Source organism: Pinus tabuliformis, chromosome X (assembly GCF_031772625.1).
Source record: "Pinus tabuliformis cultivar Carrire ecotype Pingquan chromosome X, CPIR1, whole genome shotgun sequence".
Classification (NCBI taxonomy): domain Eukaryota; kingdom Viridiplantae; phylum Streptophyta; class Pinopsida; order Pinales; family Pinaceae; genus Pinus; species Pinus tabuliformis.
In genome coordinates, this window is record NC_142308.1 from 1,658,975,969 (window position 1) to 1,659,048,057 (window position 72,089).

The 72,089-nt window shown below is 38.5% G+C and overlaps 1 protein-coding gene and 1 pseudogene across 1 annotated transcript; one reads left to right on the forward strand and one right to left on the reverse strand.

Moving 5' to 3' along the window:
* The first annotated feature begins 9,816 nt into the window (after positions 1-9,816).
* Positions 9,817-10,329, forward strand: LOC149146372 (protein EXECUTER 2, chloroplastic-like). The gene has a single exon (XM_089452737.1). It carries the CDS (start codon positions 9,817-9,819, stop codon positions 10,327-10,329), a length of 513 nt encoding a protein of 170 aa, XP_089308863.1.
* A 317-nt stretch (positions 10,330-10,646) lies between these two features.
* On the reverse strand, positions 10,647-49,308 carry LOC149146373 (alcohol dehydrogenase class-3-like; annotated as a pseudogene).
* Between the last annotated feature and the right edge of the window lie 22,781 nt (positions 49,309-72,089).

A 72,089-nucleotide genomic window follows, 5' to 3' on the forward strand; every position in this document is an offset into this window, starting at 1 on the left:
AGGTATTGGTCCGCATCCATGTACCAAGAGTTTGTGCTAGTAGTGGGGGAGGTTCACTCAACATTGTACATCTCAATTTCTTGTTCCCAACCTGAAAGATCTTCTTCTTCCTCCTTCCCATTTACTGCTTCTATTTCTAGTTGACAAAGACCATGTCCCTTGATTGTGTGAACTGGATTTATTTCTAAATCATATTCTTGCAACTCGACCATCTAGTTTGCTCTCCTTTCACCTAGCTCTTGTTGAACAAGTGGTGATCTAACTGCGGGGTGTGGGACAAAGATAACACAATGATTTTTCAATAGATAGGGTCGAAAATTGTTTAATGGCTTGTATACTTCATAAGCATGTTTTTCCATGGCAAGATAGTTAAGTTCTCGTCCTTGCAGACTTGTGCTCATGAAGGAGATAGGTCACTCATCGTTCAGTTCATCCTTCTGAGTGAGTACAACAACGAGAGAAGTGTAAGAAGCAAACGTGTAGAGAAAGAAATATTTATTGAAGTATGGGTTGTATAATGCGGGTGCTTCTATTATAGCTTGCTTAAAACAGGAAAACACATCCTTTTCCCTTCTATCCCATTTATAAATTGCATCATTCTTCACCATATCTTGTATTGGCTTGACAATCTAGACATATTCGGAGATGAACTTGTTGAGGAAATTAATTTTTCCCAAGAAGGACTACATAACCTTTTTATTCACAGGGAAGGGAATCTTAGTGATTTTCCTAACCCTGTTCGAGTCTACCTTAATCTGACTGTTAGTAATAATGTGGCCCAACAGATTACCCTCGGACACTACGAAAAATACTTTTCTTGGGATTTAAGGATATCCCGTACTTGCGACATCGCTAAAAAATATTCTTTAAGTGGTGTATTTGGTTTGACCTCTATTTGGAGAACACTATTACGTCATCAAGATAGACAACTATGCTCCACCCAATCAATCCTCAGAAAGTGGTGTACATATCACATTCAAGTGTTGCACCAACATTGATTAGCCCAAATGGCATTCGTCTGAATTCAAATGTGACCCACTTCATTCGAAATGTTGTTTTGAGTCTGTCAAGCTCTCTAACCATAACCTAGTTGTATCCGGAATAACCATCTAATAGTGAAAACATTTCAGACCCCAATATTGTTTGCAATATTTGTTTCATTGACAACACGAGTGATCTGCTTTGGAATATTAGATTGATGTGCTAAGATCCTCCTCGGATTAGAAACAAAATGCTTTCATTGTTCTTAAGGATTCATGAGTTTTGCAAGTGTAAAATGACTTTTTATGTTAATTTTATGAGAAATTTTAACATAAATAAGAGACTAAAAAAAACATAAGCATGTATAGAACATCACCAAAAACACATCAAAACAAGAACATGATAAAGGATTTCAACCCTCCTGGGCTACGTCTCCTTGGTCCAGCTTCCAATGGCTTGGGCCTCTCTATTATGCTCAAAAGTGTAAAAATATGTGTTTACAATTGTCAAATGCTTATGAAACTTGCTCCAATGAGTCCAAAATGTCCAAAAATGGCTATCTATCCTCTTTTTGCACAAAATTTGGTCGAAAACTGGAGAAGTTATGACCTATCCTATTTTCTCCACTATTCGCTCTACAATTTGCACAAAATCTGGCATCATCCTACAAATTCACCCCATTTTCCGCTAACGAAGCAATAAATTCCCCATATTTCGGGTGAATTTGATGGACCATAAATTTTTCTACCAAGGCCTTAGAACCAAAAGATGGGTCATATGGGGGCCATGCACCCAGGGGCTAGCCCCCGACGTTGGCCCCCTCCCTCTAGGGTTCAAAGTTAATGCTAGCGGTTTTGAAGAAGTTTTCACATGTGTAGTGGTTAGTCTAGCGATCAAGTGAGTGGTGGTGCTTATGGTCACGTTAATGGTCTGCGGCTGCGGTTATGTGTTCACATGGGGGACGGTTAAGTCCGCCTGGCCCCCAACCTTTTCAGTGTTCAACTTTAAATCAAACCCGAAATCGTTAAGGTTAAGAAACAACAAGATGGTTCAATGGTAATTTGTTGCATTTGTGAGTGGGTGGTCGCAGGGTCGAGGCTGACCTTTGCCCTATCTGCCATAAAATTTTAATAGGCCATTAGGAGGACAGATGGTGGCCTTTGACTTAGCCGCGTGTCACCTCCTCATTGGCCCAAACGAAAACACGCGGACCAATAAGATGAAGCCAAATCAATAGCATATTCTAAGAATATTCCAAGAATATTCCCCCTGCCACCTAGGCGGTATGAATACCCAGTTAACATCCCTGTCAGCCACTTGCAAAACTTTTACCAGTTTGACGAAGTGAACATATCGCGTTTATGGGAGCATACAATGTCCGTTTCGCGTGAAACAAGTTGTGCCAGATTCAGGATGATGAGCACTACGTGGTATTTTAGGTTCCACACCATTATGAAAACTTGTATTTTTGAACATAATTTTAAGCACCTGATCACCTTCCCCATTGGAATCCTTTTGGATCCCAAAATATCACTGTCAGTTGTCCAACAGGTGAGGGTACAGTTCCCTCACCTTTCCAATCTCTATCCATTTGGATTTTAAGGATTTGTACCCTTTAGTCTTACTTGAAGATAATCGACACTTCCCCTTTTTGATGTCCTTGTTCTTCTGTCAAGTATAGTGTCTTGCTGAAGTTCAACAAGGAATTCTTGAGAAAATTATTCAATTTTTGAACATTATCTCTTTGATATTCAATCAAAGGAGGCTCATATAACCTTAAATTCTCAACATTAACAACAACATAAATTTTCATATATGAAGGCAAATCCAACCTAAAGGCATTGTTACCAATCTTTTCCAAAATTCTGAATGGACCATATCTAATTGGTTTTAGCCTTTTACCTTCTCCTTGCAGCCTCTCTTTGCTAATGTGAAGCCAAACTTCATCACCGACTTGGAACTTGTGATCTTCACGATGCTTGTCGTGCCTTGCTTTGTACTTGCCTTGGCTCTTTTCAAGTTGTTCTTGAACTTTTTGGTGTACCAATTGGATTTGTTCAATGAACTTTCTTGCTTTGTCTATGTTGCTATGACCATCAATAGCAACATCTTTTCCAAAAATAAAATCCAAAGGAGATTTAGGCAAGTATCCCAAACATGCCTCAAATGGTGATGTTTGAGTTCAAGAGTGCTTTTCCCAGTTGTAAGCATGTTGAATATAGTGAAAATGTTCATCCCACAACTTAGGATGCTTTCTACATTACCCACGAAGAAGATGTATCACTATTCTGTTCACCACCTCTATTTCACCATCTATTTGTGGATGAAAAGTTGTACTCTTTTTTAGTTTTGTGTCCATGAATCGCCACAAGATTGACCAAAAATTCCCAACAAAGAGAGAATTTCGATCACTAACAACGGATGTGGGCAATCCAAAATGCACCCATACATTCTGAAAGAATAATTGAGCAGTTTGTTTAGCTATAACTTTCTTTTTACATGGCATCAAAATACACATTTTTTTAAACCTATCCACAAATACATACAAATAATCATGGCCTCTTTTTGAAAATGGAAGACCTCCTACAAAATCCATAGAAACACTCTCCCACGTTCGTGAAGGAACTAGAAGTGGTGTGTACAATCCTAACTTTCTATTTTTAGGCTTACTGATTGCACATAATGAACATCCTTAATAAAATGAGACACACTTTCAAGCATACGAGGCCAATAACAATACCTCTATAGATGTGCCACCATCTTACTTACACCGAAATGACCAACAATAAGAGATGTGCCTCTCTTTTGATGTTAATTCTTTCTCCTAGTGGAATACAAAGCTTACCAAGATGGTACAAGAAGTTATCATGCAAATGATAATCCAATTCCTCTACTTGGTTACCTTGACTCAAGCTTGCATAAACATTTTTAAAGTCATTATCTGATGCATATTGATCAATATAACTTTCATGTAAAAAAAAAGTATGCATGAGTGAAGTAGCTGCACTAAAAATAGGCCTAGAAATCATATCAACAAATTTATTGTAGATACCTTTCTTATACCTGATTACCAAGTGGAATTGTTGAAGAAAACCCATCCATCGAAAGTGCCTTGATTGCTATAACTTTGATTGAGATTGAAAGTATTGCAATGGTTGATGATCAGTGTGAATGATTGTTTCCTTACCCATCAAGTAGTGTTTCCACTTTTTTACACTTTGCACCAATACATACAATTCCTTTTCATATGTAGGATAGTTAATCACTGCACCATTAAAAGTTTCCAAATGAAAACATATATGCTTACCATGTTGCATGAGGACTACACCCATGGCATAGTCATTAGCATCAGTTTGAATCTCAAATGATTGTCTCAAGTCTGGAAGTGCAAGTACTGGACATAAACTGATCTTTTCCTTCAATTCATCGAAGGCCTTTTGTTGTTTGTCTCCCCACTGAAAAACCTTTTTCACACTTGTCAATGCATGCAAAGGAGCTACTAAAGAGAAAAATTAGCAACCAATTTCCTCCAATATTGGGCTGCTACTAAAAAATGTATTACCTCAGTAACTATCATGGGCCTTGGCCAATTCAAAATGACATCAACCTTGGAGGGATCTATTTTCAACTCAGCTCCTCCAACAATATAACCCAAGTAAACTAAAGAAGTTTTTACAAAATCACACTTTGACATCTTAAGATACAACTATTCTTTTTTCAAGACATCAAGTACTTTTCTTACATACATGACATGTTCATCACGAGATTTACTAAAAATTAAGATGTCATCTAAGTAGACTATAACAAACTCATCAAGAAATGGCCTCAACACATCATTCATCACACACATGAATGTAGCAAGAGCATTACATAAACCAAAAGGCATAACTAGCCATTCAAACAAACCTTGTTTTGTTTTGAATGCTGTCTTCCAAATGTCTCCTTCAACTATTCTAATTTGATGGTAGCCACTCCTTAAGTCCAACTCAGTAAAATACTTTGCATCTTTCAATTGATCAAGTAAATCATCTATTCTAGGTAGTGGGTAAAGGTTCTTTACTGTAATTTTTTTCAATGCACTGAAGTCCATACACATGCGCCATGTTCCATCCTTCTTTGGAACCAAGACAATAGGTGAACCACATGGTGAGGAAGATGGTATGATGATCCCTTTATTCAACAACTCTTGAATTTTCTTCTTAATTTCTACACTTTCCATCATTGGCATCATGTACATGCTAATGTTAGGAAGAGAACAATCTTGCTGCAACTGTATCTCATGTTGGATTCCTCTCTTGGGAGATAATCCCTTTGGTTGCTGAAACATCTCATCATATTGGTTAACTACATCAACCAATTCAGATTTCAATTTTGAATCACAGCCTTTAAATGCTTCATTATCAACATCATTCTTGGGCTTAATCATTAGAAGCACAAAATTCTTGCTTGAATTCACTAGTCTTTTCATCTGCCCCACATTAGCAAGTGAAAGATTTAGTTTCTTGCTATGAGCTCTCACAATATATTCTACTCCGTCTTTGAACAAATGATATTTGTTTTCATGTCTATGGAAGATAGCTTTTCTGTCATAAAGGTATGAGCTGCCCAAAACTATGCCACATATATCTAATGGCACAACATCAAGCTCCACTTCATCAATGACATTTGCAATAATGGCGAATTTCAGTTTACACTTTCTAGTAACCTGAAATTGTGCATTGTCACACACCCATCCAAGTGGATATGGTTTATGATGTGGAATGGTTTCCAAATTTAAACTTTTGACAATGCTTTCAGAGATAAGATTGGCTTGAGAGCCACTATCAAAAAGTGTAACAATTTTGTTATGTTTTGAAATTACCCTTATGTGAAAAAAGTTATCTTCTCCTCTTTTCATTGGGAGTTTCATTTTGTGAATTTGAAGAACTAGTGCTAGCAATGGATTATTTTCCTTTTATACCCATGGATGTGATTTTAGTTTCATCACTCGAATCAGATCCCAAACTTTGTTGAGTGGTTGCAGTTTTCTTTTGTTTTCCCTTCTTGTTGAATCTTTTTGGTTTTAATTCGGGATGAAGCTTCCAACAATGAGTTTCATCGTGACCCTCTCTAGAACAATGTTTGCATGTTAATTTATCTCCTTCTTTTTTGATAGATGCATTTTTCTTTCCCTTCCGTTTGAAACCCTTTTCTTTTCCTTTACTCTTAAATGGATTTTTACTACCTTATTCTGGAGTGTTTTTCCCTCTTTCCTCAAGATGAGTGGCTTGCCCACACACATCATCTAGATTATTGGGATTAAACATTAAGATAGTATTCCTAAGGTAACTATGTAAACCCCCTATGTACTTCAACAATGTGTCCTGTGATTGAAAATCTACACCTAACTAAAGACCTTTTTTTTTTTTTTTTTTTTTTTTTTTTTTTTTTTTTTCTGAATTCTTGGGTGTAATATTACACATTTGACCTTTAAGCACGGGGGATTCACTCACTGAACCTTTGACATAGCACGTGTGTTCGTGGCATACTAAACAATACCCTTATTTTGACAACATATTGGAAAATACCTCTAAAAATCACATTATTTAACCCCCTACCAATATAAATCCAATACACCTTCCCAATTTAAAAAACCCCTATTTTCACTAAATATTGTATGTATCCATTTTTTTGTTCACATTTTTTATACCCTTTTATTTTTATATCCTTTGTATAGTGACATGATGCCTCTCTTATGACCCCACATGCATTCTACAATGCACCTTTCTTCTTTTGATATACATTGTAAATGCATATTAGTTTCACCTTTCTTCTTTTGATATACATTGTAGATGCATATTAGTTTCACCTTTCTTCTTTCGATATACATTGTAAATGGATATTAGTTCTCCCACAATGCAATTACTTAACCCACACTCAAGCACATCTAACTATGATTTGTGGCATTTAATGGTCTATGACACACAAAGATCAACCGTGTTTTAGGAAGATTGATTATGTGCATGTATATAAAATAACATATAAATTGATCTATATGATGATGAAAAACCAATTGATGAATCTTCATGAATAGGTTTGTACCAAATAAGGTGTTCAAGCACAATTCTAGACCCTATAGATGCAAGAAAACTATCTACAACCAAGGTTGGGGCCCCAAATCTCAAATCAAGGGTGCAATCCCAACCTAGACATGCTTAGAAGAATAGGATGGACAAGTCCCAACACATGCGCTCTTAAGGGAATAACACGAAAGCATGAAATCACCTTTTGATTCACTGTCATCTCACTAATGAGATATGGGCTGCCACTCATAAACTATGTAAAATGCAACAATGTATTGGAGATAACACATAGGCATTGAATGAATGGAATACAACTAGAACATAAGACAATATTTCGGTTGTAGAGGTGATCTGCTCCATTTGGCTAGCTCAAAACAATGATGTATTCCAAACTAAACCTCCAAATGCTTACAAGATTTTCTACATGTTGAAGGCAAGCATTACCTTATCATCCACCTCACTAAAGACAAGGCTTCCTTGCACTCTCATAACCTTTGAAATACAATTCTAAAATTTCTAAATGATATTTTGATTATCCAATTTTAAGGTCACAACCAAGCTAGACACGACATTGGTGTATGAAACCTCTTTGTGCAACAAGGGACCCACCTCCACACAATGATTTGATCGCTAAGTCAATGAAGGTATACATACTATAACCCCTTTGGTTTTGAACCTGTGACCTCTTAGGAGGAAACACATGCTCTTAACCATTAGGCATACTCAATCTAGATAAAATGGATTTCTCCTTAAGGTCTATTTTAAATAATGAGCGATTACATTGGAACTAACATCATATAGGAAAAAGAAACGACCCTAGAAACAATATTAAGAACTAATATCACTTTGTTGAAATATGAATGACCCTAGAATTTTTATAATCAGAGAATCACTTGAAAATTTAAGCTAAACAATATTAACGCAGTGTCTTGAACACCAAGAACCAAGATCCTTATCACCCTATAACGAAGCAACCTATGCAAGATCAAATTTACAAAAAAGGACCCTCCAGAGAACATCGATGTAGACAATTCTGCTAGAGAAAACATCTATAATTCCAAAATCAGTTGAAAAGCATGATATGGGACTTTCAAATTCGAAAACCAGTTGAGAAGCATGGGATCAAACTTCCAAGATTTTATATAACGATTACACGAATAGAGGTGCTCACAAGACGGACTTAAGTGTCTAAGGAGGAAAAGATAGGAGAAAAGCTTTGCCAAAAATTGAAAATGATCCCTTTCACTATTCCTTCCCAAGGGATTAAGCCAGTTGTTTATCTAAACACTTCAGTTAATATTATTTTATAGAACTTCAATTAATATTGTCTTCTTAGTGTCAAGATTAGAATAGAGAACAACCATTTTTTCTATATACAACCATGATTAAAAATATCCCAAAGCTTCTATGGAAAAATTGCAGACCGGAGGTTATAAAAGGCCAACGATGTTTGAGGACTTCTAAAAGCACAAGTGCAAGAATCTGCTTATTACCTTGGAAGCTCAAGTTGGGCAGGACCAGTAGGACTCACATCACCTTCCATGACATATATTATAGAATATTCAAAGCTAAACCAGTTGCCCCTGATTTTGCTACATGAAATTGTTAAACTACTGACATGTCCAAAGATAATTTCGCAGCAGCTATCGATTCTAAAAACACAAATTATTTATCAGAATAATGATCATTTTACCAATATGTCACAATAAGTTGCAATAAATAGCTATGGCAGAATCAGTTGAAGAGAAGGCACACAATTTTCTTTCGAACCTCTGAACTTACTCTTATACAACAAAAATATGCAACATTTGATTAAACTTTGTTGTATCTAATACAAATAGAAGTTTGAAACAAAATTCCACACTAAAAGGGTTTTGATCAACTCTAGTCTAACTTAGTTGCCTATAAAATGCAAGATTTAGTCCAACTTAGTTGCCTCTAATTCAAGCAGAAGTTGAAAACATAATTCTGAGCTAATAGATTCTAACAACTCTAATTTATTTCGTTGTAGTTGTAAAATAGACCCCTATAGCCTTCCCACTCATTATTTTAGTCTTTGGAAACCTACACAAGGCACCCTACAGCCCATGGTTTTGCTACAACAAGAGCTCCAAATTTTTTTCAAGGGTTAACACCCTTTTCTCCACCTGTGCTAGTCTCTGTGCACCTGCAACTTGAAGAGAAGGCCCTACAATAGGCATCTCGTCCTTCAAATAGTGCTCCATGCAATGTTGGACCTGTGGCCCTGAAAACTTACCTCAGACCTATTATCACATATAGATTTTTGTTAAAAATTACTTATATGGGAAAAAAGAATTGGTGTTTAAGGTTGCATTTGCTCTCAAGATTTTATACAAGATCATTATTATGATGGTTTGCAAATCTCCAATTATCTTGCAAGTCTACTAGTTCTCAACCACACTCCAAATCACAACATAGATCATCAAAGAAACCACCGCTTCTTTCTAGCTCTCATGGTTTAGTTTATCCTGTTAACGGCAACCCAATCAAACTCTTGCGTTGGGTGGGCTCTTTTGTTTCCACAATTCTGGGCTTCTGAACCAGATTCGAGGTGTTGCAAAGAAATTATATGGTGAAAGGAAGATTTCATCTGTATTCAGAGGAAATATGAGGCTAAATCCAAGCATTACACATTATTGAGAAATATTCCACTTCTTCAAATTGGGCTAATTCTATTTCAGGTAACTATTCATGCACTTCAAATCCTATATTGGTGCCATCACATCATCATTGTACTCTAGGTTTACAAGGAATGATTAAGCATGACATTGGATGGTGGGCTAGTTTGGTAGAGGGTGCAAATGATCCATATGGTAGAACCATCCATATTGATTCTCAACATGAGAGATTTGTTGCCAAGGGTTACAATGTAAGGCATTTGGCTGTAGGAGCTCCAGGCATTCCTTTGTTTGAAATTTTCATAAAAACAGACAGTGATCATAAATACAAGGAGCAAGTGGTCTACTTCACGTCTGCTTGCAGCGAAATGGACAATCTACATATGCTTCCTTTTCAGTATCACCTAAAGCTACTGAAGACTCAGATACTGACACATAAAAATTATGATGCAGATGTGGGAGATGAGGGATTGAGACGGGTTCTTAAATATCTTAAGGCTGGGATGCCTAGCCTAAAATTTAGGGTGTTGAAAGTTGTGACTCTAGAACAGGAAAACACAGATATAATCTCAGGGCTTTTTGGGAAGTTAATCCAGGATGTCAATAAAGAGAAGGATGATGCAACTTTGAATGAGATGACTTGGTAAATAGAAGGGTTTTCAAATTAGTGAGAGTGGCTTGGGACGCCATTTATTTTTCAATTATATAGAATTGAGACAAATTCTAAGATATTTTAGTTTGAATGGTTTGGTTAACAATTTGTTATCTAATTATATAAAATTAAAGTTTCAATTTTTTGTAACTGTCCATTAGTGATATTTATTTTAACTGTATGTTAATGATATTTATGGAATAATTGTTCCTAATGTAATAGTTGCAGCTGATAACGATTCTCCATCAATCTACATCACTATTAAAAAGGGAAAAAGACTAGCTGTTTTACCTCCCGAGTAGCCAAGAAAGACTAATAAAAAACACCTGTATTTCCAATGCATTCGAAGCTATAATCCACATCTCCTTGTGTCTTCTCTGCTATTACCTGACATAAATATAACTTTCTCCTTATCGTGAACCAGAGATAAATCTGTGAACACTTGATAAAGGAAAAAAGCATTTAACTTACCTCTTGAATGGGCTTTTCATGGTCTTTTGGATTAATGCATTCAGTCACGCCCAAGGGTTTTGCTGCATTGGAAATGAAGTTAATTGGTGAGTTTCTACTTAATTCCCTGGTCTCACTTATGATGATATTCAATTTAGTTGGTTCTACATAATTAGGACTCAGAAAATGTATGGTTGTATGATCTTCATAGGAGAATCCATTTTACCTTTGATGAACTTTCTTGAATTTGTGTCAATACCAATTATCTTAGAGGCACCTCTCATTCTTGCACCCGCTGTGACCTACAGAGTGCCCATGAAAACATCATGAGTACACTTTAGAGAATATCATGAAATCTGAAATCGATTGTAGAGAATATCACATAAAACTGAACTAGTGTCAGGATGATATTACTAACAGCAAGGCCAATGGTACTGAGGCCAAAAATGGCCACAATTGATCCACTTTGGATTTCATCTGTGTTGAAAACAGCTCAAACACCTGAACAATCAAAAGAGATATTGATCATTCTAATTGTAAGTTGAATATTGTAGCTCCAATATTGAGGCGTAGATGCATAAAAAAAGTCACAGTAAATATACCAGTGCCTATTCCACAACCAAACAAGCATGCTTTGTCCAGTGGAGCCTCTGGATTGATTTTGGTAATGCAAGCATAGTCAACAACTGTGTATTCGATAAATGTAGAAGTGGACATGAAATGGTAAATGGGAAATTCCTTGATTGAGAAACGTGTCTTTCCATCATTTCTCATCACTTTTCTTGTGAGATCGATTTTGAATTTATCACAAAGATTAGTCTTCTTAGATTTACAGAACACACAATCTCCACACTCTCATGTGAACAAGGGAATTACATGGTCTCCAACCTTGATATCAGTCACGCCTTCACCCATGCTCTCTAATATCCTACAATCATAAATTGTATGCTCTTATTTCATAATTTGTTCGAAAAACATATAATCAGACTCATATTAATTGTAACTATCAAAGATTTACCCAGCACCCTCGTGTCCAAGTATGCGAGGAAAAGTTTGCATGTTTTCATCCTGCAGACATACATAAGCCATTTGAAGTAAAATAGTTATGGCCATCAATTGTTAGGATATTCTGACACATAGGAAATAGTTAAGTATAACTTGGTCTAGTATAGAGTTAGGTAAAGTGTGTTTCTTTACTATGTACATTTTGTAACTTACAATCCGACGGTTCATTCTATCCTCGGTATTACCGACACTTGATTCGTGGCTTAACACCCGATTGGTCCATGATCTATATTTAAAGAGCATGGAGGGTCATTTGTAGGTTAACCGTCCATGAGATAAGCTTATGTAAATTTTCATTCTTTTATTAATAAATTTCCTGAAGTGGTCGCGTTGGCTAAGGCCGTGGACTATTTCCCTCTTTGAGGGTTTTAACCACGTCAAAAGTACTGGTGTATTGATCTGTGATCTTTTTGTGAGCGGTGTCCTTTGGTGTTCTGTCTGAGGAACTTACCATGTAAATTCCTACATGGTATCAGAGCTATTTGAGGGTCGCGTCCATTGGTGATCCAAATCTGAAGCCGGTAGAACTGCATCCAACTGTCGTTTCCTAGATCTATTATTTCTGACTGCTTACGGGTCGAGAGGACTACTCTGTTGTGTTGGGAGCATCTGTTCCAGTGAGGAACCCATTTCGTTTCACGTGAAAAGGTTTCTGGTAGCCCTAGCTACGTCATTTTTAAGATTTGGAGGTATACAATGTTTATTTGTAGTTTATAGTTATTTTCTCTCTGTTTATTTTGGTTTCGGTTTATTTAGATTTTTTTATTACCGGATCTATACCTTTCACTTCTGTGTATGCTCTTTGCCCCGTGACTCTGTGCGATTTGGGAAAATCAAAAACAGAAAGGAAGGATTTTTCTCATGCGTATGCTCTTTTCCGCTGCGCCTTAGTGTGATCTCGGAAAATCAGAAACATTGAGGAAAATATTTAGTTTCTGGCTAAAGCTAACTTCGAGCCGTAAGGTTCATTTTTTTTGTATTTCCGTGTTGGGTTTTGTGTTTTCTATTTTGTAGGGAAAAAGAACTTTCTCAAAGCAAGCATGCAACCCAAAGCTTCCCCCCCCCTCTCTCTCTCTCTCAAACTTTTTGTATAGATCACTTGGTCCAAAGCTAATTTATGAGAGTAGAGGTCTTGAGTTCAAGTCTTCTTTTTGTGGGGGCGGATTTTTCATTTCCGCACATTCCCGCACTTCGTCGGCATCTTCATCAAATTTTCTTCAAAAAGCCATAACTTCTTCATCCGGAAGCCGTTTTCAGAACCGTTTTTTTTTAAACAGCGTAATTTTTCGAGATCTTTCCATTGCAAGACTTAGTTTCAGCATCTATAGCTTTAGTTTCTATTAAAATGGAAAGTCCATGCCAAGTTATTCTTGATAGCACCAACTACTTCCAATGGTGGTCCTACATTGTGGATTTACTTAGAAGTAAAGGTCTCTACAGAATAGCCTCAGGCCAAGAAACCAAACCGAAAGATGAAGATAAGGCAGCTAAATGGGAAAATAGGCAAGATCAAGCATGTGGGTTGATAGGGATGTCTATTTCTCCAGATCTTAGATTCCATATTGCAGAACTTGATACTCCTGATGAAGCATTGAAACATATTACTAAAGTTTTTGGAATAAAAAATGAACTTAGAGCCCATCAACTTGAAAATGAGTTGCTTACATTGGACCCCAATAATTTTTCTTGCATTGAAGGTTTTTTGTCCAAGTTCAAGACCCTTAGACTTCTCTTGGAAGGTGTTAAGGTTAAGAAAGAAGATAGTAACCTTATCTATTCCATTCTTACTAAGTTGGGACCAGCCTACTCTGTGTTTGTTTCCACCTTCCATTCTACAAGAGAAGCCTTCATTTCTCAAGGACAAGACTATAACTCCCCTTCCTTTGATTCTTTTTGTGATTCTTTAATAAGAGAACAAGAAAAACTCTTACACCTTGGTCTTCTTAATCTTGGAAACTCTTCTAAGAATGCGTTAGCCACCCAGCAACAACCAAATCCAAAGAATCCTAAGAAGTTGTATCCTAAAAGGAATGGTCCTAAACCAAACATGGGTCCTAAGCAATTTCAGCCTCAAAACGAAAAATCATTTCAACAAAATGATAAGACAAATAAAAACAAAGGGAAGAAGACTGATAGACATTGCAAATTTTGTAATAGAGATGGCCACTTAGAATCCAAATGCTTTAAGAAGATGGAAGCCTTGGAAGCAACAATGAAGAAGCATAACATCCATTTGGATCACTCTTCAACTTCAACTTCATCTTCAGGAATGGCACTTTCTACATGTGGTTTTCAAGCATCTCGGTCTAGCTATGCACTAAATGTATCTTCTTCTTCTCATTCTCATGAGTGGCTCATTGATTCAAGAGCTTCTTATCACATGGCCAAAAACAAAGCCATGTTTTCTTCTTTAAATGATTGTAACACCAAAAATATATATGTTGGTGATGATAGATCTCTTAGTGTTGTAGGGGTTGGAACTGTTCATCTAGACAATGGTCAGTTTAATGATGTATTATGTGTTCCAACCTTATCCTACAACCTTCTATCTGTATATCAGATAACTCATTCAGGTGAAGGTAAAATCGTGTAATTTTCAGCTCATGATGTTGTAATTAAGGACCTAAGAGATCCTAGACAGATTTTAGCTACTGGCATTGCTGATGATTCTACAAGGTTGTATAAGTTTCACAACTTTGGGTCATAAAATATTCCCTCAGTATTTGTTGCTCATAATGATGAAGTGAGCAAACTTTGGCATGAGCGATTTGGTCACTTAAACTATCGCTCTCTTCAGAATCTATGTAAAGAAAATGTGGTGACAGGTCTTCCAATGGTATCTTGCAGAGATGGTGTTTGTTCCGGATGTGTACTCGGGAAACATCATCAGGACAGTTTTGAAAAACGTGCCTCTTGGCACGCCTAAGCCCCTTTACATCTCGTGCATAGTGATTTATGTGGTCCACTTCCAGTTGTTTCACTCTTTGGATACAAGTATTTCTTAACTTTCATTGACGATTTCTCCAGACGCACTTGGGTATACTTCTTAAAACTCAAGAGTGAAGTATTTAACATGTTCTTGGCCTTTAAGGCCTTTGTTGAAAAACAATCTGGACATCAAATTCTTAAGCTAAGATCTGATAATGGCGGAGAATATGTTAACAACAACTTCATCAACTTTTGCACTAAGAATGGAATTCAAATGCAACATACTGTTCCATATACTCCACAACAAAATGGCGTAGCTGAAAGGAAAAATCACACCTTAAAGGAAATGGCTAATTGTATGCTTCAATCTAAAGGACTTAGTCTTAATTATTGGGTAGAAGCAATTAACTGTGCAAATTACATAATAAATTGCACTCCTACTAAGGTTTTAAAGAATATCACTCCAGAAGAAGCGTGGAGCTCAATTAAACCATATGTAAGTCACTTTCGTGTTTTTGGAAGTGAAGCATGGGCCCATATTCCAGATGAGAAACATAAAGCTTTAGAACCTAAGAGTGAAAAATGTATTTTTGTTGGATATTCTGAAGATGTCAAAGGATATAGACTTATTCCACTTAAGTCCAAAAAAGTTATCATTAGAAGAGATGTAAAGTTTGCTGAAAATATATCGGCCTACGAGCCTAGTTCGGCGGATGTGCCACCTCTCCCTATCTCTTCTACTTTGGAAAACATTTCTTCTTCAGATGATGAAAGCGAGGATGAAAATCATCCCCCATCTTCTCAGGATCCTCCTTTAGCTCCTCAGCTTCCAAAATGGGTCTGTGCTACTCGAGATGCAGCAAGTGATCTTGCTGGTGATCCTACAGATCAGCGACGTACACGTTCTCAGTTTGATAGAGCCTCTTCTTTACTGGCTCAAGATTCAGTGAATTATGATCCTGACACCTTTGCAGAAGCTTCAGGCCATCCATATTGGGAAGCAGCTATGAATGAAGAATATCATTCATTATTGGCAAATGATACATGGGATCTTGTTCCTCTACCAAAGGGACGAAAACTTGTTAGATGCAAATGGGTTTACAGAGCCAAGTATGGACCAGACGGGAAAGTTGATAAACATAAAACTCGTCTTGTTGCTAAGGGTTTTTCACAAGTTGAAGGCATTGACTATACTAAAACCTTCTCCCCTGTTGCCAAAATGAACTCTATCCGCCTTGTTCTTTCCCTTGCTACCTCTTTCAAATGGGAAGTCCATCAGATGGATGTTAAATCCGCCTTCTTGCATGGAGACTTGCATGAAGAAATCTATATGGAGCAACCTATTGGCTTTATACAAACAGACTCCAGTCTTGTATGTCGGCTTAAGAAATCCCTTTATGGTCTCAAGCAAGCTCCTCGAGCTTGGTATGCCAAAATGGATAACTTTCTTTTAGAAAATGGCTTTTCTAGGTGTCATTCTGACAATACTGTCTACACCAAGAAAGTGGGAAAATCTCTTATCATTCTTGTTCTTTATGTTGATGATCTTATCCTGACTGGTAGTGATCCCAACCTTATAAACCATGTGAAGACTAGCCTTAAAAGGAAGTTTGAAATGACAGACTTAGGACACTTACATTATTTTCTTGGTCTTCAAGTCTTGCAATCCAAGGAAGGTATTTCCCTTTCCCAGTCCAAGTATGCCTGTAATATTCTACGCCATTTTCACATGGAAGACTGTAAGCCAGCCCCTTCTCCCTTTCAGTTTGGAGTCAAACTTTCAGTCACTTGTACTTCTCTTGAAGTTGATGCTACCTTATACCGTCAACTTGTAGGAAAACTTTTGTATCTAACCCATACTTGTCTTGACCTTTCCTTTGTTGTTGGCCTTGTTGCTCGGTTTATGCAAAACCCACGTGAAAGTCATTGGAAAGAAGCTAAAAGAATACTTCATTATGTTCGAGGTGCAGTTCAGTTTGGGATTCATTACAGTGCCGAAGCATCTCCTCTATTGGTTGGTTTCACTGATTATGATTGGGCTGGTGACCCTGATGATCGGAAGTCTACTACAGGTTATGTGTTCACTCTTGGTTCACGACCTATTACATGGGATTGCAAGAAACAAGGTGCCATTTCTCTTTCTTCAGCAGAAGCAGAGTATTGTGGTGCTGTAGAAGCTAGTAAGGAAGCCTTGTGGCTTCGTCAGATCCTGTCAGAGTTTGGCTTTCAGCAGCAACATCCGACTACACTTTGGTGTGATAATCATAGTGCCATTCAACTATGCAAAGATCCAGTCCAACATCAGCGCAGCAAACACATTGAACTGCACATGCACTTCACCAGAAAGCTCATTCACGACCATGTTCTTGAAGTGCAATACTGTTCAACAGATGATCAAGTTGCAGACATCTTTACAAAGGCTCTCACAGAGGCGAAGTTCACTAAACTTCGATTTATGGTTGGAGTTCAGGAAGTTGTCTCTAAGGGGGGATAGGCTCTAATGCCTCCTTCCTTCTCCTATTGCATCATATTTGTAAATCCTTCAATCCTATCCCAAGTTGTTCTTAAGGGGGGATGTTAGGATATTCCGACACATAGGAAATAGTTAAGTATAACTTGGTCTAGTATAGAGTTAGGTAAAGTGTGTTTCTTTACTATGTACATTTTGTGACTTACAATCCGATGGTCACGATATGTAGTGATCCGACGGTTCATTCTCTCCTCGGTATTACCGACACTTGATCTGTGCCTTAACACCCGATTGGTCCATGATCTCTATTTAAAGAGCATGGAGGGTCATTTGTAGGTTAACCGTCCATGAGAGAAGCTTATGTAATTTTTCATTCTTCTATTAATAAATTGCCTGAAGTGGCCTCGTTGGCTCAGGCCATGGACTGTTTCCCTCTTTGAGGGTTTTAACCACGTCAAAAGTACTGGTGTATTGATCTATGATCTATTTGTGGGTGGTGTCCTTTGGTGTTCTGTCTGAGGAACTTACCCTGTAAATTCCTACAGCAATGAGTACCAATAACAAGCATAATGGTGGCCGGGGTGCAGGCGTTAAAGCTAAACGCTCAAAACCTGAAACAATCTCCTCTAATTTTGGTGGAATCCTTTCTACTTTCTCGGGCGGAGTATCAGTTATCTATTACTAGATTGACTGTTTTATAAATTTTCCCCTTTGCAGCCGCTATAATCAAATCCTTTACATCAATAGCCCAAACCTTCATTATCGGGCACAATTTCATAACAGAGGGGCACTATACACTATCGACATTGTCTTTACAATAGAAATGGAAGAATACACATAAAATCACTATCGGCGCTGTTTAAAATGGAACACATGTGAAAGTGCATAAAATACACTATCGACACATCACTTCCCAGCAGTCACAACAGACCGGGCTTAACACCTCTGCAGAATTTTCCCCGATGCGATAATATACAGCGATGCGATATAGTTCCGTGATCTAACAGTTGCGGTTAATCGCAATACGATGATCAACTATACATCCTATCAATAAAGTTGCTTGGAGGTTCCCCATCGTAGATCTAACCCCTAACTAATCCAACGACCAAAAGTGATTTCGGGTGCACAAACTGCACGACCCTTAACCAAATTTCGGACTCAATGGTAATTATAAATCGCCAATATAATAAAGTTTGGGTCCGACCTCTTGCTTAACACTCGTTCACTTTTTCAACCTGAAATCCACCAGATGAAAAGGCCGAGAGATCTACGGCTTGCAGGATTCAACTAGCACGCAGGCTAGTCAATGAAATCAACAGTGTAGGATGACTGTGGTATGTCACTTGATTTAAGAATTTAATTCTTTCAACCATCTGCAGTTATAAATATAGTGACAAAGACATAAACAATCACACTGAAAATAATTTACCAAACCAAACATGAATTTAAAGTACCTTTAACAATTCGATCTGAACCAAGATTCGATGAAAAACAGAGGATTACAGAGAAACGCACACCTCCGGGATTGACCAATTTACAATGGAAATATGCAGAGCTTAAGTTTCTGCAATTTTTATTCATATAAGGCCAGACAAGCCAAATCAATTCCAATCAGTCCAAAAATCCAATTAGTCCAAATCTGTTTTACATCCTTCGAAACTTACATAAATACAACTTCACTCTAACTATAAGATCCTTAAACAATGGATCAAATTTGTCTATTTTAAACTAAAATCAAATCTGAGAAATATTCTCCTCTAGACTCTCAACTAAATCAAACTAGTCTAATTAATTACAAAATCATTCAATCGCTACTTTCTAGCTCACAATCCTATCTAGAAAGCTGTAAATTGATGGCTAAAGGATCCCACTCCTTGGCTTGTAGATTTTTTTGTATTTTTGGAATAAGTTTGAAGCTTTTTTCCTCCAAGCCTCATGCTCCTGCATCACATAACAAGCTCCATAATCTTCATTAAAAATATATAGCATAACAAGCTTGAAACCACGTTACTGATTATGACAGAGGGATGTGTGGGTGATTTTGATACGGACTTCCATAGCCTGTGGTGAATCTACTTGAATTTATTCAATAACCAGTGGCTGCTTAGCTTCCCATGCTACTGTAGCTGCTTATCAGGTCACAATGCATCTCTTAATGTTGCTAATTCTGAGCTGAAAACTCTACGAATAAAATCTAACTACATAATTTATGCATATGCAAAACTATACCTAGGAAAGTGATAACTTCGCCACGAGTACTTTTCTGAGGCAAGAGACAATCTTCACCATTACAACTTGTATCTAGTTTTTGAATCCACTGGCCTAGATGGCTAAGACTTTCTTCAGGCATAAGAGCATTGGAAGTAGACTCCCACAATGCAAATTCATTTCCAAGTCTAGGTGATGCCACAACGATGCCCAATTTTTACCAAAAGAAAATCCCATGAAAAGCCTCCAAAACCATAACAGAATAGTCTCTATTAGATACTCTGACGAGGAGAAAGAGGTCTGGTGTGACTCTTATTCGTTTTTGACATTTCTTTGAAACAAGAACAAGCCTGTGGTTGATGCCAGGTAACTAAAGGGAGCAGGAATTTTCTTTGCATCTTCTTGATAAATTTCATGAAGGGAATGGATAGAGGGGTGCTATGCCATTTTTCTGAGTGGGTGGAGTATGCCCAACAATCCCAATTGTTGTCCACATCCCCTGTGATCAACCATGGAATTTTGTTGCATTCCTCGTGGAGGGTGCCCAGTTTCCAGATTTATTCTGCTGGTACACATGTCAACATCTCTTCAATCAAATAGTCTGCAAACTCAAAAACCTATGAGAGAGCCTCCACCATTTTCAAAATTCAAAAGTTAAGGTGTATGAGATAAATGTGCCTGAAATTTTATATTAAAGACATTTAGTTGCTGCGTTGTTCTTGGACTCTACAAAATGTTCAATTTTTACTGAGTCCTTGAGATTATGATGGATAAGAAAAGTGTCGGGCAGGCATAAATGGAAGGATAAGTCTTAACCAGATACAAAGATTCAAATATAATATAGTATTATATGAATTTTAGTTTTTGAGTTTTATTTTTTTAAGAGGCCTTTGGGATTCGCAAAGACTATTCAAGTTCATTTATCACTTTTCATATTCCTTGTAGATGAATAATGTAAATTTTCCATAATGTTTAAATATCAGGTTTCAAACCTTTTTTCTTTTAAGGTGTGTGAGAGTGAAAAAACAGAGCTGAAACATGTAAGTAGATAGTATCCAATAGTTAAATATACTCTAGGAATAAGTATAAGTATATGACATATCAGAGTATTTAAAGCCGATGTCACAATAATATTTTAAACATAATTCAAGTCTAAATCTTGAACTAAATATAATAATTGTGCTACAAATTTCACCCTACAGCTAGAAACAGAGCACGAGGAATTAGAGGTTAACTCTGACCTATTGAAGGAATCAGAGTGGCACAGCGAAAGCGAGGATTAAAGACCTATAATTGATCAGACTGCCTATAAATCTAAAGTATCAGAGAAATATTTAAAGAGCCATGAGAGAGGATTTATTAAAATTCCAACAAATTATTTCTAGTAGTCATTACAGGTACCAGAATTCTAGCAAGGATAGAGACTTATCTTAGAAGTAAAGGCTTGGAGAGAGCTATCAAGGGTTGAAAAGAGCCCTCATTTGACATCATATACTTAGGGTTTGAAATCAATGAATAATGAATGGGTGCTAAACCAATCACCATACATACGTTAAAAGTGCTCAGTGAGGCAGAATTGTTTACATTGATACAATTATCTAAAAATAAAATAGATCGCCCCAAAATTGCATTGTTGAAACACTTTCATTAGATATTTTTATCACATAAACCCTCATTGTTTGTCCTAAAGTCCTAAATATCAATAAAATATTTCATTTAACTAAGAGGGAGACCACTATCACCTAACCCTCTCTCCTTTACACTTTAAGCTACCTCTCTCCTGCTCAAGGGAGGCTTCCCTGGGATAAAATTGTTGAGATTTTAGGCAATGAGAGGGAAAGTGATATGAAGAGTAAATTCCAACCAAAGATTTTTCAAAGAATTAAGAAAATAAAATAGGTGGAAGAATCAAAAGCTAATGTCTTTCTCTTGGGTAGTGAAGTTTGCTACAATACCTTCCCTAGACAGTGCTAATGACAATGGCTCATGCAAAGAGATCCCATAGATCTCCCAACACAGCCACCAATAGGAGATTGATTATATGCAATAGCTTCCCTTGAGATAGAGGAGGATGAAGGTGAGTCATAAAGAGAGCCCGGTATATTCCTCTGCGGAAAAATAGACCTAATTAGGGGAAAAATCCTAGACCCAGACGATGGTAGAGCAGGATGATGCAAATGCTGCTGAAAATGATGATTGTGACTAGAGCTGAAGCTCAAACAAACTTCTATGGGAAAATCAAAAGAAACTCATTGTGATGTTCCTCCAGCCTAGGGTTCATAATGTTGGTTTTCAACAAAATGGCTACTACTCTCTCTCTCTAGGTGAGCATATTTCTCTTGGATGTTGAGTGTTGTTGTTTCAACTATTGGGACAATGTTATCTCCTTGGACCTATGTTGTGTAAATTATCTGGCAACTGTGATTTTCTCTTGCTTATCTTTACATTCTCCCATTGCTGGTGTCTGTAGCAAAACCCAAGTTGGTGTGCCACTACCATCCCACAAAAGCCAATAAAATTAGCATATATAAATCATATATACTAAACTATTTAGTAGCAAGGCAGAGAAACAAATGGAATACATAGAGCCATACATGTCAAAGCAAAGATGTCCATTGTTTCCCAGGTCCCATACTCTTTCAACTTTATATGGACGATTTAGAAGATCTCATTTCAAGGTGATACAGGTGGTTTCCTTCTCTATGGGATTTCCAACTGGGATGTAAGATCACCTCACTTCTCTAGGTGCAATTATGGTTGAAGTTTCCATCCACAATTTATTAAAGGAATATCTTATACATCTCTCAAGGTAGTTGTAGGTTACACTTTAAATATTTCACCTTTTTAATGAACTTTTCATGGAAGTATGAGAGATTATAGAATAGGAGTTTCATGTGATGAGTTTATACACATCTTAAGTTTCTGGGCATATTTTATTTCTGTGTATCATAGAATAATAGGTTGTCGCACAAAAACCTTGTCCTCCTAGCTATAGCAAGGAGCTTCCACAGTTTGTGGGGAACTCTTTTTCTACTGCCCCACATGTCCTAGAATTTATGAAGCATATATGAGAATTGATGGAAAGACATGAAGATTCCATGATAAGGTTATTTGTGCTTTCTTTAGGACAAGGGCATGGTGGCTATCTGAAGCATTATTGTAGCCCAAACATCATACATTCTCTCAAATCTCTAGTTGAAATCTTCCTCAAGCATTGCCACCCAAGGTTCAGAAATTTGATGGTACATATCAAGAGTTGTTGACAACCATACAAGAGGAAGGCCTCCTTGGTATTTTTGAAGGAAATGATAACATTTTTGGGGATGAAAGTGGAGCATCTATGGAAGAGGGATTATGCTCAAAATTTGAATATGAAAACACTAGATATTTGTAACACGAACAACCTTGTGGTAGCAATGATAGGAAGGAGGGCCATTTTAGCATCTAAAGTGATTTCTTAACACATAAATGAGTACCAACATGAAAAATGTGATGGCATTATTACACCACCTTCAAATGATACATGTGTCACTCTTTCTAGTGAGGATTGGCATCAGGTTGGTGATGTTTTTTTTGGCTGCCCCATAGGAAACAATGTTGCAGATACAGAAGAAGAAAGTAGTAGCAGTTTTGAGATGAATTTGGTGTGGGATTTATGCTCACAAATAAAAACAAGAACACTCCCTTCTCTTATGGCTTATGTACATGATAATCATAATAATGAAAACATAAGCCTAGACACTCATAATGATCCTCTCATCAGTATGGATCAATCATCAGACCATATATTTTGGGTTGGGTAGAGGCAAGTCCTATACACTACTTGCATGGACCATCGATGTTTGGTGATCACGAAGAAGAGGGGAAGTTTGATTCTGAGCCACTTCTAAGCCCTTCACAAGCATCCGTCATGAGGGTTTTGAGACTGTGTCATGTTATAAAAGTGTTGGAATAACCTCCCTAGACTTGTCACAAGAATTGAGGATAGAATATCCCTCCGAGGATGAGAGACTTTGCTCCAAATATGACAACAATAAGGATTTTGCACCAAACATTGGCATTTCTGATAATGAGTATCAACATTACACAAGTTATGAAATCCTCAATGATGAATTTTTTGCTCTATAGGAACACAAGTATTTCTGTTTTGTACACCAATTTCCCCAAGTCTTGAACAATGAAAAGCAAAAAATCAACAGAGTCCTCTTATCTCTAAAATCAATACTGCAAACCTTCTTTATTAGAGCAAAGGCGTAAGGACCATATTTGTGAAGAGTCAAAGGAATTATCTAGCAACATAATAGAAGCCACACCTCTTCACATTGGAGCAAAAAACAAAAAGGTGCCCCCTAGGTCTGAATCTTCCAAATCACCGAATTTATGAACATCTACATAGACTTTGGTATGTACATTACTGATCAATGAAATTATTAAGAATGGATTGTTCTAGTTTTGCAAGGCACTTAAGGCCCTCCTATTGGAAACTATATCAATCCTATAAAGGAGTAAAACCCTTTGTCTATAGTTCAAAATTTGTGTATGGTTCTGTGCATAAGCCCTAGAAGGATAATCTCCAAAAAATCCAGTCCTATGCATTAGTTGAAGGTCTATGTTGGGCATCGGTCCTATTTTGAGACCATTGTCAAAGGTTACCAAATTTTTGAAGTTCAAGCTACATGAAGAAAGTTTTGAGAATGTTTTGCAAAGTCAAAATCAAAATTGAAGAAGCTAAAATTATGAAGTCTCAAGTTATCAATTTTTTCTTAAATGAAGTTGAAATTGTCAGCATGTTTGTGAAGGAGTCAAAAGAATTATTTAAGGATGTATCTATATATTATAGAGATTCGCTGACTCCTCTGAATCAACTGCTAATACCGATTGTTGCACTCCACAAGCCGACTCCTTTAAATCAACTGCTAATATTACCTTTTGCACTCCACAAGCCAAATCCTCTAAATCAACTGCTAATACTGCTTTTTTCACTCCACAAGCCAACTCCTCACCCCTTCTTCTATTTGTATTTTGTGTTCGTAGAACCCGTCATTTTTTAAATCCTTGATCCTGAAGGTTATCGTAGCTGGACAGAAGGTGGACATAACACATTAATTTTAGGTTATGGACTCCCTCCAGAATGGGAACGAGAGAGTAGCTAGGTGGGTGAGAATAAGGTAGCTTGCTTGCATAAGAAAGAAAACATGCTCAGAGATTCAAATGAAAGCAGTAGGTCTCACTCAAGCTGGAAAGGTAGAAATGCGGTCAAGTAGAACTAAACTCGATGAATCTCACTACCCACCAGTATGGCAACACATCTCCTTCTGTATCTCTTTCTGTAACTGAGTATCCATTTCATTGTTCATCCCCACCTCATCTTGATTTTCTGGATTGATTGACAGTGACAAAAGCCTGCCTTGCCTTCCTTTCTTAGTAGTATCCTTCCATCTAAGCGCTCTTGCCTACTTACCGGGTATTTGTTGGTAGGTCTCGCTCATGTACTCACTGCAGTTGGAGAAGCCCGCTACTATGACGCAGTTGATGTGTTCGTTATAAAGAAGTAGGGTAGTTGGACACGGGTTCGAACAAGCAAGAGGTAGGGCGAGGATTTGAGGAGTGGTCTTGTCTGGTTCAAACTTAGAAACACAACTCCTCTTAGGGTTCAAAAGCAGAAAGGCTTAGGATTGCAGAGTGGTTGTAGAGAGGCTCGACTCCACCTCAACTCCAAAATGAATCATTTCCAACTATTTCCCTCCGCTCGAGTGCGTGTAGCCCGATATTTTTCCTAGGGTTGCAGAGTGGTTCGACTCCACCTCGATTCAAAAATGAATCATTTCCAACTCTTTCCCTTCGCCCTTGCGTGTAGCCGAGTGTGAGCTGAGTGCGTGTAGCCCAATATTTTTCCTAGGGTTGTAGAGCGGTTAGACTTCACCTTGACTCCAAAATGAATCATTTCCAACTCTTTCCCTCCACCCTTGCGATGTAGCTCAATATTATTCCCTCCACCCGTGCATGTAGCCCAATATTTTTCCCTCTGCTTCGCCAAAAAATTGTATAAAAAATACCTTAGGATATATATATTGTTGTATGGTATATTAAAACCCTTTAGGCCCTCATTATAACCCCAATATATCATTTTGTGAATTTTCCATTTTAATGCCCCAATATGAACGCACGTGATATAATATTGGTTTGTCAGTGAGGCCCCTGTGCCTTTAATCTATCTAAAGTTATGCCAAGTCATGATGGGTTTCTGCATATAAGCTAGATAGTAGAATTGTCTTTTGATTGTAGAAATGAAATCAATACAATAAATTGAGATATTACGATGTTTTTTTATCTCCTCTTGTGTCTTTGATTCCCACCATACTAGTGCTTCACCCTCCATTCTCAAGCACGATAACTAAATCTTTATGTCATCCTCTTGAAGGTTTTGAATTCTGCAATAGACCTCCAACTGACAAATCCAATTATCAAGTTTCTCTGCATTCACTTCACCATTATACATGGGCATCTCAAATTTAACATCAAGTTTTAAAAAAGGCAATTTACCAGTTCCTTTTGAGGTATGATGACGATTGTGAGTAAGGGTTGTGTTAGTGGAAGAGGGTGAAGATGCTTGTGAAGAATAAGATGAAGAAGATGGTGGAGAGGGTGGAGGTTTGTCTCCATTTCCATTACCTCCTCCTAAAGAACCTTCTCCTTTTGGAGGCTTGGAACTTTCACCTTGTAGCCTAGTATTCCTCTCTTCATAGAAGACCTTCACCATCTTTGTCATATCGAAGAAAGCCTTCCTGAAGACCTTCTCATCTTTTGTCATGTTTGTAGGTTATCCTTCATGAGAAATTCTCTCTGAAGTCTCAACTGCAACTTGAGGATGAACTGGTGTTGGGGATTGTGGCAACCTTTCCCTCCTTCCGCTTGACCCAACTTCAGGGCTTCAAATGAGCTTCCCTTCTTCTCTTTTGAGTTTTAACTTTGTAAGAATGATATAAAATTGCAAAATGCTAAATCCTTCTTTCACAAAGAAAACCTAGTGCTCTGATACCAAAATGATCTGATTTAACATATTATATTGTTTTGCTAAGATCCTCCTCAGATTAGAAAAAAATGCTTTCATTGTGCTTAAAGATTCATGAGTTTTGCAAGTATAAAATGAGTTTTTATGTTAATTTTATGAGGAATTTTAACATAAATAAGAGACTCAACAATAACATAAACATGTACAGAACATCACCAAAAACACATCACAACAAGAACATTATAAAGGAGTTCACCCCTCCTAGGCTACGTCTCTTTGGTTCAGCTTCCACTGGCTTGAGCCTCTATATTATTCTCAAAAGTGTAAAAATATGCGTTTACAATGCTCAAATGCTTCTAAAACCTACTCCAATGAGTCCAGAATGTCCAAAAATGGCTATCTAGCCTCTTTTTGCACCAAAGTTGGTCGAAAACTGGAGAAGTTATGACCTCTCCTAGTTTCTACACTATTCTCTCTACAATTTATACAAAATCTGACATCATCCTACAAATTTGCCCCATTTTCCACTAATGGAGCAACAAATTCCTTGGATTTCCGGTGGAGTTGTAGGACTGTTAATTTTTTTCCGAGGCATTAGAACCAATTTTGGGTCATATGAGGGCCATGTGCCCAAGGCCTAGCCCCCCATGCTAGCCCCCTCCCTCCGACGATCACAATAAATGCTAATAGTTATGAAGAAGCATTCACATGTGCAGTGGTGGTTGCGGTCATGTTAATGGTCTACAACTGTGGTTATGTGTTCACATGGGGGCTGGTTAAGTCTGCCCATGCCTCCTACCATTGTGGCGTTCAACTTTAAATCGAACCTCAAACTGTTAAGGTTAAGAAACAACATGCATGTTCAATGGTAAGTCATTGTGTTTGTGAGTGGGATGTCATGAGGTCGAGCCGGAACTTTGCCCTGTCCACCATAAAATTTTAATAGGTCATTAGGAGGACACGTGGCAGCCTTCGGCTTAGCCACATGTCACCACCTCATTGGCCCAAATGAAAACACGGGGATGAATAAGATGAAGCCAAATCAACATCATATTCTGAGAATATTTTGGGGATATTCCAAGAATATTCCCCTTGCCACCTAGGTGGTATGGATGCCCAGTCAACATCCCTATCAACCACCTACAAAATTTTTCCCTATTTGACAAAGTGAACAAATCTCATTTCTGGGAGCATATGGTGTCCGTTTCATGCGAAACGAGTTGCGCCAGATTCAGGATGATGAGAACTATGTGGTTATTCAGGTTCCACATCATCCTGATGACTCTGTTTTTTGTGCATAATTTTGAGCACCTGATCAATGGGGTAATTTTCCTTGTTCGAGTTGTGGTTGATATTTTGGAAATCTATGCACAGGTGGATTTCCTTGGACTTCTTCCTTACCAAGACCAAATTTGACACCCACATTGAGTGTCACACTCTGTATATGATCTGGGCATCCAACAATTTTCCCAACTCTTTCTGAATAAGAGGCTCAAGCATTGGATATACTTTCCTTAACTTCTGTTGGAATGGCTTGGCCCCTTCCTTTATCGATATCACATGATGGATGATTCACGTGTCATATGTATTAAGCTCATCGTATGTCCATGCGAAGACATCTCGGTACTACCTGAATAATCAGATAAAGGCTTGCCAATCTTGTGGCATACAAAAAGTACCGACATTGACATACATTGGATATTTTTTATGTTCCCAAGTTAATATTCCTATGAAAAAGTGTGGAACTATGGGTCTTAGCATTGATAGGTCCTCAAAAATGATTATGCAGGTCATACAATTTTTCGAATGATACCAAACCCTTGGGGACGAGGTTTCCTTTGCTTTCACTAGTTGTATCTTGCAATGACTTTTCGTGCTCCTCCTCATCGATCATTACGTAATTGAATACATTAGTGTTCACCATGAAGCCTAGTATTTGTTTGTCATCATCAAAAACAAGTAAATTAGTGATAGTTTCTTGGTCGGAAGGATTATAAATAATTCCAATAGAAAACTCGCCCCTCAATGGTGACAACCTGGCAGCAACATTTTCTAATGCATCTGCAACTGCGTTACACATTCTTGGAACATAAATAATATTGAAGGCTTGGAAATGTGAAATAAGATGTCATACCTCTTGTTGATAACTTCTAAGATGAGGTGACACACAATGTATCGTATTACGTAACTGTCACACCACAATTTCTGAGTCACCTACTGCTTTCAGGATGGCAACATTGAGGTCAATGGATTTTTGTAAGCCCAAGATAAGTGCTTCGTACTCTACAATTTTGTTCGTCCACTCAAATTCCAAGTATCTATAGATCAAATGATTTCTCTACAATGGGTCTATTAAAACAAAACCAACTCTAGAGCCCTCCTGCATTTTGGAACCATCGAATTACAAAGTCCAAAAATCATATGTACAGGGACTAGGGACTACACTAGCACTACTATAACTACTGCTAAATATACATAGTTCATTATCACCTGTTGGACTAGGAAGGAGCTCCAACTGTGTATCTGGTGGAACTAGGGAAGGTTGCCCAAGATAACACCCCAGTTGAGTTTCAAGGAAGCAATTTTTGAAACGTAATTCTGTGAACTCAATCAGTTCATTAAGTTTGTCCAAGGTAGTGACAATGTGTTTCATATATCTTTCTGATTCCACCTGGATCTAATTATTTCTTCCCTTATATAGAAGCCATAGGTTTGACCAGTTTGTAACAGAGTACCCTTGTATCTTGTTGGATCAGTCTCTGCTCAACAACACTCTATATGCTTTTGGAATGTCAACAATCACTATGTTGATACATTGGTGGAATCGTCCGTCGGATGATAAGCATATGATGACATCTCTGAGTTCACCAATTTCCTGGACATGAGTCCAATCCAGCTAAAAAATCTGTACATTTTTCTTATCCAATTTGGCATTAATTTTCTTGGCAACAGATAGTGGCATTATGTTCACTAATGCACCAGAATCAACCAAGCAATTGTGTACATTGAAATTAAAGATTTTAAAGGTTAAAAACAAATGTTGGCAGTGTTAGCTCTACTACAGATTTAGTGTTTAAGGGTTAAAAGAAGGTTTGGTAGTGCTGGTCATGCTTTCAAGAGGTTCTCAGCAGTGGATTTCTTCTTCCCTTTCATCCTCCTTATTCTCCTTCATTACCCCTTAATCTCTTCAGAAAACCCATTTAAGCCCCTTTAAACCCTTTTCCCAAAGTGCCCACGAATTTTATTTTAAACATTACAAAAGCCCTGCATTAATCTATTTCTCACGGCATTTAGACGTTTTTGTTTTATTTCTATTAAAATCCATATAAAAACTTATTATTCATTTACCCCGGCATTATAGTTTTAACCCTTATAACACCGCGCATATAATATAATCCATAGCCCGGGCCCACCCGTACCTGTCACATCAGCCACCAAACATGAGCATTAATCCGTGACCATCCGATGATCCATCGCTTGATCCAACGCCATACGCAAACCTTGCTCCCATGAACCGCTTGTCCGTTAGGAAGCGGGGAAAGCGGTTTCCCCACTGTCCTATCAGCCACGCATTGTCATATAACTGGATCACTCCCGCTTGTACATAAACCATCCTCTGCCCAAAGGCAGTGCGGGGAAACCACTTCTTGCCACTGTACCCAACTCCCCACCCATTAACCGGTTGTCAACTCCGTCTCCCGTCAGCTGTTGGATCATTCCCGCTGTGATCCAACGGCCATCGTTCATCTGTTCACATGCCTCCCGATAGCCTTCGCAAATCAAATCTCCACTGTTAGTTCGCTCGATCCAACGGTCCAAACTCTTTCATCCGCATATGAATTCTGATCGCCTGTATAGGCCGATCTTGGCCATTCGTCTGAACCATCTAACGACCATCATTCATTCTCTGCCCTACGTCCATTTTCAAGGTGTTTTTCAGTGTTTTTGGCTCGACTCATTCACGCAAAGAACGGAGTGATAATCCAACCATCTGAACATTAGTTCCTCAACTACCTACATTCAAAGACACTACGGTCAAGGACAAGAAGGACGGCTTCAAGCAGATCAAGATATAAATCAATCATGGAGAAATACATCCCATATGCTCAGAAAGGACATCAAAGTACCAGTAAATGTCATTCTGTCCATTAAAAAATTCAGATTGTAGCTGAAGACCCATATCTAACTATAAATGTGGTTGGTGGTGAGTTAAGACACCCCCACACATAGCCTAGCACAGCCATTGTGTGAGCGAATTCTATATATATTGAAAAACAAAATGTAATGAGGTTGATGAGTGTTATTTTGCTGTAAGGTTCAACTTCTGGAGATTGTAACTGTTGTGATACCTGCAGCGTCTGGTCTTCATTTTCAACTAATGCAAGCTTCTTTTGCTGTTAATTGCTCACTGTCCACTTCTTCTTCTTATTCCAGGTTGTGCCTGTCTTGCATTTATTCATGTGCTGTTAATGTTAGCATTAGAGGGGCTATCATCCCACCTCTTTGTTAGGATTTGGAATGTATCATTGAATTTGTATGTAGGTTTTTGTTCTTTTAGTGTCAGAGAGCTGTCATCCTATCTGTGTATTAGAAAACAGATTTACAGACCTTTTAACTGGTTGCAACTGGCTATCACAGGATCCTGTGCATCTGCTGGTGTGGTCAGCCTTCTCCATTATCACCTTATCCTCAAACTGTGAGTAATTGGTGATCTAAAGCCTTGTAGTCTGGGGGTGTTCACCCATGTCTGGGTTCAAGCATAGTAGAAGTGGTTATCTGGCTTGAATATGTAGCATTTCTTTCATTCATCCACCATTTTCCAACATTTTTGTTGAGTTTGTAATGTTCCTAAGCATCTCTGATATACAACCTAGGAGAGTTTCTTGGGGTGATAACATTAATTGGCGCCATTGCCGGGGAGATGAGAATTGAAGCTCAGCTTCCCTGGGAGAACGACACAGCTTCAAGCTTTGATGACAGACAAGGTTTGAACACAGTTTCAGGTTGTAATCATCTGTCTGGCGACTCCATTGGAGGAAGACCATCATTTGGCGACTCCACATCAAAGTTCTAGCTCAGTTTGTGAGACATACTCGAAGAAATCCTCAGAGATTACCAGCTAAACCAGTGCCTAAACCTGAGAGGACTGTTAAATCGAAGAAATCTTCATAGAAAGGGGCATCAGGATTAGGTAAACCTAAGAAGTCTAATTCATCTCTGAAAGATAAAGTTATTGCTGAAGATTTACAGTTTGAAGATTTAGAAATCAACACTATTAATAAAGAAAAACCTGCAGATATTAGTTCAACCCCTTGTACAGTTAGTTCTCCTCTAAATCTCAGTGCAAAGAAAGCATCCAATTCAGTCCAAAGCATCCCTTTATCTCTACCATCCATCACATTTCTCCCTGCCATTCAATCTGCTAGTATTCTTCCAAATATTCCAAATATGGTAGGACAACAAGCACCTACGAGGATTAAAAGAATTGTTGCTGCTAGATATGGACCATTAGTGTTGCCTGTCCCTTTAAATCCTATGCCTATGGGAGAATATCAAAAATACATGCCTAAATTCACTGGAACAGAGGGAGTAACAATAGAAGAACACTTGGATGCTTTTTACAGTTATGCTGATAATTTAGATATAAGTGAAAATGATGTGTGGATGAGAGTTTTTGTCCAGAGCCTTGATGGAGAGGCTAGGAAGTGGTTTATAGAATTACCCCAGAGATCTATAATAGATATTGAAGCATTAGATGATGCATTTTTGAAACAATGGGGAGATAAAAAAGACTTGATGTATTATCATACTAAGTTTGGTAATCTAAAGAGGGAAAGTGGGGAGTCAATACCTGACTTTAATAAAAGGTTCAATCGAATGTATAGTAAGATACCAGTTGAGGTAAAGCCTACTCCTACATCTGCCAAACTTACTTATTCCAGTGCTTTTGACTCTGATTTCTGCCTGTTATTGAGAGAAAGGAGATGTGCTACACTGGAAGACATGCAGGATGCAGCCCTAGAAGTAGAATATAATATCATGGCTGTAGAGAAACCAAAAAGTCAAGCTGGCAGGAGAAGGCAGAGAAATCAGGCTTCTACTTCTTTTGCATCATCTTCAGAACCTAAATTAGATAAAATGACCAAGATGATAGAGTCATTGGCTGCTGAAATTTCTAAGCTGAAAGTTGAACAGAATTAAGGGAAAACAAGGCAGCAAAACACATTTTCTCTAAGAAATCCAAATCCATTCAGAAGAGAAAATGAACAGTTACAAATAATGCAAAGGGGTGAAGAATCAAAAGAAGATCAAAAAGTTAAGGCTCCTTTCCGAAATTTAGTCATGGAGGAAGAACAATTTGAAGAAGATGAGGATGAAATTCACTGCATGGAAGATAAAGGCAGTGATGCATTTTTGACATTGGCTGAGTATGAAGAATCATTGTTGCAAGAAAAAAACAGTCAGGAGTGGGACAGAGGAGCTATTCTATAGATCGGTGAGTAGCAGAGATATAACTTGAGATCCAATGCAAAGAATGTCAAAGAAAATTATGCCCAAAGAGCTACCGTTCAAACAGAATCACAGAATGTCAAACAAAGAAGACCAGCAACTGATCCAGTCATCCTCAAAGCTCCAGTTCAAGAGGTAAAAAGTTCTGATAAGTCATCTTCTTCTTTTTGCCTTGTGTCAGAAGTTCAGGAATTGAAAATATCTGTCCCTCTGGTTGAGTTGATGAAGAGTGAAGTGTTTAGAAAACCCATCATTGAAGCCCTTGAGCTAGAAATCAAACAAACCTCCACTGACTCTGTTAATTTGCAAGATGATAAACCTGCCATTGTGCTCAGCCCTATGATTGAACCTACTGATAATAATTCTCCATATTTTTATGTCTCCTTGACCATTCATGAAAAAATCCTCCACAACTGCCTGCTAGACACAGGGGCTAGCCACAATTTAATTCCTAAAGCTGTCATGAAAGAGTTAGGCCTTGATATCAATAGAACCTATCATGACTTATCTTATTTCGATTCAAGGAAGGTGAAATGTCTTGGATTGATTAAGGATCTAGCCATTACCTTAACTTAGCTACCCATGAAGAGTATGATAATGGATATTGTGGTAGCAAGTGTCCCTCCTAAGTTTGGCATGCTGTTGTCCAGAGGGTGGATTAAGACACTAGGTGGGACATTACAAAATGATCTATCTTATGCAACTGTCCCAGTTTTTGGATGAGAAAGCAAGAGGTTATACAGAGAAACACATTTGGCATACATAATCAGTGATGAGAAGAATCCTACAAATCATCCTATATATGCAGTGGACACTGATTTTGGAGCATGTATTCTCCAAATAGAAGAATCTCAGAAGGCTGAAATGAAGATCAAGAAACCAACAGCTCAGGCTAATAAAGAGCAAGGAAGTGAGGTTTGGGAATTGTTTTTTGATGGAACATGTTCCAAGGAAACTGCAGGAGCAGGGGTGGTGCTAGTATCTCCAAAACAAGAAAGCATTCAGCTATCTTTTAAGTTGGTTTTTCAAGTCACAAACAACATAGTAGAATATGAAGCTCTGCTATTGGGCCTTAATGCAGCAAAAGACAGAGGAATCAAGAAGCTGAAGATATTTAGAGATGCCGATTTGATAATTCAGCAAATAAATAAAACATTTTAGGCAAAGCACCCAAGGCTAAAAGCGTATAGAGATGAGGTATGGAGAGTCAGAGATTCTTTTGATTTTTTCTGTATTTCATACATTCCTAGAAACCAAAATCAGCTTGTTGATTGCGTTGCTATTTCTGCTAGTCTATTCATACCTCCCATGCCTCCCAGACTAGTCTATGAAGTCCAAATGAAATACAGACCTTCCTTGCCTGACAATGTCCACCATTGGAAAGTTTTTGAAGATGATGATGAGATAAATAGGTTCCTTCAAGTCATTGATGAGTTTTCAGAAATGCAATACCAAGAGAATGATGCCTTGTTAGAAAGCCCCCAGTCCCAACTTAGAAATAAAATTGGTAAAGACAACATAGTACAGCTTCCTAGTAACCATATTCCTAAGGGTCTAATTCCTCTTGAAAGACTATTTGACCAGAATGATGTGCCTTACAAGGCTACCCAAAAAGAATACCAATCTGCAGTCTGTAAGCATAATATAGGAAGTCTAGGTCAGTCTAAGTATGTAAATCTGTCCACTCATTTGTCTGCTGATCAAAGTGTTGAATATTGCAATTTAATGTGGCAATTTGATGATGTGTTTGCCTGGGAGTATAGTGACTTGAAAACATATGATAAGAATATAATTCAGCATAAAATCCCTCTAGAAAAAGACACTATTCCTTTTAAACAGAAGTTGAGACCAATAAACCGTATGCTTCTTCCACTGATTGAAAAAGAAATTAAAAAATTACTGGTTGCCAAGATTATAGTCCCGCTCAGGTATTTGAAATGGGTAGCCAATCTAGTGGTGGTAAGGAAGAAGAATGGAGAAATCAGAGTATGCGTTGAATTTAGAAATTTGAACAAATGCTCAAAGAAAGAAAACTATCCTTTGCCAAAGATGGAGCATTTGCTGCAAAAAGTCTCAGGTGCCAAAGACATGTCATTCTTGGATGGATTTTCAGGCTTTAATTAGATTGTTGTTCACCCAGATGATCAAGAAAAGACTGCATTTACCACTCCTTGGGGCACTTTCATGTATGCTAAAATGCCATTTGGATTGATGAATGTTGGAGCCACCTTTCAGAGAGCTATGGATATAGCATTTGTGGGAGAGAAGGACAAATTTGTGCTTATATACCTTGATGATATAATAGTTTACTCCAGCAGCCATCAAAATCATTTGCAGCATTTGAAAAAGGTGTTTCTAAAGTGCAGAAGATTTGGAATATCAGTCAATCCCAAAAAGTCACAATTTGCTTTAGAAGAAGGCAAGTTGTTAGGACATATTGTATCTGCTATAGGTGTTCAGATTGACCCAGAAAGAGTCAAAGCAATTCCGTCTTTGACCATCCCTAGAGAAAATAAGTATATCCAATCCTTTCTGGGTAAAATGAACTTTGTCAGGAGGTTTTTTTCCAAATTTTGCAGAATTTGTTAAGCATGTGACCTCCATGTTGAAGAAAGGAGCAGAGGTAAGATGGATTGATACAGCAAGCAAATCATTTAAGTCAACTAAAAGAGCTATTATGGAGGCTCCTACATTAATAAGTCCAGATTACAGCAAGGAGTTCCATATTTTATCATTTGCCTCTAAAGACACCATTGCAGCTGTTTTAATGCAACAAGATGAAGAATGTTCAGAGCATCCAGTGGCACTTTTTAGCAAGAATTTGAGGGATGCTGAACTAAGGTATGATATTATTGAAAAACAGGTATATGCTCTTATCAAATCCTTAAAAGCTTTCAGAGTTTATATCTTGCATTAAAAAATAGTTGCATATGTGCCTTCTACTGCAATAAAAGATGTCTTAACACAATTTGATGCTGATGGAAGAAGGGAAAAATGGATTGCAAAAATGATAGAATTTAATATAGAACTGAAGCCCACAAAACTGGTTAGAGATCAGGGTCTTGCTAAACTATTAGCTGAAGAAAATTGCAGGTCTTTAGATAGTGACTTCCTATGGACAATGGCAGAAAATGGTAAGGTAGAAGAGGAAGAAACAACTGAAACAGTAAAATAACAGTCAGTAGCCGAGAGTCTAGCTTCTTGTAGTTGGTATGTTGCAATAATTAATTTCTTGCTGAAGCTAGAAACCCCTTCAGGATTTACTCAAAGTCAAGCTAGAACTTTAAAGCTTAGGGTAGAAAAATACTGTATCAATGAAAATCTGCTCTACTAGAGGGATCCATATGGAATACTTTTAAGGTGTCTGGACAAAGAACAGTCAAAAGAAGTTATGCAACAGTTTCATAATAGCATGTGTGGAGGTCACCATTATTGGAAAACTACAGCCCCCAAAATTTTCAGAGCTGGGTACTATTGGCCCACTCTATTTTCTGATGTATTTACTTTTGTTAAATCTTGTCATAGGTGCCAAAGATTTGAAGGAAAACAACAGTTGAAATCCCTGCCCCCAAAACCAATTCAGGCAAAAGGGACCTTTCAGCAGTGGGGCTTGGATTTTATTGGAGAAATCAATCCACATTCCAGTGGCCAGCACAGGTGGATATTAGTAGCCATTGATTATTTCACTAAGTGGATTGAAGCAATTCCTACCAGGAAGGCTGATCATAATGGTCATCAAGTTTTTAATAGAAAATATCTTCAGCAGATTTGGTTGTCCACATAAATTAATAATAGATAATGCAGCAGCCTTCAGGGCTAAAGCGTTGATGGAAATGTGTGATTTAATGGGTATCAAACTTGTTCACTCCACCTCATATTATCCACAGGGAAATGGTCTAGTAGAATCCTCTAATAAGAGTCTGATCAGGATAATTAAAAAGTTGTTAGAGGACAATAAAATGAATTGGGATTAAAAGCTCAAGTATGCACCATGGGCTGACAGAGTGACCATTAAAAAATCCACAGGAAATTCTCCCTTCAAGCTGGTATATGGCACTAAAGCAGTATTTCCAATTCAGCTAACTCTCCCTGTGGCAAAATTCCTTCAAGAAGGGCAGGATTGTTATAGACAATTTTGTGCCTTACAGCAATAAGCATGAATTGTCAATAATCCAAGGGATCCAAAGTTCCCTAAACATGATGTTCCTACCCCTAGAGGAACAAGGTCAGCAAACCAACAGCTCTCAGATCAGTTCTCCACCTGAAAACACTAAAAAACAAGCAATCCTGAAATCAAAGCAGGTGCTCCACTAGGCTTCTGCGCTGAAACACAACTGCTCCATGGTGTACCTGCGTTGCAAAGCAGGTAGAACAAAGCCCACCTACGTTGGGCGAGTTTGGACATGTGGCACAGTGAGTCATTGCTTTGGAATCTTCCAAAAATGACACTTGGGTCAGGTATTTCGCCTTGTGATGAGTCAGAGGCTTTGTTTCTCCAAGTGGAAGCAAGGTTCACCAAGTGGACTCAAGAACTGAAGATCAACTGAAGATTAACTGAAGAGAGAGAGGACACAAGGCAGCTACACATCAGTTGCAAGCTGACTCATCCTTTCTTAATTCATCTATATATTGAGCTCTCTCCTATGAGCTCAGGGGGATGGAATTTTGTGCAAAGTAATGATATGCGGTTGGTTTCATTCTTGAGTTATTGGGTGATTGTTTGAGAGAGGTGAAGAAGAGCAATTCTTTCTGCTGGGAGGTGTTGCTGGGTTGGAGCCTGCAATGGTTGTAATCCTCTCAGAACCTTTATTTCTTCATTAATAAAAGCTATTGAGGTTCTTCTATGTGCTCTTGTTTCAATTATGTATTGTGATGATTGCATGTTTGGTTTACACTAATCCATGAACCAATTATGATTGCATGCCTCTTGTAGTTTCCTTCTTTGTCATTGTGCAGGATCTCATTGCAGCTGGGCGAGCAGAAGGACAAAGAGCTAGGAGCAAGCGGCCAAAGAGGAGAGTTTGGATTCGACATTAAGTGCAAGGCAATGGTTAGTGCTTTTTCCATCCTCTTTTGCTTTCATAAAGAAGTAAACCTTTAGTAGTTTGTTTTACAGTTGTTGCTAAGGAACTGTCACCCTTAGAGTGGGTTAGGGTCATCCGAGTCGGATACTTTTCCCTACAACAAACTGGCGACTCTGCTGGGGATCGTATCCGTTTGATTGTGTTTGTAGTATCTTTGCTATTCATTTCCTGAAGAAAAGAGTACCAAATCGAAAAGCTTTTGACTATATCAAAAGCGAAGTAGAGGGCAGCTACTCTTGCTCATTTTCTGAGCAGATTCATGATTTGAAGAGCTGATCTACAAAGATCCTTGTAAGCTCTTAGTGATAGCTTTGTACCTTCTAAATCATCCCTTTGAGTATGCTTGACTGAATGCTTCTGATTTGAGCAAAAACCGTGCATTTTTTAGAAAATTATGACCCGGAAACTGTGAAAACGCAGCTCTCGTTTTCCAAAGCAGGTAGTACACAGGCTACCTACTTTGCAACGCAGGTCCCGAACTAGCTACCTGCGCTGAGAGCCAGTTTGACTGTGCAGAGCCTGCGTTGACCCAAATTTGCTTAGTGCATTTGGGGTTTCCTCCTTTCTCTTGCCTGTTTTCACTTAGTTTTGCTGCTAGGTGTCAGTCTTGTGCCTGTTTTGAAACCAATATTACTTGCCATCATTCCGCCTCTGTTATATAACGAAATTGTACTTGTTATTTGTACTTCTTACTCATTTACAATTTCCCATAACGAAAAGTAAACTAGTCATGCTTTAGGCCTCTTAGATCTGAACCTCTGTTAGGCGTTTTGCTGGTCTAAAGAGTTAGCTTGTTTGCTGTCCATAGCTGGTTAGTCGTTTTACTTTCGTTCGTATGGTTTGATTTCATGTATTTCCAGTGATTAAGCAAGTGAATCTTAAGGTGTCTTTTGATTTTGGACAAGCTTGTTTACTTTCGCTTTAAATCGAAATCAAAGTTATATAACCACTTTCTTTTTGTATCCATCCACATTAAGAAAGGGAAAAGAAAATACATGCATTGTGCATTTTGCATTTGAAAAAAGTTTGCATGATGATTTAGGAGAAAGTGCATTAGTTTTTGCTGTATGAACTGTGTGAAAAGAATTTGCCTTCTTTCTCTCTCAGTAGTTAAGATTTTCATCAGTCAAAAAGATTTGAAAAAGCTTGCTTCTCATCTTAGGCTGCATTTAGGAATTTGTCATATACATCTCGTGGTGAACCTTGAAAGGCAAACTTTAAAAAGATCAACTTAAAATATACTGAATGAACCTAACAACGCATTTGAAACATAACGCAAACATCTAGAGGTCTAGGTAGAGACGTGTTCCGGCGTCGTTAAACATAGTGACTGTCGATCTCTACGAAGGTGGGTGATTCCTCCTGAGAGTCGGTGGCACTAATACGGACTTGTGCTCCCACGTACCATCGAGTATATATTGGGAGACCCCTATAGGCAATTATCCTTTATCCATAGGAAGCCGTGTCGGCCGCCCTACTGATCGCGATGCAGTGAACACAGCATTCACGAAGATCGACCACCCGTACCGTAAAACGTATTCTGTGGTTTCGCGAAAGGTTTGGCACACCCTCTGCCTAGATCTCCAGAGCAGTTTCTTTTGGCCCTTTTCAAACTCTATAACTGAAAAGGTCCAACCGAGCATTTGTCAATTCGGGCTCGTTAATACATCGAAGGCGACTAGAGTCATCTTTAGCTTTTTCTCGACTCTTAAAACATGAAAAAGCAAAGTTATGTTTAAAAGCGTCTAATAAAATTCATTCAAATCGGAAACACAAATTTTCCCCTTCATATTTTAGTTGATCGAGTAATCCGCAATCGTGGAAGAAAGTCAATTGAATATCCGTCGTTCTCGGAGGCTTGCGAGTCAACCGTCTTTGTCTCCGGAATCGAAAACAATCCGGAAAAAGCGAGCTCGTCAAACCAGTTCAAAATCTCCTTTAAAAGTTAGAACAAGCGTTCCAACAACATCTGAGATTCTGGTCACTCCAAACATTTCTGGAAACCCTGCCTCAATAGAAGAAGTTCAATCGCCACAGAGGGATAGTAATACTGATCCTAGTCTGGGGGCAAATACTCGTATGACTGAACCAGTTCCATCTGTAACCGGTCCAGAGAGTTTTGTTCCTCAAACATCCGTCGCGGTCGATACAACCCCTTCTTCGGCACCGGAAATCTTTTACGGACCTGACGGTCTTCCTCTTCCACCTGGTCTGATTGCGATATAGGAAATTATAGAGGAACCGCAAGTATCCACTCCAATTCAATTTGGAGTAGGGGTCACTCTATTTCCTGCTACAACAGAAGTTTGTCCATCACCAGTGGAAGTTCCTGTAGAATCACTAGGTGATCAATTGGATAGACTAAAAATGACTGAACAACCGTCGACATCTAGGACTGTGTCGAATGACACGGCGACGGCAGAATTACCTGCTGCAAATCCAACAATGTTCGCCGGCATACCATCTGTCCCAACTGGCTCGCAGTCGCTAGAAGGAGTCCATCAAGAGACTATCTCGACAGTATGGTCTGTTCCTGTTTGTTCCAGAGTAATGTCTGGTAACTCTCATGGTGAGGCTCATCAAATTGACCCTTTTGGGAATCTAATTAGGCCATCCAGTCCTCCAAGGCAGGCAGTTGCCTTGAGTTCTGGGTTGCTACCGTATGGGGGGCAGTACCCATACGGGAGCTCTCAACCTTATTCAAGTTATGGCGGAATTACAACGAGTAGTTGGGTACCTGTGCTATCCCAGCCACCGAGAGTTGTATATTCTATGCAACAGTGTGTACCTGTGACAAACATCCCAATTACACCGGCTATTGTGACCGTGTCGCAAGTTCAAACAATGCCTATTGTGTGTCAACCTCAGATTGCTCAGGTTCTCATGCAACAGCCACTTGACCCTGCGACCCAACCACAATCACCTACTGGTGGGACAACACAAGTACAGTTGGGTACGACTACCCCACATCTTGGTCCAATGGTTAGTGTAGCGCAACAACCCATGGTGTCGCAACCGTGGATAATGCAATACCAACAGCCGCAATTCCAACAAGTGTACCAAGGTTCTGAACAGCAAATATTTGCGAATACTGGACAACCATATATTCAAAATGGTCAAAATCAACCACTTTATAGTGGCCAAGTCCATCAACCGTATTCATCATACCAACATCAACTCCATTATGCTGGTATGCAAAGACCAACTGTTCAGGCGATTCCATCGTATCCTGGTTATGCTTCACCTAACTTGAACCAGCAGTTACCATTCGTGGCGACTTTAGAGTTACCTGATTTACATCGGTTAACAAACGATCCAATTGCTTACGCCCCTTGGTGGCCAGTGATTCCGCACAAACTCCCATCCGACATTCCTAAATTCAATGGAAATCCAGGTGAAGACCCATCGAATCATGTGATGACTTTTCATCTATGGTGTTCGTCGAACACTTTGAATGAAGATTCGATAAGGCTTCGCCTCTTTCAGAGGACATTGACAGGTCCAGCGGAAAAATGGTATATAGAATTGCCTAGAGCTTCGTTCGACAATTTTGGCTCCCTTGCCACAACATTCTTGACCCACTTTCAATTACCAATAAGGTATGAAACAGGAACAGAGATATTGACTAACTTCAAACAGACAACCGCGACTCATATATCAGATCATATACATGAGTGGCGACGTCGACGAAGAATGGTTAAAACATACGTTCCTGATCAGCTTTTAGCTGAGTGGTTTATAAAGTCATTACTTCCGGCTATAACGGAAGATGTAGCAAAGGGAGGAGTCGTAACAGAAGAGCAAGTTATCGCTCGTGCACAATACTTGGATTTAGTATATACTCAGTCCGGCACGCTCTATGACAAAATACCAGACGCCCCTAGACCATAGTTTTCAATCCCTCCTCCTCCTAAATCAAACAGTGACTCTCATGCCGGCGATGGCGTGATTGGCACGGCAAACACGAATCCGAAAAGGACCCATCAAAAGAAGGCCCGTAAGGATTCGAATCAAAATGCGCATGAAGAAGTTCTTGCTTCGGAAGTAAATGCCGTATCGACAGATAGGGGCAAAGAAACCAATCAACCAGGAAGCAAGAAGAATCAAAACAAAGGGAGGAAGAATAAACAAGGTGGGTCATCCCCTAAGAAAAATTCTTCAAACCCTCCTGGGAATAGGAAACGGTTTCCGTGTCACATATGTGACGACGATCATCGGACGGCAGATTGTCCGTACAAAGCTGAGTTTAAGAGATTCGTAAAGAATCCGCACACTCCAGCCGTATTAACTGATCCGTTTCCCGACCCAAGTCAGAATCTGGTTGACAGTGGAAATGCTTCCCCATCACAAGTCATGATGTTGTCAAGTTTTAAGCGCCAAGATGATGCTTTAATTTCAACATTAAACAAAAGCCGTGGGAATCCACAGCCGTTGAATGGCGAAAGAAAAGGTCGACTAGGCAGTTCGACAACAACTTCGACAGAAGTTGAGCCGCCATCCAACACAAGAAGCATTCCATCGATCCATGGAAGCAATCATTCTATCCAATATATCGGAGTAATTTTCCCAAAAGGCCCTTCTTTAATGGGCACTTTTACCCCACCACCGCCAAGTAATCTCGCGGAGTTGGATGCAACGGGATATGAAGCCTTCTATTTTTAACGGATCTAAAAGTTTCGAGGATAGTTCCTTTTTCAAGTCAACCTCGTTTAAAAAAATGAAATAAGGAGTAAATGAGGATAGTTCTTTTACGATGTCAACCTCATTAAAAAATGAAATGTCCTCTTAAGGTTTAGAGGATATGTGCCTCGTCTGCATTATTATGCTGGGGGCATCATCGAGCAGTTTTAGCAATGTTCATGCTCGTTAAAAAATAAAAGCAATCATCGAGCAGTTTTTGTGCAGAAGTTCATGCTCGTTAAAAAATAAACGTAAATTGTGAGCAATCTTTCCCTAGCAGTTCAAGCTCATCCAGAAAAATGAACTGGTAAACAACCTCGAGAAATGTAACCTTTGAAAGCCATATTAAAAGCCCTTGGTCGTGTTTATATGCCATCACCTCCATCTGTTCATTTGGCCAATCGTTCACCTCCATATGTTTGTTTACCCATTTTGAGGAACAGCTGCGAAGAGTGATTTCACTTAGCCATCCTTGTGACACTGCCGTGATTGGAGAATTCCAACCTGTACCTGGAATCTGCTGCTATCCCTGTTCATCACTCGTTCCTCAAAAGACGAGTCTTCTTTGAGCTCTTTTCACTGACTCGTAAAATATGAAAAGTTTGCCGAGTTTTGGCCTTCCAGCTCGTTAAAGCGACCGGAAAGCTATCCCTCCTCTAGATTTTAATCTTTTTGGACCTGAGGGATTATTGCACAAAAAGATCGAGCGCTTGTTTGTTTGGCTCGTTAAAGCAACCGAAAATTCATCCCTTTTGTATTGTTTTAAACTTTTTCGGACTTAAGGGATTAGATGACGAAAAAGGAATTTTGGAGTTAACTTTTCGTACCTTTTCAGACTCTCTAAAAATGAAAAGGACCGAGTTTTCCTTGTCGTTAGACTCGTTAAAATGATTAAATAGCGACAAACTTGTCTTTAGACGAGAACGAGTTTCCCTATCGCTAGGCTCGTTAAAACATAGCGATGGGCTTGCCCGAAGGGCAAGTTATAGAACAAGCATATGTTATCCTCCTCAAGCTTGACAAAAATAAAGAGGTACTGGTCAGCAATGACTGGGGAAAAATTGGGAGAACCTCACAGCATTAATGGTAGCAAGTCGCTCTTGAACATGACACTTTGTCCTCCGTAGCACATCGGGTTGGGTTGTTTCATTCACCGGTCGCAGAATCATGGTCCTCGCCACACCATCCACCATTGGGGTAATGCTACCAATCCATCACATCAGTGTCGTTATATGTTCAAGAGATGTGGTTCTGTAAAGAGTCAACCGTGTTCCACCCACTGCCATACATTATCCTTCATCCACTTCATGACCGCCACCCTGAATCATACATCACAGTTTGTTTTCACCTCATCATAATCACTAGCTCCGTTCCGTGTCACTGATGTGGGATTCATTAAGGCCCTCCTTTGACGGATCGCTCCTTGTCGACATCAGCTCATTATCCAAGGAGTTGATCTAGGAACACCCCCCTCAGTACTTTGAAGCTTGCATGCCTCAATGGCAAGTTTCTCACTTCCGGCGACAGGTATACATCAATGACCTTCGACCAGAAGATTTTGCATGGTGGTCGACGCCAAGTCCTTTATTCCCACCATGTAGATTGTACTGCCGTACCTTGAGGGTCATCATCCTTATCGGTGATTCCTCTCGCGCTTGTTAACGGTTTACATCATTGACCGGTAATCAAGCGATGTCTTTTCATGTTCGACTTCAAGAAATTCTCACATGGATCGACTTGTACATCGAGTGAAGATCGGAAGAGTTTGAAGACCCCGGATCTAGTTTCATCCATCCGGGCTGCGATATATATTCAGGACATAAAGACATTTGATATGTACATCATTACAGCAGATGATCATCCTTCTCAAAGGATGATAATTTCGGCAGAGGAATATCAGTCTACATCAGACGATCGTCTGTTCTATGTACCAAAATGTATTTATAAAGCTGAGCATGGGAATGCCCGCCTCAGCTAGATCATGAAAAATGTATGAAAAATAATGTATTGTATTGTATCTTATTACAGGACACTTCTCAGCAGATTGAATGAACTTCGGATCCTCTCAATAAAGCATTTCACCCGATAAACGACCTCATACTTTAGGGGGCATCTGTTATAGACAATTTTGTGCCTTACAGCAATAAGCATGAATTGTCAATAATCCAAGGGATCCAAAGTTCCCTAAACATGATGTTCCTACCCCTAGAGGAACAAGGTCAGCAAACCAATAGCCCTCAGATCAGTTCTCCACCTGAAAACACTCAAAAACAAGCAATCCTGAAATCAAAGCAGGTGCTCCACTAGGCTTCTGCGCTGAAACACAACTGCTCCATGGTGTACTTGCGTTGCAAAGCAGGTAGAACAAAGCCCACCTGCATTGGGCGAGTTTGGACATGTGGCACAGTGAGTCATTGCTTTGGAATCTTCCAAAAATGACACTTGGGTCAGGTATTTCGCCTTGTGATGAGTCAGAGGCTTTGTTTCTCCAAGTGGAAGCAAGGTTGACCAAGTGGACTCAAGAACTAAAGATCAACTGAAGATTAACTGAAGAGAGAGAGGACACAAGGCAGCTACACATCAGTTGCAAGCTGACTCATCCTTTCTCAATTCATCTATATATTGAGCTCTCTCCTATGAGCTCAGGGGGCTGGAATTTTGTGCAAAGTAATGATATGCTGTTGGTTTCATTCTTGAGTTATTGGGTGATTGTTTGAGAGAGGTGAAGAAGAGCAATTCTTTCTGCTGGGAGGTGTTGCTGGGTTGGAACCTGCAATGGTTGTAATCCTCTCAGAACCTTTATTTCTTCATTAATAAAAGCTATTGAGGTTCTTCTATGTGCTCTTGTTTCAATTATGTATTGTGATGATTGCATGTTTGGTTTACACTAATCCATGAACCAGTTATGATTGCATGCCTCTTGTAGTTTCCTTCTTTGTCATTGTGCAGGATCTCATTGCAGCTGGGCGAGCAGAAGGACAAAGAGCTAGGAGCAAGCGGCCAAAGAGGAGAGTTTGGATTCGACATTAAGCGCAAGGCAACGGTTAGTGCTTTTTCCATCCTCTTTTGCTTTCATAAAGAAGTAAACCTTTAGTAGTTTGTTTTACAGTTGTTGCTAAGGAACTGTCACCCTTAGAGTGGGTTAGGGTCATCCGAGTCGGATACTTTTCCCTACAACAAGGATGAGGAAGAAGATATGGCAAAGAGAATCACTCGATTTAATAGAGTTGCATCAGATTAGAGAACAAATGGTTGAAAAGGCTACAACACATCAGAGAAGCATCAAGGAAGCCTTTGACAAAAAGGAAAAAGCAGATAATTTTCAGATTGGTGACTTGGTTTTGAAATGGGATGCACTAAAAGAAAAGAAAGGCAATCATAGGAAGTTTGATGCTTTCTGGACAAGTCCTTTCATCATTTCATAGATTCAGGGAACAACACCTTCATACTGAAAAGTATGGGAGGAGAACCAGTTTTTGACGGCCCAGTTAATGGGTGTTTTCTGAAAATTTATATGATTTAAGGTATTTGGCCTTAAAGGATATAAATATTTTGTTTTTATCAGTTTTAGTGCAAATGAAGTAGACTCCATGCCCAATGGAACACTAGGAATTTTGCTAATTGGTTTTCAGCTGGAAAGGCATTGATCTACAGGTTCTTGAGACCTCACAGGGAGGATCTCATCTCCAAAAGGAGCCAGTGTTAGCTCTGCTACAGATTCAATGTTTAAGGGTTAAAAGCAGGTTTGGTAGTGCTAGCTATGCTTTCAAGAGGTTTTCAGCAGTGGATTTCTTCTTCCCTTTCATCCTCCTTATTCCCATTCATTACCCCTTAATCTCTTAAGAAAACCCATTTAAACCCCTTTAAACCCTTTTTCCCAAACTGCCCACGAATTTTGTTTTAAACATTACAAAAGCCCTGCATTAATCTATTTCTCATGGCTTTTGGGCATTTTTGTTTTATTTCTATTAAAACCCATATAAAAACTTATTATTCGTTTACCCCGACATTATAGTTTTAACGCTTATAACACCATGCGTATAATATAATCCATAGCCCAGGCCCGCCCGTCCCTTTCACATCAGCCAACGAACATGAGCATTAATCCGTGACCATCCGATGATCCATCGCTTGATCCAACGCCATACGCAAACCCCGCTCCCGTGAACCGCTCGTTTGTTAGGCAGCGAGGAAAGCGGTTTCCCCGCCATCCCATCAGCCACACGTCGTCATATAACTGGATCACTCCCGATTTTACGTAAACCGCCCTCTGCCCAAAGGCGGTGTGGGGAAACCACTTCCCCCCACTGTACCTGGATCCCAGCCCGTTAACCAGTTGTCAACTCCATCTCCCGTCAGCCGTTGGATCATTCCTGCCACGATCCAACGGCCATCATTCATCTGTTCACATGCCTCCCGATAGCCTTCGCAAATCAAATCTCCACCGTTAATTCGCTTGATCCAACGGCCCAAACTCTTTCATCCGCATATGAATTCCGATCACCTATGCAGCCCGATCTCAGCCATCTGTCTGAACCATCTAACGACCATCATTCATTCTCTGCCCTACGTCCATTTTCAAGGTGTTTTTCAATGTTTTTGGCTTGACTCATTCACACAAAGAAGGGAGTGATAATCCAGCTATGTGCACATTAATTCCTCAGCTACCTACATTCAAAGAAACTATGGTCAAGGATAAGAAGTATGGCTTCAAGCAGATCAAAATATAAATCAGACATGGAGCATTCCATCCCATATGCTCAGAAAGGACATCAAAGTACCAGTAAATGTCATTCTATCCATTAAAACATTAAGATTGTAGCTGAAGACCCATATCTAACTGTAAATGTGGTTGGTGGTGAGTTAAGACACCTCCACGCATAGCCTAGCACAACCATTGTGTGAGAAAATTCTATATATATTGAAAAACAAGATGTAATGAGTTTGATGAGTGTTATTTTGCTGTAAGGTTCAACTTCTAGAGATTGTAACTGCTATGATACCTGCAACGTCTGGTATTCATTTTCAGCTAATGTAAGCTTCTTTTGTTGTTAATTGCTCACTGTCCACTTCTTCTTCTTGTTCCAGGCTGTGCCTGTCTTGCATTTATTCATGTGCTGTTAATTTTAGTATTAGAGGTGCTGTCATCCCACCTCTGTGTTAGGATTTAGTATGCATCATTGAATTTGTATGCAGGTTTATGTTCTTTTAGTGCCGGAGAGCTGTCATCCTGTTTGTGTATTAGAAAACAGATTTACAGACCTTTTAATTGGTTGCAGCCGGCCATCACAGGATCTTGTGCATCTACTGGTGTGGTCAGTCTTCTCCATTATCACCTTATCCTCAAACTGTGAGTAATTGGTGGTCTAAAGCCTTGTAGTTTGGGGGTGTTCACCCATGTCTGGGGTCAAGCACAGTAGAAGTGGTTATCTGGCTTGAATATGCAGCATTTCTTTCATTCATCCACCATTTTCCAACATTTTTGTTGAGTTTGTAATGTTCCCGAGCATCTCTGATATACAAACTAGGAGAGTTTCTTGGGGTGATAACAGGCAGAGTGTATTCACATCCATCATTAATTCATTAAGTACAAATTCGGGAGGACCAGGAGACTTGCCCGATCCCTTGCCTGAATAGGTAGCATTACATGTGGACGTCTGCCCAAGTGCCCGTAAGAGGATGTCCCGCTGGCTTGTGATATTTTATAATTTAAACATTGAAATGTTTTCATGAACGTTCTTCATGTCTTCAACTATGTTGTATTCCATAGCGGGAAGAATGACCAAAGTGTCTGGGGATGTAACTTGGTTTGTGGTTTTCAAAGTGATGGTTTTGTCCTTACTACTCATGGAAACACTTTTCACTGAGATTTTTTTCGTAGACATGCTCTGAGTGTCCTACGCTGAGTTGACTAGTGGGTTGATTTTCCTTAACATATTTTCTTTCAATTTCTGCTTTGGCAACTCAACTGTAGTGGTTGGCCCTTGGCTTCTGGTTGGTCTGCCTCTCGTTCATACTGTCACTTGGAGGTTACTTATCGACAGTACTCTTTTAGGCTATGAGTATACAGTTGAACATATTTACCACATGTCTGACACTTGGAGTTTCATCAGCTGCAACAACTTCTTCCTTTTCTTCTACAAGCTCAAAATGTTCTTCAGCAATTACCACATTGACAAGATGTGTAGCAAGCATGCTCATGGCTTGATTCCACTGTGGGCACGTTTTCTCTGAATGATGTTCTTGATAACACAAATAATATTGATTTGTGCCCAATTTTTCAATGTTCAAGACAACGTTGGAGCTCTGCACAAACTTTGTCGGTTGGTTGTTGCTACCGCTAAAAGTTGCAGTCCTTCTAAATAGGTTGAATCTAGGAGGCTTGTTTCTCACAATGGTCTCGCTTGACCTATGTTTGAGATCTTCCATATCATTCGACAGAGACTTGAAATGACAGGTCAAGCTTTCAAAATCAAATGGTTCTTTCTCTGTGGCACTACTCACAGAGGCCCGAGACCTCTTATCTATGTCCTTGGAGTCCTTTGTTGGTTCTTCATCTAAGATCATTGCGATTGCGCGCAATTCCTTCTCAACAGAGATAACCACTTCATAATTTTATGTTAATGTTTGTTTCACAGTTCGCTTTACAAACTGCGAATGCTTGTTGGCAAGGCATACGTGTAGTAATCTATGGTGATGAAGTCAAGAGGTTTCGTGTTTTCAGAAAATTTGTTCAAGAGGCAATTGAACCTCTGATTGAAATCTTTTACTTTTTCCTTTTTCTCCATCTTAAGATTACCAAGGTATTTCAATAACATGACGGGGCTCTTATCATCAACAAATTCTTCAAGGAATATGTTGAGTTGCCTTTTTGCCCTGATTTTTACATATTTTATCAAATAATTCTATGCTTTTGACTAGTGCTTTAATCATTAATATCCTTTCTATGATATTATGATGTTAGCTAGAGGCATTTAGAGGCAAAAAATGTTGAATTAAGAATTCTTCTTGTTTATTTAATTTGAAGAGTGTTTTGTTTAATAATGTCAATAATAATATGCTTTCTTGGTTGTAGGTGAATAGGTCATGTACTAGCAATTTTCGTACCAGCAATGCAGGAATGCTTCTTGAAACACATTTGAGTACGGATTTGATTTTGGAATTATTAAAGATGAATTTGATATGATTTACTAATGACGGTTTTTCTAAGTCCATTTTTCGCAAGGTTCCATTGCCAAAATTCTCCAAAAGTCAATTGAACTAGTTGCTACAAGTAAAGTACGAGAATATTCGATTTGGGGATTTCATATATCGACACATTTTCGGGAAAATTTGAGAAAGGTTTTTGTTGAAAATGATGTTTGAACACATCCAAATGACTTGGAATGAACCCAGGTTGCACATGTGGGTTTCTGGAAGCAAATCAAGAACTCTGCCCAAATTTGCAACAAATTTCAAACTGCCAACTTCCTCCTCGATTTACGTGTAGGTGAAGGCGAATAGAGAAATTATGGAACATGGGTTTTGGTCCCAGTATAGAAAATTGACTAAGACTCAAACAAATTTCTAAAATTCATCATGGTTTGGGAGATACGAAGAGGTATTTGAGGCAGATTTGTATAAAAATCAGGTAAAACTCAAATTTGTAAAATATCCAAACAACCAACTTTGGGCACGCTTTCTGAGGAGATGGAGTTGAATCAGAAAATTGCAAGACATGGGATTTTTCAAAAATATGGCCAATTAGGTTCCATATGAACAGTTTACCAAAATACATTATGGTTGAGGAGATCAAGCCAACTCTTCATCACCAATTTGTGTAAAATCACAACAAACCCAAATTTTTGTGATCTCTTCCAAAATTACAAATTCATTTGGGAATTCAATTTAGATGGAATTTGTATATATACCAGAGCAGGAAGGAAGCAAGGGGGACTGAAAAATGCGGACTCCAGATCAATATTTGAACCTGTATATTGTATTTTTGAGAAGCGAATAATTTCTAGAAGCTGATATTCAATTCAAAATTGGAAGCAAATCTGCTTGCTCTGACTTTAATTAATTTGTATTAACCAGAAAATCCTAAATTAATATTCTATGTAACGATCGATCCATTTAATTAGAGAAAAATTGTTGCTATATAATGGAGATTGTTGTGCACACATAGGGAGGACGAGATCACATAGAAGTAAGCTAAGGATTGGATCACAGAGGTTGGGAGTAAGGTAGCGATTGTAGTAGAATGATCAATTATGGACTGGAGCCAGCATTGTAGCATTTATACCTTCCAACATTTTGGCACCGTTGCTAGGGAGGCATTGTAGGATAAGGCCTCACGATTTGTTATACTTTTTCCTTTCTTTAGCAACTAAATTTTAAATTAATGTGATTCCCCTTGCTTGCTAAAGTATACTGGACGGTATTGCTAGAAAGCTCACAAGCCAGCTTTTCTTTTTTGCAAATGAGTGATTTCTTTATTGAAAATGAGTGATTTTCCTTACTGCAAAGTGTGGTTGTTTTCTTTACTGGAATTGAGATTAATTGATTTATATTTTTCCCACTTTTACCATGAGAGGGCAACTAGAGGGCGGAGATGATAGTAAGACGTGAATGAAGAGCCATGGATCCACTTTTGTTTGGGTCAATCCAAAGTTTGGTTGTTCGAGTAAACGAAGATTTCAAGTTTGGTGCTAACAAGACTTTCGAGCTAGCAAGAAAATATCAGGAAGTGTGATGCTATTCCAAGAATTATCTCAAATTCTAGCATTAGTTAGGGTCTCTACTTCATAGAAAGATCACATTTTTGCATCAATCAGAGAAAGGTCTATTCCGCTGGAAGAGAAGATATTCCTAAGGAGGCCAAGAAGCTATGGATCATGCATGATGAGGAGAAGCCATTAGAAGTAGAACATATATCTGATTTGGCTTGTACTTTAGAGGATAAACAAGAAAAAGTGGAGGATTTGCATAATGCGCTGGATGTTGCCCATGAATCAAGTAACCAAGAGTATATGGATCCCATAGAATCCTGGTTCTAAATGACTGTTGATATCCACTCCTCCTTTATCATTCGACAATTTGTAGCATCACATCAGTTAGTGCAGCTGGTACCTCATGTTTTGGTATTTTCTCGTATATACGTTTTGAATTTGAACATGAGTATAATTGTCCTTCTGTTGTACACGTGGATGCATTGGAAGTACTCCTATACTTAAAAAGGAGTCTTCTTCCTTTTAGGGTAGGAGAATACATTAGTGCCATGAATAAAAGATGTTACAATAATACTATTAGGGTTTTGATTTTTAAAGCATTGCAGCTGAAACTGCTTTTAATCCATATTAGTAGCTAACACACACATCTGTGACAAATCTTGTTGAGTACGATTCACTCTAACACCTTATGATTTTGCAAAAGTAACCATGATTAATCACTCTAATTAGTTTTTGTCTGAGATATATATTTTCAGTTACCCTTAGTGAAGGTAGTTCTTTGTGCTAGTTAAGGAGAAATTCAGTTTTGCATCTAGATGACAACGAAATTTAGAATGCTCAATAAAGAGGTTGTTGATTGGTCCAGGAAAGTGTCATAATGCTCAATTTGTATTTCCCTTGTTCTGGTATCATAACTCACTTTAATTTTCATGGTAATTAGAGTGATTAATTACTTAGTGATGACTACTCACAAGGTGTTGATTGACAACCATGTGTATTGATTGTGGTTGCCTCTAAATACATGCTACATAGTCTAAGGTACACGATTTCCATAGTAGGTGCAAAATATTTTCGTAGTCTTCTTGAAATTGTACATTTTTAGTAAAAACTTGATTTTTATCATAAGACTCTGGGCAGAAACAAAATAGGGAGTTCATTTGCAACAAGACAACAGGTATGTGCAATACTCTTTTCTCCATAATGTCTACTTTTTGTACCTGATCTTGTTACATTCCTACAATCCATACTTTCATTAGAGCTGTAACATGGTGTTATAGATATGAACCAGAAATATATGAAAATCGAAATAAACCCAATAACTGTAAATAATCTTAAGAGAATTACAAACACAAAATATAGAAAATGCTTCTCTTTATTGATCAAACCCTTGAGGTAGGGCAACACCATACAATCACTCCTTAAGGAAGGAGAAAACTCCACAAGCCATATTCTTGCCAATACAATAATCCTTGACATATCTAAATGGGGAGTCTTTAGCCTCTATATAGGCCTCATACATACAATACCATGGGTCATTACCATGGTTCTCTTAATACCATATATCTAATACCATGGGATTACCAATTAACTATAGCCCATCCCATTATTAATTATTCCCTTGGGTACCTCCCTCTGTACTCCATACTACCCCCCCTTGGTATGCTACACATGGTTTCAACTGGTATTGTAATATTTATGTTGCAGGCTAATGAATGCTTTAAAATACCAGGCATCTTCATCGTTTCTGAAATTTTTACTGACATTTGTCGAAGCATAGTTTGATCTTCAAACATTTTCCCTGCATTCTTTCATAGTTTTATAGTCTAAACGTTTGGCTTGTATGAGGATGTGCAAGAATATTAGAATGAGGAGATGTTGACTTGCCTTTTGCCTAGAATTTTACAATTTTTATCAAATAATTATATGCTTGTGACTAGTGCTTTTAATCATTATTATCCTTTCTATGCTATTATGCTGTTAGCTAGAGGCATTCAGAGGAAAACGTTGTTGAATTAAGAATTCTTATTGTTTAGTTAATTTGAAGAGTGTTTTGTTTAATAATGTCAATAATAATATGCTTTCTTGGTGGCAGGTGAATAGGTCATGTACTAGCAGTTTTCGTACCAACAGTGCAGGAATGATTCCTGAAACACATTTGAGTACAGATTTGAGTTTGGCATTATAAAAGATAAATTTTCTATTATTTACTAATGACAATTTTTCTTAGTCCGTTTGTCGCAAGGTTCCATTGCTGAAAGTCTCCACAAGTCAATTGAACTAGTTGCTACAAGTAGAGTACGAGAATATTCAATTTGGGGCTTTCATATATCGACACATTTTTGGGAAAATTTGAGAAAGGTTTTTGTTAAAAATTATTTTTGAACACATCCAAATGACTTGGAATGAATCCAAGTTGGTTTCTAGAAGCAAATCAAGAACTCTGCCCAAATTTGCAACAAATTTCAAACTGCCAACTTCCTCCTTGATTTACGTGCAGGTGAAGGCGAATAGAGAAATTATGGAACATGGGTTTTGGTCACAATATAGAAAATTGACTAAGCCTCAAACAGATTTCTAAAATTCATCATGGTTTGGGAGATACGAAGAGGTCTTTGTGGCAGATTCGTATAAAAATAAGGTAAATCTCAGATTTGTAAAATATCCATACAACCAAATTTGGGCACACTTTCTGAGGAGATGGAGTTGAATCATAAAATTGAAAGGAATGGTATTTATCAAAAATATGGCCAATTAGGTTGTATATGAATAGTTTACCAAAATACATTATGGTTCAAGATATCAAGCCAACTTTTCATCACCAATTTGTGTAAAATCACAACAAACCCAGATTTTTGTGATCTCTTCCAAAATTGTAAATTCATCTGGGAATTCAATTTAAATGGAGTTTTTATATATATCAGAGCAGGAAGGAAGCGAGGGGGACGAAAACTATGGACTCCAGGTCGAGATTTGAACGTGTACATCACATTTTTGAGAATCGAATCATTTCTAGAAGCCGATATTCAATTCAAAATTGGAAGCAAATCTGCTTGCTCCGATTTTAATTAATTTGTATTAACTAGAAAATCCTAAATTAATATTCTATGTAACCATTGATCCATTTAATTAGAGCAGCATTTTTGCTATATAATGGAGATTGTTGTGCATGCATAGGGAGGACGAGATCACATAAAAGTAGGCTGAGGCTGGGATCGCAGAGGTTAGGAGTAAGCTAGCAATTGTAGTAGAATGCTCAATTATGGACTAGAGCCAATATTGTAGCGTTTATACCTTCCAACATAAGATCTTCTTAAACCCCCCAAATTTTGGATGGAGTTCGGAGGAAGGTTGTGATACCATACAGCTGCTCTACCATCCAAGGTACATGGAAAGAATCCACATGCAACATTATCGTAATGTACCTCAAGTGTTTGCAGATGTAGGTAAAAATTGTCCAAGCGGTCTTCAACCTTCACGTTTTATCAGGGTCATACTTCATTAAGAGATTCTCTGAATGTTTTAGCATCTTGTGTAAAACACCTGGAAGTGCAAGTGGGCCCTAAGTCACCAAGTCCAGATTTTGGTCTTCCATGTCTTCTTCTTCGTTGTCCTCTCTTCTTTGTCATAATCTAATGGCTCTTCTTCATCTTCCTCTTATCTGCCTAACCCACAAAAAATTGTGTCTGAGAGTAGAATGTTGTCTCCATCACCATAGTGAAAGAGTGGAGGCTCTTCTTGTCTTTCCACAGAGTCTTCTAAATCTTCAAGAGTGCAAAGAACCACATCTTCACGAGTAGAAACTATTATCTCTCTAGGGGTGGTATTGTTCTTCTTCAAAGAATATAGAAGGTTGATTACTCCCACGATCAATCCAATAGCTTTTTCAAATTGACGGGTTATAGAGAAAATGGCCTGAATCTAATCATACAGAATTTCACATTCAAGATTAGGCTGAGAAGAGTCACCAACTTCAGAAGCTTGAGTAGAGGAGGTACAATGGATGTTTTTTTCTTAACCAAAAGATTAGATGATGGGGTCAGTGGGGTTATCAACCATAAAATATTGACTACCCTCCTTCTAGCACCAGAAATATTGACGGTGATGGACCCACCAACAATCAAGGGATCTCCCCGATGTGAAATCCCAATTAGACCTCACACCATTTGGTGTAGGAGTCCAATCCAGTATAAAGGCCCAGTTTATGAATTCTTAAAGATTTTCCTTGGCTCTAAATTTTAGCAAGAGAGATGGGTGCAAAGGTATCTTTGAAAAGCAAGGTGTTCCTAGTGAGTGTTCAGTTGCAACTATGTCAAGGTTCTTCTACTGTAGAGGGGGAGAAAAGTGAGCCTCTAGGTGAGAGTTAATAGTACCACCCAAGAAGGGACATACATGAACCAGAAGGGTCCATCTAACATCTAGCGAAATAGTCCACAGTAGATGTGATGGTCGTTACAACTAACAAATATAGAAAGGTCTGTCTAATATCCCATAGAATAGTCCACAAGAATGGGACAACAATAAAAACCATTACAACACATTCTCAATGAGTTAAGTACTAAAATAACCGAAATAGTTCAACTATATTAGCACATGTGAAAGAAAACATGAAATACAAACATTTGCAAAATAGTCTTACAAACATTCATAGTCCATGCATGAAGAACGTGTTGGCCTTGAAGACTTCTATTATTAAGTAAAATTTCCAAGACACATGTTTATAATGTACATCACTAACCCCAATAGTGGAGAATTGGAGCCACTCCTTTCTCCTAAAAGAACTAGCTGATCTATCTAATGCCTTGCGGGAGGAGCCAAGGTGAAAAGTCATTTGCTAATACAATGAGGGAGTATATATAACCAAGGGTGACTCTTTAACTACCCTTATGACTATTTGACTTCTTATGAATTTTCAACTTACATGACTCTATACATTTCATGTGTGTCCTTTGGGCTTCCACTTTACAATACATTTGAATACAATATACATGGTCCACAATAGTGATGTGGAATATGACCACACATGACATGACACTATTAACATGGGCTACTTGATGATGTGGCAATGTCAAGTCAATGTTGTTGCTAAGTATTGGATGTATTCTTGAATATGCTTTCTCTTCACCTCTGCATGGCTTAGTGATGTAGAATCTTCAATGATATTTAATCTTGGATGGTGGTCACAAACTTTTGTCCCTTTTCTTTCTCTCGATTAATCAACTTGTGAGTTTAGCTACAAGAGAGTCTTTAGGCATGATTCCATCCTTCTTCTCCTTATCCATCATATTTCCATGACATGATAGTGTACCTATTCCTGCAATTCACTAATGACGAGATGGCATCAATCTGAAATCCCCCTAGTCTAAGATGATGCATTTTGATCCATCAACTAAGCCTGGGACTGACTGCGAAGAGGGACTCAGTGACTGTGTAGTTCTAGTGGTCTGGGGGAAGATATTGAACTCTGAGAATGTGCAGTGCACAGCTTAGGGAGGCCTGAAGGACAAGACTGCGCAGATTTTTGAGCCAATGGGGTCAGGGTGAGGGAATGGACACTAGGAGATCCAACTGCACAGTTTTAGATGTCAAGAGAGGCTGGGATTTTGTGCATTGTGAAGTTCTAGCAACCAAGGGGAGAGATTATAATAATATTTCGAAATATTCCAATGCAATTTGCAAAGATCATCTTATACCACTCTACCTAGAGAAGTCCTGAAAACTAGTTTTATTAGAGGAATGAAAGATGAATGGATAGAGACATTTAATCTAATATGAAAAGGTGATATTTCTAAGGAATAATATAATGACATTGTAAATTTTTGTATCAAGTGCTCGTGAGGAAGTACACGAGCCAAATCCAGAGTTCGGGACCCCCTCAATAGAACTAGTAGAACTACAGGAGGAGGGGTGACTTGCACAGAGATTGGTAATCTCGTGCAAGACTTTAAAACTGATATTTTGAGTACATTAACTACACAATTATATTTCTTGTAGGTAAAATAGAAACAAGCAGAGGCAGAACAAGCTTTATCCATTTTTTCCCTCATTGTCGAAAGAAGCACAGTCGCAAAGAGTGTCCACTGGATGCAGTCGAAATATGTGCCATATGTGCCAAATATCACTCCATAGAACACTGCCCCTCGCTCCCACGATTGAAATTTATGTTCAAAGAGGCAGAAGAAGATCCTGAGTTGGAATATCTTATGGTGCAACGACAACAGTGGAAAACATGCCCTACATGTATGATTCAAGATCCTACTTTGTTTCATTCTAGACAGTATATCCAACAACAAACTCATGGATCACAGTGGCAACAACCTTTTTGGAAATCCCAATGATACTCTACACCACCATGGGAACATTAGCAGTTGGCTGGACCTTTGTGGCCTAATCAACAATATCCTAAACCCCCATCGAAAAATTGTTCAAATAACCCCTACCAGTCCCATTGGGCAAATTCTTCCACATAGGGACCAATGTGGCCCCAAAATTGGTAGTTCCCTATGGGACCAGCCAACCCATCCGTCCGGTCACTACCTTTGTCACAAGCACCATTGCAATCTCCTCTACAATTACCCCCAAATTTTCCACCTCCATTTTTTCCCTCAACTACCTACCCAACCAAATCCTAATCTTAATAATAGACATGTCCAATATGTGGAACTTGAAGAAAATCTGCAGTATGACTCTACTCCCTTTGAATGTAATGAGTTGCAGTTAAGATCTGGATGAAAGATCTTCTCAAAAGATGATGAAGGGAAACAGGGGCAGGTAGACAATGAAAACCTCACTGAAGAGAAACATTTAACAGAGAATTCTTCATCACCCATGGTTATAACTAAAATAGAAGCACCTAACAAATTAGTGGAACATTAAGAAATTTCTACAACTACAGATGCTGCTCCACCTGATCCAAAATGGATCTTAAACAACCCTTTTAAAAGTCTTCAAATATGTTAAAACCAAAGAAAACAGTATTGGGGTTAAATTGCAACAATAAAGCATTGATATCACATCAGAGAAAGCCAACCAGTGTTAACGGGCCTTAGCCTTAAGAAAAATGTAATAGTGATACAAGAGAAACAACATGAACCGTTGATCGAGCACGCAGATCAATGATCCAAATCAACTACCAATATTGCATCGCATGGAACTAAAGGGAGGACTTAACACATGATGGCAGGCTTAAGCGATATGCGATGATCGCTTTATCGCATCACAATGAACCAAGGGAGAAGAATTCGGACCCATAACTTAAATACTCGCGACGAGCACTTCCATTGTAGCAGTTGGATGGGTGAAAGAGATCAATGGAAGAGATCACATCGCAGATTCCTAAAAGGAGGACTTGACACAGGCAGACCCGAAGGAGTTATGAAATAAAATAGTGAAGAATTTGAGTTCCGTGGTAAGCGGTATTTCGAGCGGGCTTCAGGCAGTAAGAAATATTGGAGAGGCTCCACCCGATTCCATAGACTAGCCAACACATAGGACGTTGTAGGAGATAGAAAACTGCTTTTTTGGGTGGGTAATCCCCATGCAAGTAGGCCACCCGAAATGGCTGTCAGCCATTGGATTGAGAGATCATGGATCAACAGTGGAGATTGAGTGGACTACTTGATGTTTCGGGTTGGATGCGAACTGTCGAATTAAAGGCAGATCAATGGTGGGCTTACGACAATGATAAAACACGGACCCGAGAGGATTATAGATGCAGCACTATAAAATTTGAAATTTGATATATGGTGTTTTGCCGGGTTTTTCTGTGTTTTGGTGTATTTCCGTTATAAAATCAAAATACAAAGGAGTTCTTGTGCCTTAAGAATTTTTTCTTAACAAGACGTGTCTATTGCTGAAGGGAAGGTGAACGGACAAAAGAGGAAGACAGAGAGCCCAAAGAGGGAAGGTGAACAGACAAGGCCGATAGGCTTAAAAAAAGCCATCCCATAACAAAATAGAGACGGAGTTAGAGATCAAAGACAAATCAAGATAAAATTAGAGACCAGAGACAGATCAAGACAGAGAGTCAAAGAAAACTTACAGCTACGAACAGTTGATCAGAGGCAATAAGAGGGAGAGTCTGTGCACTCTTTAGACTCGAGGTTCTCGAGTGAAATCCCTGTGTAATATCACTGTTGTTGTGTTATGGCTCTGATTGAGCTCACACCTATAAACTCTGTTCTTGAAGACACAATATAGAGGTTGACACTAAAAGCTAGACCAGGAGACGTAGCCAGGGGTCTGGTGAACTCCTTTATTATTTTGACTGTGTTTATGTGTGTATTATGTTTTATAAATGTTCATTATCTATATTATTCGCAATCTCTTCGATCTGTTGCATTAAATAATATAGGCATTCTTGCACATGAGTCTGTAATACCTTTTATTCTTGATTTAGTATCCATTTCGGATCAAGTGGGATCAAATAAGTTGGTTTTGGTTTTGTTAAGGTTAGACAAGCTTGTGCTGGATTTTGAATGCTAACTATATTAAAGCTCAGACTAGGAGGAGGAGAACTTGTTGAGGCTAATCCAGAGATTGGAAGAGTCTATTCTCAGAGCAGGATGGCAAAAGAAGCTCTATTGGGATCAAAATCTCAATTTATAGAGATTTTTAAGACACTACAAACCATGGTGGAAGAAACGTATATGGAATTTAAGAAGGGTCGAGGTGGAAGCACTTCAATACCTAAACTAGACAAAGGAGTAGAGGAACCTTTTCTAGTTGCCCCTCCAGAAGGCAAAGGAAAAGGAGGAATGAGTCCTCCACCATCTCCTCCACCATCACCTCCATCATCATCCTCATCATCATCATCTTCTTGCTCTTCTAAGAAGAAGAAGAAAACTTCCTTAATCAAATTAGATGTGAAGTTTGATTTGCCAATTTATGATGGAGAACTCAATGCAAAAAATCTAGATAATTGGATAAGACAAATTAATGTATATTGTAGGGTACAGAACGTTGATTCAGAAAGGAAGAAGATTCAGCTGGCTAGCCTTCAACTTGGTGGAAATGCACTATTATGGTGGGAAGGCAAGACACAATCTGATCTGCAAAAACATGGTAAAATCATTTCTACCTGGAGTGAATTTTTTTCTGCTATAAAAAGGCAATTCTATACTTTAGATTATATGCAACAGGCAATGATGAGTTGGAAAACTCTTCGTCAATTGAAGGGTCAAAGTGTATAGAGTTATACTCAGGAATTTAGAAAGAGAGTTTAACACTAGGTATATCATTAGATTCACTTGAGACTTTATTGAAGTATATAGGTGTTCTTCATAGCTATTTAAAGCATACTATTCTCATGTTTAATCCCACTAGCTTAGATGATGTATCAGTTCAAGCCACACATCTAGAAGCTAGATGTAATAATGTAAACCCAGAGATTGGGGGATCATCTAAATACTCTGTAAGCAAGAGAAAGGAAAATAAGAAACTGAAATGGAAGGAGAGGAAATCAAAGACTATAACGAAGGATAAACCTTCATGCACTCAATGTAAGAAAGAAGGACACGATGAGGCACACTGCTAGTTTTTGCATCCATAACTGAAACCTAAGAAATTTGGTGGAAATGAGAGAAAGAATGTTGCTGCTATTCAGAAGGACTTGGGATCATATTCAGGTGATGAAACAACAATTACAGCCATAGGTATTAAAGGTAAAGATTCTGAAGCATCCACAAGTAATTCTACACAATCTGTTGATAATGAAAATAATGAGAGGGAAAGAAATAAGCTTTTTTGTATTAGAGTAATTTCCAAGAATAATAAGATTGATACTTTATTTGATAGTGGATCACAAGTAAATTTGATTTCTGAAACAATTGTAAAGAAGTTGGGATTACAAACAAAACCTCATGAGAAGTCATATCCATTAGGTTGGGTGTGTGATAAAACAAAGCTACAAGTAACGAGACAATGTAAACTTAGGTTTGCTATTGGATCAACATTTGTAGATGAGGTTGAGTTAGATATAGTTCCATTGGATATATGTGGTATTGTTTTGGGGAGTCCATACTTGTATGATAGAAAAGTTATTTTCTATAGAGCTAAGAATAAGTATCAACCCACTAAAGATGGAATAGAATATATTGTAAGAGCTCATAAACTCAAAGTTAATTATTCTCTCATAAATTCAAGACAGATGAAAATAATTGTGAATTCAAGTAAGAAATTTTTACTAATGGTTGTAAAGGCAAAGGATCTTGATAAATCCAATGCATTTGAAGGTTGTGATTCTAAACAGAAAGCTGATTTAGTCAAAGTTGTTTCAGAATATGATGTTCTATTTCAAGAACCTAAAGGTCTACCACCCAAGTGGGAAATAGTACATGATATTTTTTGCACCAAGATGCTCCATTACATAACATGGGAATGTACAGGCTATCAACTTTAGAGAATGCAAACATAAAGAAGAAGATACAAGAGTTGCTCGATAAATGGTTTATATGACCAAGCACATCACCATGTGGATCTCCAATCATGTTGGTGAGAAAGAAAGATGGTTCATGGAGAATGTGCATTGATTATAGAGCACTAAATAAAATAGCGATCAAGAATCATTATCCTCTTCCTCATATTGATGATTTATTAGATCAATTAAAAGAAGTAGTTTACTTTTCCAAGTTAGAATTGTGAAGTGGCTATCATCAGGTCAGAGTTGTAGAACAAGATGCATGGAAGATTGATTTCAAGACAAAGCAAGGATTGTATGAATGGTTGGTTATGCCTTTTGGCTTAACTAATGCTCCTGCTTTTAGAGTTGGTCTTGTCAGTCCTCCGTCAGAGATCAAAACTCTTTTTTCATTTCATTTTTAGGTGTCTCATTCAGCTCTTCCATTTACATTCCATTAGGGTCATGCCAATGTCTGACAGAAGGGTCTCTTCACCTGTTTCCCTCATGGTTGTACCTGCTGGGTTGGTCGAAATTTATCAAAGTTCATCAAAGTTGATTTACAGTCATAGAAGGTATCTTGGTCAGCAAGAGTCATTTCAGTCACTAGATCTAGGATTTGGTCTTCAGAATGTCAAATAACTCCCACAGGTCATGAAGATGTCTCCAATAAGTTTTCATTTCAGAGTTTTCATCACCAGTATGCTCAATCATGATTCTTCTTCAAAACTTTGTTTTGAAGAAGAAATCGTCAACTTGGTTTTTGTAATGAATATGTGATTTTCAAAAGCTCCTTCATATTGTGAAATTCTTCGTGCGCAACTCTGGTCCTTGGCAAAGCTCTAGGCCATTCATCCCTGCAAGACAAGCGACAATCAAAACATTTAGCCCAAGAGCAACAAAGAAGCAAAGCAAAGTTTCAAAGTGAAGTGTCAAAGTTTGCAACAGGACAAATTGGTTTTTGAAATCAAGGGTTAAACCCTTGGCATACATATCATGTTTGTGTTCCAAGAGTTCATTTGCACACTAAATATATGAAAAAGCGAAAGTGGGAACATGGAGGAGCAACACAATCAAGATTCCACTTCAAAAGCCTAAAAGGTTGACTCAAGGAGAAGAAAGGCATTCAGTGGTCTTGGATCATGAGATGTAAAGATTTGTGGATATTCATGATTCCCTGAAATCTTTATCGAGGGTCTTGCTTTGTTCATTAGAAGAAGGTAGGTTGTTGATGATTTTATATGAGCTGCCATTTCCAACACCTCGCATACAAAGGTTACGACTTTCAGCTCCAGAGATAGTTTAGATATCAACAAGTGATGGTACTTCTTTATATGGATCTATATGTAGACCAGCCATCGAAATACATGGCCAACCTCCTTACAGGACTTTGGTCAGTGTATATGGTGGTCCTAATGTTCAGACCGTTTGCAACTCATGGATGAACACAGTTGACATGAGAGCCCAATATCTATGCAGCAAAGGCTTTTTGGTTTGGAGGGTTCGTAACTATAGACCTGTTATTTTTCAATGAAAAGGTTATATTGAATTTGCTACTAAGAAAAATGAATTGTTATAACTTGACAATAGAAGGAGTGAAAGGCGATTGGACATCCAAGATAAAACAAGGAAGCAAAATAAATGAAGTTTTGAAGCCAAATCTTATGTTGGACTGGCGCGCGGCGCATTAGAGGTAGGCATGGCGCACTGGGCTCATTTTCGCAGTGAAAAATTACTCAGGTGTGGCGCATCCACGGGGCGTGGTGCACAAGCCTGTAACTTGAATTTTCCACCAAATTTTCTCTGAACTGGATTTTGCTTGCTCGTTCCATGCTCAAGGTGGTTGTGGTTGCAGTGGGAAGGAGCAGGCATAAAGGGAACTGCAACATCATGTTGTTCTCATTTTCAAGTTCTTGAGATGAATATCACATTGTTCCCCATTTTGTTGCTTCTACCTTGCTCCTCTCGTGCTTTTCCAAAGCCAACCCAAAGGCCACTGGGGTCAACTCAAGTTTCTCATTGGTGCTCATTATTTACCAAAGCACTTGCTCATGACACCAAATCAATTCGTTTATCATTCCTGTCAAACTCGGAAATCATTGTACCAGTGAAACACATGGACCATTCACATCATGGGAAGGAAGTAATTGAAATGGTGGAAGCCACTTGATATTCTTGTATGTAACATTGCACGCGGCTCTTCATTGATGAAACATAGGAGCAACCGGCATTGCCGGTTGGTTCTGGTAGTTGTGGGTTTGTAAAGACTTCCATGCTGAAGGAAAATTGAAGGTAGAACATCAAATCCAGAATGTTATAAGATCAGAAGTAAGACCAACTTCTATAAGAAGAAGTAGAGCAGAGGCTCCAAGATGACATGTATAAAGATGCTCAGCCAGGATCAATCTTGTTGGCAGAACGAAAATATGATGTTGGTGGAAATTCGAAAGTGAGGTATCCTCATGACAAATTCGCCTGCATCTAGACACCCTCAGTTGGATTAATCTATGATATTGTTTCTGCATCTTATTTATAGTTCAAAAAGCCTGTTCCAACAAACAATGCCGACAACCATCCTCCAACAATGCTTGAAAATGTCATGACAGGTGGAAGTAATTGCTATACTTGGGCATTCGAATTATCTTTAGATTTAAAGAACATATGTGTAAAGTGGTAAACGCATCTCCAGAAATTTGAAGGTGATTGTGCAAGAATGTGCCAAGTGGCATTAAAGAAATAGAGTTTTTTGGCATAAAATCAACAACTACGCGATTCTAGGCTCAAAATTTTAGCAAAGGAATAGGATTTGACCAGGAAAATGTAACACTGCTTATCCTCAGAACAGATGATTGGCATTTCAGCTTCTATTCGTTAATGATGATTAAGCAGTCCCTTTTTTTTTTGGTCAATCTGTTTTCCCACAGATGGAGTCTATTTATGGTATTGAAAAATCATTTGTAAGGGTTGGAATTTCTGGGAATAGCGTGGAGAAAAAACCCAGCATTTTCATTGTACAGTTTTTGGCTAGGAGATTAGTAGAATGATGCATCTCTGATTCAGGAGATCCCTGTGGTATGGGTTTAGCAATGTGTTTGTTCTCTGTTTCATACGTATCTTGTTATGTTTAGAGTTCATTCATGATCATTTCCATTTGAATGTTTTTTTAGTGAGAAAGGTAGAATCCATTTTATTGCTCTGCCTTGGAAAAGCATTCATGTTCTGTGTGTTTTCTTCTGTCTGAAAAGGATTCATCACATATGCCCTTTTTAGCCCCCTCAACAAACTTCCCACTCCATATTATTTAAATCTGATTGCTAAACTTCCTGCCTATCTTGCCTCATGAACTATTCTGTGTCTTCGATTTAATTTCCCAGCTCATGCGGTCCTTTGGTCCCACACAGCCCAGAAAATTCAGTCATTCAAAAAATTGCCTCTTTTTCATATCTATTTACTAGCCTAAAATCAGTATTCCTTTTAAGTCATCTCAAACCATATTATTTATTCTTCACTGAGCGTGACCCGGAGAGAGCCCTCTCCAGTTCTGGTAGGGCTAGCTACCAGACTGAGCGTGGTTTGTGGTTATCCTGAATTTTGCTTTCCTTCAACCTAAGGCAGATTTAGGCTCTAACATAGTGGCGACCATACTGGGGAACAAAATGGTTTGCTTGTAGATTGTCTTGCCCTAGTACATATCTCAAGTTCGGAGCTGATTGTTGATGGTGGACAATGATCAGACATAAGAAGGCTGAAATCATTCACCTGGCAACTCCATTCACTGAAGAATCCAGCAATTGGTGCTTCATGGTGACTCCACTGCAGAGAGATAAGTAGCTTTGAGATTGTCAAGATGGAACGAGCTGCAAGACGATACGCTCCCATGAGCCGAGATCACATTCCAGGTTTCCCAAATAAAATTCCGAAGGTAGATTGGTCAAAGAATTTGCCTACGTTTAAAGATGATGGTAGGAAGGACATTTCTTTACATCTAGTTTGATTTCACATGCATATTCGCAAGTTGAAGGTTGATTTTCCTGAAGATTGCTTGATGAAAATATTCCTGGCCACTCTGAAAGGTGAAGCCCAATCTTGGTATGAAAATTTTCCGCCTGCCTGTATTTACTGTTTAAAGGATTTTCATGCCATGTTCATTGAAAGATATAAAGACTCTTATCCATCATTACATTTAGTTCAAGACTGTTGTAAGCATGCTTATGGCTTTATTGAAAGTCTTGAAAAGTATTATGAGGATGATAATTTCATGGATGATGAGATCATGGAGGCTCTATACGAGAATCCATTTCACCAACATGAAGAGAAACTAGAGGAGTCCCATCAAGATGCTCAGGAAACTTTGCAGCATGATCAAGAGTTCAGTACGGTGGAAGATGAAGGAGTTTTTCATCTTGACAGTCGACAGGAATTACATGAAATGGATCAACAGTATGAGGAAAAGTTGTACACTCCTTCACTTGAAATTAATGAATACAATCACTGTTTGAGCAAGAGAAAACAAAAAGTATTATCTGAAGACAAGATAGATCAACTCTTGAACGGTCATGTTCCAGCTCAAGTTAATGCAGATCTGCAGTGTGCACATGGTCAAGAAGGTGACGGTAGAACTTCTTCCTCCTTTGAAAATGATGACAGTCCTGTAAGTAGCTTTATAGAACAGTAGGTTGAAGATTTCCATATGGCTGAATGTGATGAAAGAGAAAGTGTCGTTTCAAATCTGTCCATAGAAGAAGACAACATGCAGAGAAGTCAAGTGTCAAATTCAGAATGTGATAATGTTAAGACAGCCATTTCAGATGTAGATTCAGATTGTGATGACCAAGAAAACCTTGTACTAAATCCCATGAAGGAGAACGCTGCTGTCGAGATCATCCAGAATGAAGAGGATAGAGTTATGGATCCAAATGTTCTCATGCCATCAGAACAAAGCCTTCATGAAGAGGTAATCCAGTCAGCTCATGAACAACAAGATGCGAATTTTGTTCAAGTAAGTAAAAAGGTTTCTCTGGATGAATTTATGGTAGATGATAGCAATGATCGTGTTGGGTTTCAAGAAACATTTGAAGTTTCTTTTCTCATGATTGATGAATGTAATGAGAATCTGGCTATCATATCATATGAAGATGATCAAAACTATATTCAGACTTCAGCAGACCAGACCATTCAGGATTCCCTTTCGGATTTTTCCTCATATGCCTCATGTTTTGAAACGTTCTTTGAAGAGGAAATTTGCTCATCTAATTGTTCAAAATTTTTTGAAGACTAGGAACGTGCTCTTATTTATGAAGAAAAATCAGAAGCAAGAGAAAAAGACACTTTTCTCTTTCAGTAGGAGGTAAATCTTCATGTTTTTCAAGATCCTCTGGTAAATTTGTTGCAGCCAGCAGTGAAGGTGATTATTGCAGTGTTCATTGATGAAGGAGAGCATGGTCAATTATGTTTTTGGATGCCCAGTTACCAGTGTTTATTGTGGACCAGGAGATCTAATTAGGAGAATCAGTCAGGAAGGCATCTGCTTGATTAGTTACATTGGCATTTTGATATAGTTTGATGGTATATTGTCTTGTAAGAAACACAGGTGGTCATGTACTACCACCAAGCTTTAAGTTTTAAGTTCAGGTCTTAGTATTTTGAGTTAGTTTGTTAGTGTCAAGTTTTTTCAGTCATTTCAGTTTGCATTGGGTTAATTTGAGTCAAAGTTCCAGTCAATAAATTGAGTCATGTTGGTTTGTTGGAATAATGGACTCCATAGCCCAATGGCCGAAAGGCACTGTCTAGCTCTTCCAGAGATCTGTCGTTCTTGGCACCTCCAAGGAGCTACCATCCCCATTGGAGCAAATATTAGAGTCGGTCTTGTCAGTCCTCCATCAGAGATCAAAACTCCTTTTGCATTTCATTTTTAGATGTCTCATTCAGCTCTTCCATTTACATTCCATTAGGGTCATGCCAATGTCTGACGGAAGGGTCTCTTCACCTGTTTCCCTCATGGTTGTACCTGCTGGGTTGGTCGAAATTTATCAAAGTTCATCAAAGTTGATTTACAGTCATAGAAGGTATCTTGGTCAGCAAGAGTCATTTTAGTCACTAGATCTAGGGTTTGGTCTTCAAAATGTCAAATAATGCCCACAACTCATGAAGATGTCTCCAATAAGTTTTCATTTCAGAGTTTTCATCACCAGTATGCTCGATCATGATTCTTCTTCAAAACTCTGTTTTGAAGAAGAAATCGTCAAATTGGTTTTTGTAATGAATATGTGATTTTCAAAAGCTCCTTCATATTGTGATTCTTCGTGCGCAACTCTGGTCCTTGGCAAAGCTCCTGGCCATTCATCCCTGCAAGACAAGCGACAATCAAAACATTTAGCCCAAGATAAACAAAGAAGCAAAACATAGTTTCAAAGTGAAGTGTCAAAGTTTGCAACAGGACAAATTGGTTTTTGAAATCAAGGGTTAAACTCTTGGCATACATATCATGTTTGCAGTCCAAGAGTTCATTTGCACACTAAATATATGAAAAAGCCAAAGTGGGAACGTGGAGGAGCAATGCAATCAAGATTCCACTTCAAAAGCCTAAAAGGTTGACTCAAGGAGAAGAAAGGCATTTAGTGGTCTTGGATCATCAGATGCAAATATTTGTGGATATTCATGATTCCCTAAACTCTTTACCGAGGGTCTTGCTTTGGTCATTAGAAGAAGGTAGGTTGTTGATGACTTTATATGAGCTGCCATTTCCAACACCTCGCATACAAAGGTTATGACTTTCATCTCCAGAGATAGTTCAGATATCAGCAAGTGATGGTACTTCTTTATATGGAGCTATATGTAGACCAGCCATCAAAATATATGGCCCACCTCCTTACAGGACTTTGGTCAGTGTATATGTTGGTCCTAATGTTCAGACCATTTGCAACTCATGGATGAACATAGTTGACATGAGAGCGCAATATCTATGTAGCAAAGGCTTTTTGGTTTGGAGGGTTCGTAACTATAGACCTGCTATTTTTCAATGAAAAGGTTATATTGAATTTGCTACTAAGAAAAAGGAATTGTTATAACTTGACAATAGAGGGAGTGCAAGGCGATTGGACATCCAAGATAAAACAAGGAAGCAAAATAAACGAAGTTTTGAAGCCAAATCTTATGTTGTACTGGCGTGCGGCGCATTGGAGGCAGGCACGGTGCACATAGACCGCGCGACACACTGGGCTCATTTTTGTAGTGCAAAATTACTCAGGTGCGGCACATCCACGGGGCGCGGCGCACTGGGTGTGCGCGTGACGCACAAGCCTATAACTTGAATTTTCCACCAAATTTTCTCCGAATTGGATTTTGCTTGCTCGTTCCATGCTCAAGGTGGTTGTGATTGTAGTGGGAAGGAGCATGCATGAAGGGAATTGCAGCATCGTTTCGTTCTCATTTTCAAGTTCTTGAGATGAATATCACATTGTTCCCCATATCGGTGCTTCTACCTTGTTCCTCTCTTGCTTTTCCAAAGCCAACCCAAAGGCCACTGGGGTCGACACAAGTTGCTCGTTGGTGCTCATTATTTACCAAAGCACTTGCTCATGACACCAAATCAATTTTTTTATCATTCTTGTCAAACTCGGCAATCATTGAACCAGTGAAATGCATGGACCATTCGCATCATGGGAGGGAAGTAATTCAAATGGTGGAAGCCACTTGATATTCTTGTATGTAACATTGCGCGCGGCTCTTCATAGATGAAACATAGGAGCAACCGCCATTGCTGGTCGGTTCTGGTAGTCATGGGTTCGTAAAGGCTTCCATGCTGAAGGAAATTGAAGGTAGCACATCAAATCCAGAATGTTATAAGATCAGAAGTAAGACCAACTTCTATAAGAAGAAGTAGAGAAGAGGCTCCAAGATGACATGTATAAAGACGCTCAGCCAGGATCAATCTTGTTGGCAGAATGAAAATATGATGTTGGTGGAAATTCGACAATGAGGTATCCTCACGACAAATTCACCCGCACCTAGACACCCTCAGTCGGATTAATATATGATATTGTTTCTACATCTTATTTACAGTTCAAAAAGCCTGTTCCAACAAACAATGTCGATAACCATCCTCCAGCAACGCTTGAAAATGTCATGACAGGTGGCAGTCATTTCTATACTTGGGAATTCGAATTATCTTCAGATTTAAAGAACATATGTGTAAAGTGGTAAACGCATCTCCAGAAATTTGAAGGCGGCTGTGCAAGAATGTGCCAAGTGGCATTAAAGAAATAGAGTTTTTTGGCCTAAAATCAACAACTATGTGATTCTAGGCTCAAAATTTTAGCAAAGGAATAGGATTCGACCTGGAAAATTTAACACTGCTTATCCTCATAACAGATGATTGACTTTTCAGCTTTTGTTCATTAATGATGATTAAGCAATCCCTTTTTTTTTTGGTCGATCTGTTTTCCCACAAATGGAGTCTATTTATGGTATTGAAAAATCATTTGTAAGGGTTGGAATTTCTGGGAATAGCGTGGAGAAACAACCCAACATTTTCATTGTACAGGTTTTGGCGAGGAGATTAATAGAATGATGCAGCTCTAATTCAGGAGATCCCTGTGGTATGGGTTTAGCAATGTGTTTCTTCTCTGTTTCATATGTATCTTGTTATGTTTACAGTTCATTCATGATCATTTCCATTTGAATGTTTTTTTAGTGAGAAAGGTAGAATCCATTTATTGCTCTGCCTTGGAAAAGCATTCATGTTTTGTGTGTTTTCTTCTGTCTGAAAAGGATTCATCACATATGCCCTTTTCAACCCCCTCAACAAACTTCCCACTCCATATTATTTAAATCTGATTACTAAACTTCCTGCTTGTCTTGCCCCACGAACTATTATGTGTCTTCGATTTAATTTCCCAGCTCATGCGGTCCTTTGGTCCCACACAGCCCAGAAAATTCAGTCATTCAAAAAATTGCCTCTTTTTCATATCTATTTACTAGCCTAAAATCAGTATTCCTTTTAAGTCATCTTAGACCATATTGTTTATTCTTCACTGAGCGTGACCCGGAGAGAGCCCTCTCCTGTTCTGGTAGGGCTAGATACCAGACTGAGCGTGGTTTGTGGTTATCTTGAATTTTGCCTTCCTTCAGCCTAAGGAATATTTAGGCTCTAACACCTGCTACATTTATGAGAGTCATGAATGATGTACTCAGACCATTTATTGATGATTTTGTAATTGTTTATTTAAATGACATTCTTGTTTTTAGTAAGACATGGGAAGACCATGTAAAGTATGTGAAGCAAACTTTAGATGTTTTAAAAAGAGAAAATATCTATGTAAAACTGTCAAAATGTGAATTTGGCAGAACATCATTAAATTATTTGGGTCATATTGTAGGGGGTGGTGAATTGAAGATAGATCCCTCTAAGGTTGAAGTCATTGTGAACTAGCCTAAACCCAAATCTGCTACAGGGGTTAAGAGTTTTCTAGGGGAAACACAATACTAGAGAAAGTTTATTGCTAACTTCTCATTGATTGTAGCTCCATTACGTGCTTTAACAGGATTGAAACAGGTGTTTAAGTGGGGAGGCAAACAACAGAAAGCCTTCGACACCTTAAAAGAAAAAATTAGTACAACACCAGTACTAGCACTGCCATATCTTCAACATCCATTTGAGATTGAGACAGATGCCAGTGACTATGCCATGGGAGCAGTGTTGATGCAACACGAAAACCCATATGCTATCATTCTGAGACATTTTCTTCTACAGTAGTTAATTATCCCACATATGATAAAGAATTGTATGCATTAGTACAAAGTGTGAAAAAGTGGAAACATTACCTAATGGGTAAAGAAACAATCATACATACATATCATCAACCACTTCAATATTTGCACTCACAAACTAAATTGCAGCAATCAAGACATTATAGGTTGATAGGTTTCCTACAAAAATTTCATCTTGTCATCAGATATAAGAAGGGCATACACAATAAGGTTGTAGACATGTTATCAAGGTCAATCATAAATGCATCTGCTATACTTAGGCATAACTTAGTAATGCATGAAAGTTACACTAAACAATATGCTCAAGATGTAGGTTTTAAAGATATGTATGCAACTTTAAGTCATGGCAAGAAAGTAGAAGAATTGGATTATTATGTAAAGGACCAACTCTTATATCATTTGGGAAAGTTATGCATTGCAAAAACTAAAAGAGTTAACTTAATTCGAGAAGCACATACTTCTCTCATGTCAGGTCA

What these genes read in the sequence shown, in the direction of transcription:
- LOC149146372 (XM_089452737.1), top strand. Translation starts at nt 9,817, where the DNA reads ATGATTAAGCATGACATTGGATGGTGGGCTAGTTTGGTAGAGGGTGCA.